General features: G+C 46.6%; 5 protein-coding genes across 6 annotated transcripts; 3 read left to right on the forward strand and 2 right to left on the reverse strand.

The window, feature by feature from the left end:
• Window positions 1-3419: 3419 nt before the first annotated feature.
• LOC120697070 (transcription factor bHLH68-like) lies at window positions 3420-12094 on the forward strand. The gene is made up of 9 exons (XM_039980197.1): window positions 3420-3945; window positions 4316-4688; window positions 5547-5624; window positions 5948-6013; window positions 6385-6450; window positions 7043-7093; window positions 10913-10963; window positions 11087-11155; window positions 11406-12094. The coding sequence occupies exons 1-9, from the start codon at window positions 3629-3631 to the stop codon at window positions 11544-11546; spliced, it is 1212 nt and encodes a 403-aa protein (XP_039836131.1). The 5' UTR covers window positions 3420-3628; the 3' UTR covers window positions 11547-12094.
• A 6445-nt stretch (window positions 12095-18539) lies between these two features.
• Window positions 18540-21918, forward strand: LOC120697071 (bark storage protein A). Its single transcript, XM_039980199.1, has 3 exons — window positions 18540-18848; window positions 20791-20858; window positions 20977-21918. The coding sequence occupies exons 1-3, from the start codon at window positions 18602-18604 to the stop codon at window positions 21763-21765; spliced, it is 1104 nt and encodes a 367-aa protein (XP_039836133.1). The 5' UTR covers window positions 18540-18601; the 3' UTR covers window positions 21766-21918.
• Window positions 21919-23177: 1259 nt separating this feature from the next.
• LOC120697072 (rac-like GTP-binding protein 1) lies at window positions 23178-26491 on the forward strand. 2 transcript variants are annotated; one of them, XM_039980201.1, is made up of 9 exons: window positions 23229-23290; window positions 23321-23439; window positions 23685-23772; window positions 23880-23989; window positions 24586-24649; window positions 24748-24812; window positions 24934-24999; window positions 25130-25236; window positions 26125-26491. In XM_039980201.1, exons 2-9 carry the CDS (start codon window positions 23323-23325, stop codon window positions 26156-26158), a joined length of 651 nt encoding a protein of 216 aa, XP_039836135.1. In that variant the 5' UTR covers window positions 23229-23290; window positions 23321-23322; the 3' UTR covers window positions 26159-26491. The 2 variants fall into 2 exon arrangements, with proteins under 2 accessions (XP_039836134.1, XP_039836135.1); XM_039980200.1 differs by having other exon boundaries at window positions 23178-23439.
• A 79-nt stretch (window positions 26492-26570) lies between these two features.
• On the reverse strand, window positions 26571-31307 carry LOC120697073 (protein PEROXIN-4). The gene is made up of 6 exons (XM_039980202.1): window positions 31028-31307; window positions 29364-29424; window positions 28190-28309; window positions 27977-28105; window positions 27676-27805; window positions 26571-26976 (listed from the first exon to the last, which is right to left on the reverse strand). The coding sequence occupies exons 2-6, from the start codon at window positions 29367-29369 to the stop codon at window positions 26888-26890; spliced, it is 474 nt and encodes a 157-aa protein (XP_039836136.1). The 5' UTR covers window positions 29370-29424; window positions 31028-31307; the 3' UTR covers window positions 26571-26887.
• Window positions 31308-33742: 2435 nt separating this feature from the next.
• LOC120700389 lies at window positions 33743-35113 on the reverse strand. Its single transcript, XM_039984600.1, has one exon. The coding sequence runs from the start codon at window positions 35111-35113 to the stop codon at window positions 33743-33745; it is 1371 nt and encodes a 456-aa protein (XP_039840534.1).
• Between the last annotated feature and the right edge of the window lie 20421 nt (window positions 35114-55534).

Below are 55534 nucleotides of genomic sequence, written 5' to 3' on the forward strand. Positions count from 1 at the left end.
TCATGCTAGTGTAGCCTTTCGTTCAGCAATTCATACTTGAAATGATCTAAATCTGATAAAATTGCTTGAACTGCACTTGAAATGGTTTGAAAAGATCCAGGTGGGATTGCTTGTCGCACTGATCGAGCTTTCGGGACGGCTCACTTTGCATTTGTGAGAACCCGGACAAGACTGTGCATGACTGAAACGAGTGCTTTAAGTTTCTGATTGTCTTTTGGCATAGGCTCGGACTCGTTGCTAAGTGAAGCATGACAATCTTTCAACCCCTGGCATTGAGAATTGCTTGATATATTTCGGTTGAAATTTGAATGTTTGCAACATGCTTTGGCCAGTTTCGATCCCTTGGCTCACCTGTATGAGTATGTTTAGCACTGCTTTCCATTCCCTACTTGTTAGTGCTAGATCTTGGGTGATACTTTTATTTCTCCTAAACTGAACTTGCCTAGCTCTATATTGATTTGATATACCTTGTTGAGCTAGATGCAGGTCTTGTTTATGGATGCACACGTGCTTGTGACTAGATGTTGCTCATATCATTGTATACATGAATGCTTTCACTTACACCTCCTGCATTGCATTCATTGCATAGCATCTGTTCAGGGGGAGTTTCAGCTTCAGGGGGAGCTTTAGGTCTTTTTAGACTTGATGTGTGCATATGCCAACAAGGGGGAGAATTTGGGAGAAGTGATCGAACAAGGGGGAGACTTGTTTGATTTTTGGAGAAAACTTGTTGTGCATAGGGCTTTGAGAGTGCATCATTTTGGGAGAGTTGCACTTGTGAGAGGGAAAATCTTTATTTGGGGAGTTTCTGCTTTGGTCTTGGCTACTGGTTTCCTCCTTTTCCCTGCTCTTCCAGCATGAATGCGTCGAGCATTACCTCTGTCTTTGAGGAGTCATGTTTTGGCTTTTGATCGATTGTGTTGAGCCGTTGCCCTTGTCTTAGGGGATCGATCTCTGCTTGAGTAAGTGACTGTTTCTGCTTTTCTGAGCTTTTTGTCACTTGTTTGAGTTCTTCACTTTCTTGCTTCTATTTTATCACTTCTCTGGTTTCAGGTGGTGTGTTGACAATGCACTCATCAAGGGGGAGATTGAGGAACGAGAGTACTCTATCCTGCCTGTGATGAGTGAATTGTCAACCGTGCGGTGTGATCGTGCACTTGGTCTTTGGATTGCAGGTACACGGGCGTCGAGTGTCGACGGAGAGTTGCCGCGGAGGAGCTCGGGCCGGGCGGCAGCTGTGGCGTCCATTCCTAGATTGAGGGCGCAAGCGGCGACGGATGGCGGGTTTCTTGGTTTGCGCCACAAAACCAAGGAGGCTGACGACGGTTGAAGACGCCAAGTCGTGGAGGCACGAGCGTCGGTCTCGGGACTGACGGAGGCGACGGGCGTCGATGGCGTCTAGGGCCTCGCTGCGGGCGAGGAGGTGACGGGCGTCGGGCGGCGTCTAGGGCCGTCAGAAGGCCGAGTCGGGAACGGCGTCTAGGGCCACGGCGTGGAGGCGGGAATCTTCCCGCGCGTGAAGTTTTGGCGGTTTTCTCAAAACCGGCTACCTACCCGGGTTTCGCGGACCCTCTAAAACCGCGGACCGGAACTTCGTCGACGTGGCGGCATCGCAGCAAAGACTTCGAGTCGAAGAAAGAAGCTCCGCCGTCGATCGAGTCTGTACAGCGGGCTGCTGCAGACCCGACCGGTCTGGCCGCAGCAGCTGGGTATAAAAGCCCCCCTTCTCCAGGTGGAGGGCTTTGAGTCTCTTGAGTCCTTTTCGGTTTTTCCTTCCCCCTTTCCCCCTGCTCAGGTTAGGGCCAAGGTCTCCAACGCAAAGAGAGTTTAGATTATAGCTATTCTCTTCAATCTAGTGGGTCGATGATGGGCATATGGCTCTAGATGTTGTATAGGTGAATTCCTCTGAGAATTAATGGATGAAATTTATTTGCGATTCATTTGTGTGTGCTGAGCATCTCGTCCTCCCCTTCTCTCTTGCGTTTTGGGTTCAATTCTCCTCTTTTGGTGTGTTTCTTGTTTGGAGGAGACCAACCCTTGATTTCGTGGTTTGATGAGCTCTTTGGAACGATTCCTATGCATATAGCCTAGTGCCAAACCTCCTGGAATCATGGGTTCTCACGAATTGGCGCTTTGTGTTCTTGAGAAAACTCCAATCCTCTTTGATCTTTCCTCGATTTTTCTTGATCCGTGAATCTTTTGGGTGAGATCTTTTGGGGATATGTTCACGGGGTAGTTACGAAGCTTTCCTCCAAGTTTGGTTGGATTTGGATTTCGTTTGCTCGAGATTCGTGGTTTGAAGGTTTGTTTGCGGGTTTTCTGGACAACACCGGTCAGACCGGTGGGCGAGACCGGTCAGACCGGTCAGTCTGGGTTTGAACTGCCCGACCGGTCAGACCGGTTCAGTGCACCGGTCAGACCGGTCTGTATGTGCTGCGCTGCTGTTAGAGAAGTTTCTCTCGCCTTTGCTTCCGCGTTGCGACCTGGGTCTTCTGCTTCGAGATAGCTTGTCCATAGCTATTCTCGCTGACATAGGTTCGAGGGCTTGCGGTGATTTTTGGGACATAGACCGACGTTTCAAATTTCGAAGAAATTTTGATCGGCTCCCATTTACCCCCTCTGGTCGCCAGTTTCGGTCCTCAATATGTATGTGCAACAAACGCCACATGGACGAAGATGAAGTGATGGACGCCTAAACGGATATCCTTTCCAGTCCGGCATGCCTACCCATGCATCACCTTTTTTTTTTTTGAGAGCGGGGCGAGAGCATGCGTGCACTACTGTTCCTGTGTATGTGCGTGTTGTGGAGGTTACATATATATACATCTATGTACGTGTGCACGCAGCTGTGTCGTCTCATAAGCTCCGATCCATCCATCACTGATGAAACTGCAATTATCAGGTAGCTTGCGTCTACTTAATTGGTGGTTTGAAAGGTGGTAACAGACACAATGCAAGCTGGATGAGATCGATTATATAGATTAACAAGCACCGCCTCCTCTTTAAACCGCTCCTTTTGGTCCCAAATGGTGTGTCTCACATACCTTTCCTACATCACTTTGGTGATAAAGCAAAAGCGACGGGGAGAAGGAAATAAAGAAAATAAATAAAATCGTGTGTGTCTGTATAACATACAAAAGAATGAGAGAGAGAGGAAGAAGGAAGGGTAGAGAGAGAAAGGAGCCGGAGGAAAGCAAGGGAAAGTTCACAAATAAAGGAGTGAAGCAAAAGGAAGCGGAAAACAAAACAAACAAAGCCCAGATTCCCCTCCGAACAGCGCCTATGCTTTTTATTTCATCCCCGGACCTCTCTCTCTCTCTCTCTCTCTCTCTCTCTCTCTCTCTCTCCCTCTCTCTCCCCCCCCCGGCCCACTTCTCCTGTTTGTCATTGCTGTTGTTCTCTCTCTCTCTCTCTCTCTCTCCCCCCCCCCCCCCCCCCCAAGAAGATACGCCCATCCCGGCCCTCAAGGAAATTGAGACACTGGCCCCTTTAAGATTGACCTGAGATTTCCACACAAAGAGAGAGTGCAAGAGGAGAGAGCCTAGCAAGGAAGAGCGACAAGCATTTGTTGCAGCAAGAGCTCTCATCTCTCTCCCGGCCCTCTTTCTTCCATCTCTCTCTAGCGGTGATGAACAGAGGAGAATTCCAGAGCTCCCTTGTCCAGCAGATGATCTGGAGCGGTACAGGGAGTGGTGGCAATACCACCACTACCAGCAATATCATGAGCAGCTTGAAGCCCTGCCATGAGGATCAAGAGGCGTCCCCAAACCTGCCCTCCTTGTCTTCTCCATCGGTTCTCTTCTCCCAGCAGTTTCCCCACACCTCTTCGGGACAGCTAGTTCATATGAACGGCGCAGCAGCTGGTTCTCTTCCAAGTCTCCACGACGGCGGCGGCGGCGGCGGCCAGGACAGCCACATGCCGGAATCATGGAGCCAGATGCTTCTGTAAACACCTCTCTCTCTCTCTCTCTCTCTCTCTCTCTCTCTCTGCACTACTCAGTACTCACTAATCAAATTTATAATAATAAGATTCATTCATGGAAGAGATCCACAATTACAAACCGCTATAATAATCCATGTAAACTTTAGTACCCTACTATATATACTTAACTGTAGCTCTAGGTGAAGGAATAAAGTGGTTAACCCACTTTGTCCTATAGCAGATCAAGACTTTCCCGGTGCTAATCTGCTTCCTGCCTCTGATCATCTTATGCATGTTCATTTTACTACCGATTACTTGCAATTGTTCCTATCTCCATGGACTCATGTGTTTGTGTTCATCTGTGTGTGCCTTGTTTAACTACTGCATGTGCAGAGGGGGATTAGTTGGGGATCATGAGCGATACAGCGCCACCGCAGCTCTCCTGTCAAAGGGGCTAGAGAGTTGGGGAGATCAGACGGCTGCAGCAGGTGCGGGTGCAAGCATGGCTGCTTTGAAGGAGGAGGGCTCCGGCATGCCTCATGCTGGCTACAACTTCTACGGGAGCCACCTTGCTGGTGGCGACCATGAGATGCCGGAGGCAGGAGGAGGAGGGGCCAAGTCCCAGCTGAGCCAGATGCTCCTGGCCTCCTCTCCTAGGTCGTGCATCACCACAAGCCTCGGCAGCAACATGCTCGACTTCTCAAACAGCGCGCCGCCGGCGCCGGAGCTGAGGAGCCACCATCACCATTCTGATAACTCATCCGAGGTGAGATAGATCAGCTTGATGTGTAGAGTACTAGGATGTTTGTTGTTTTGATCCGTGAAAGTTATTCGTCGCTACTACTTTGTATATATAGGCTGTTCTTTTTTTATCTCTCCAAATTTCATTTTTTTCCACATTTTTATTTCCTAGCTTGTTTTTTTTTTCAGAAAAAAACTTTATCAAAGAATTTCTCAGCTTCGTTCATGTACATGGAACACATGTAGTTAGATGCATAATACTATCTGTGACATGGAGTGCATTCGTCTTGCTTTTAGTATATATGATTCTTTGGTTCTTCAAAGTACTATCTTAGGCTATGTTTCATCTCGATCTCCCTTGGGAAAAGCTGTTATTTCCAAAAGGCACTCCATTCATCTAGTTTGAGATGGATATACCATGATCATGTTTTCCCATTGATTACCCTCTAGGACGAGGTTGTGTTAGTTGTTGTCAATAAGATCTCTTGGTAATGGTGCATTCTGTCTTCCATTTAATTGAAACAAACTAATTAAAGCTAGTAGAATTATTCTTCTTTTCATGAAAAGATGCTGGTAGTACACATACATGTTTCCATGTCATATGCAAATCCACTTTAGTCAACCAAAGCTTAGAGCGAGGTTGTATTTTCATGCACGATGTTCCATGATCTCTTGGTAAGAGTGTATGGCATGCACTCATTGAAAGGGCTAGCTCTTTTGGTTACTACATTTTTTCAACTATTTTTCTATGGTCGTGGTACATCATAACTTGTCAGTGTTGACAGGTAGAATCACTGGGCATTCACTTTAGGAAGAGCTGGTGTTGTTTCTCGGGACATGCTGATCATGATGGTTGATGCTTTGATTCTTTGTCTTTCTCTAGTGCAACAGCACCGCAACAGGTTCAGCCATCAAGAAGCCTAGGGTTCAGGCCTCTTCTTCAGCACAATCTACTCTAAAGGTTTCTTCCTCATCTCACTGCTTTCCATAACCCAAAATCCTGTCTTTTGTGTCATATACTCCGTATGTGCATCCAGCAGATCGAGTTCCAGACCGCCTCTATCTCTCTCTCTCTCTCTCTCTCTCTCTCTCTCTCTCTCTCTCTCTCTCTCTCTCTCTCTCTCTCTCTCTCTCTCTCTCTCTCCTGGAAATCCGTGCACCCAAGTACACATGCAAGTTGGGACACAAGATTGGGATTTCTTACCATAGTTATGAATTATTACATGCATTATAACTGATGCTAACTAGCGGCATACTTTTGGTTTGTGTTGTATTTTGCTGCAGGTGAGGAAGGAGAGGCTGGGTGATAGAATAACTGCACTTCACCAGATCGTTTCCCCGTTTGGCAAGGTTAGAGCAAAAACTGAAACTTTGCATTAGTTAACCGCCTTCATCATCTCTTTAATAATATATCCAACTAGTACACAGCATGCATCTAAAGTAATACGCCATCAACTAGGCATTGCACAATGACTAGTAGATAGATTTCTAAAGAGATGGAGATGCATCAGATCAGCAAGAGATCTGCATGAGATTGTGTGTTGCTTGTCCTCTCTGCACAGTAGATGGGTGTAACGTACATACACACAGGGTCATGCTGTTGCAGTTGTCTATAGTTATTGCCATGCATCTGCTTTGTTTTGCTCGATATATACTTTCACTCGAGGGGTTGTGTCCAACTAAAGCATTTCCCTGACACACGTGCCTCTTTTTTTTTCCAGACTGACACTGCGTCTGTACTGCAAGAGACCATTGGCTATATCAGATTCCTCCTGGGTCAAATTGAGGTCCAATCTCTCTCTCTCTCTCTCTCTCTCTCTCTCTCTCTCTCTCTCTCTCTCTCTCTCTCTCTCTCTCTCTCTCTCTCTCCCTCCCTCCCTCCGTGTAGAGATCAGAGTTAAAGTTAGTGCATGAGATGGAAGTAGCATGGGTGAGCAGAGAATTTAGCCCCACAAGTCAGCCCCAGTAGCATCAGTTTCTGTAGCCAGCCCAAGATGCTGCATTGCTGCCTTCTAGCAGTGCCTACTGTCACTAGAAAGCAGGGCCCACAGAGACGTGTCCCCACACGCCAGTGGGAGTAACAGCAGCAGGTGTTACCGCATGGGAGGTAGTGAAAAGAAAAAAGGCTGGGCCGCGCGGGAAACAAAAAGAGAATATGCATGGGGAGGGTGGGGACGGGTGCAAGAGCACGCTGTTAAAGTTGCATGGGCGAGCGAGCGAAGCAGCAGCAGCAGCGACAATGGATGGATGCCGCCTCCTGTCTTGTAGCGTCGTCTTGTTTTCAGGGACGACTGGACTATATATGCTCTCTCTCTCTCTCTCTCTCTCTCTCTCTCCCCCTCCTTAAGAGGCACTTGACCAATGGTTTTCCTGTGACAGGCTCTCAGCTACCCCTACATGGGCCACGGCAATGGGACCTCCATGCAAAATGTAAGTTGCATCCATCTCTCTCTCTCTCACGAGCACACGCTGGCCGGGATCAAGGGGGTACTTACGTGCGAGATTACCACGTGCAGCGTGGTGTCGTGAAATAGTTAGCCAGGGTAGACTTTTGTATGAGGATGATAGCTTAGCAAAACCTTTTATCAAAGGCCGCCCAAAAATATACTTTGTCAAAGGTATTCTAAAGAACCCTTTTACCAAAGCTTCAGTACTAGAACACTGATCCTTTTGGTAACCTTTGTGAAAAAGGACTTTAGATCCTTTAGGCTCTCTGTGTGTGCCACGTAAGACCAAATGTGATTTTTTTTTCAACAAGCGAGTTAAAACCATAAATAAAAAAGCTATGCAAGCATATACATGGTCAGGTGTAAATTGTTATTAAAATTTTGCAATATTAGCTGCTAGCTAGATATAAGTATATATAGCTTAGTGTGTATTGAGTGCATGCTGTAACCAAAGTTCACGAGCCAATAGTCATGATGAATGTACGAGGTGATATTATGCATGTATTTTATTAACTTGGCACCAAAAGGTAACTAAGCTTTTTTTAACTTTCTATTTTAACTGGAATATGAAAAGCCACTTTTCTAATGCACAAAATAGATTTACAAAAAGCTGATATTCACAAACAATATGATAAATTTGGAATTAAAAACATAAATATGTAGGGTGCAATATTTCAAGGGTTCGACTACTTCACTTTCTAGATAACTATGGATTTAATAATTTGGGCTCTCTCTATGAGAATTATAGGTTGTTTCTCGAAAAATGCAGCATGTTTGGTCATATATTGTAGACTGTGTTTTATGACAAAATGGATGCATTATTGGATTATGATGGAAAAATTAAAATCTTTATGCAATGTATAGTGCTAAAATATTAATAATTGAGTTCCGTAGTACTTACCAATGCATAGATATTTACGCAAACAGATTTGCTCCTTGTCAACTGATTGAGTTTTAGGTTTTTTGTCAATCGATGTGAAATAGAGCCCCTCCTCACCCAAATCTTTCTTCACCCCCATCTTCACCGCCATCTTCACTGCTCCGGGGTTGGGGATTCGGGGTTGCCAGGTAGAGGTAGCGGCTGCGGTGTGAGGCGGCCAACGCACTGAGGCAAAGCTCCGGCAGGACCCTAGCCCGCTCGCGTCGGTGGTGGGGGAGGGGCTGGTCGGCGAATGGCGGGTGCGGGAGCCGGAGGTGATCAGGAAGAAGAAAGGGTGGAGGAGATGGGAGAAGATAAGGTGGAGAGAGGGTGATTGAGAGATAACAAATATCTCAATCGTTTGACGTGGAGACACACAAAAAACTTAGCTTATAACATGATCGACTTGACTATGAGAAAAAGATTAGGTAAAAGAAAGACCGTACGTAGCCAGATTTCAGCTCATTAATTAGTTATATGTATGCACCTCATTACCGGCGCACTAGTAAGATCAGGATCTTTACTGACAACCTGGGATTTTGCTGTTGGGCCCATCACGTAGGACCCGTTATTAGGTAATCAATTGATATATAACTTGTACATGATCGGCTTTTGGAAGGAAAAGCCTATTTAAACTAATGTACAGATGTCATCAGTTATGCATGTAAAAACGTTCACAAATTTGCAAGAATTTATTGATATTCACAATTGGCGAGAACACTTAGAATTGCTTTCACAAATGAAAGGTCAACTGAAATATGGATATACCGTGTTCGATCTTGCACTTATACTACCTCTCGCTCCTCGTCCGGTCATTCCTATATATAGTGGAAATTTGAGCTGCAATCAGATTATCAGAACTTACCAAACTGAACTTCTAGTACCATGGCATTCCAGTTATATATTGTGATATAATTGTTCATGGCCCTGTATGAAACGAACATCGACATAAAGGTTACTGCAATTTAATTTGGAACATACAACACAAATGATCTAGCTAATAACTGAGGGACCGAAACTGGCGACTAGAGGGGGTGAATGGGAGCCGATCAAAATTTCTTCCGAAATCTGAAACGTCGGCCTATGTCCCAAAATCACCGCAAGCCCTCGAATCTAGGTCAGCGAGAATAGCTATAGACAAGCTATCTCGAAGCAAAAGACCTAGGTCGCAGCGCGGAAGCAAAGGCGAGAGAAACTTCACAAATCGCAGCACAGCACACACTGACTGGTCTGACCGGTGTACTGGACCGGTCTAACCGGTTGGGCTGGGAAATTCAAACTGCAGACCGGTCAGACCGGTTGCATAGACCGGTCGCTCCCAGACAGCCCGCCAACAAAGCTCCAAATGTCAAATCTCAAGAAACGAAGTCCAAATCCAACCAAACTTTGTGGAAAGCTTCGTTACTACTCCGTGAACATACCCCCAAAAGATCTCACCCAAAAGATTCACGGATCAAGAGAAATCGAGGAAAGATCAAAGAGGATTGGGGTTTTCTCAAGAACACAAAATCGCCAATTCGTGAGAACTCTCAATTCCAGCAGGTTTAGCACTTGGCTAGAAGGATTAGAATCGTCACAAAGAGTCCATCAAACCACGAATTCAAGGGTTGGTCTCCTCCAAACAAGAAATACACCAAGAGAGGAGAATTGAACCCAAAACGCAAGAGAGAAGGGGAGGACGAGATGCTCAGCACACACAAGTGAATCACAAACAAATTTTATCCATTAATTCTCAGAGGAATTCACCTATACAACAGCTAGAGCCATCCGCCCATCATCCACCCACTAGATTGAAGAGAATAGCTATAATCTAAACTCTCTTTGCGTTGGAGTCCCCTAACCTAGAACAGGGGCAGGAAGAAGGAAAAACCCAGAGAAAACAAAATACTCAACCAGCCACGGGCTGGTGGGGGTATTTATACCTGGCTGCTGCGGTCAGACCGGTCGGGTCAGCAGCACCCTGTTGTACAACCTCGATCGACGGCGGAGCTTCTTTCTTCGACTCGAAGTCTTTGCTGCGATGCCGCCACGTCGACGAAGATCCGGTCCGCGGTTTTGGAGGGTCCACGAAACCCGGGTAGGTGGCCGGTTTCGAGAAAACCGCCAAAACCTCACGCGCGGGAAGATTCCCGCCTCCACGTCGTGGCCCTAGACGCCGTTCCCGCCTCGGCCTTCTGACGGCCCTAGACGCCGCCGACGCCCGTCACCTCCTCGCCCGCAGCGAGGCCCTAGACGCCGTCGACGCCCGTCGCCTCCGTCAGTCCCGAGACCGACGCCCGTGCCTCCACGACTTGGCATCTTCAACCGCCGTCCGCCTCCTTGGTTTTGTGGCGCAAACCAAGAAACCCGCCTTCCGTCGCCGCTTGCGCCCTCGATCCAGGAGTGGACGCCACAGCTGCCGCCCGGTCCGAGCTCCGGTCCCGGCTGCCCTTCACCGCCGTCCACCGCACGGTCCTTCGGCCACAGCACCTCCACGGCAGCTCCCCGTCGACACTCGACGCCTGTGTACCTGCAATCCAAAGACCAAGTGCACAATCACACCGCACGGTTGACAATTCACTCATCACAGGCAGGATAGAGTACTCTCGTTCCTCAATAACCTAGGCTAATATGGCAATAGCCAGCTTATTTGAGCTTATTTTTTCAGAAGGTAATATGCCCATAACCAGCTTATTTTAACTAGCTTTCATGATGTGGCCATAACTACCTTTTTATTTGAGCTGACCCTAGGTCGATCAGCTTGAGACAACCATGGGCCAGTACACACCTCATGGGCTCAATCATATTTATCCCATCTGAGAGATTATTCTCTCCAGCTTTTCTCTCGCACGCTTGTACGTGCAGCGTTGACATGTGACACAGTGCTTCCTTTTACATTTATAGGGACCAATGGGAGAAAGGAACCCCGGGCTCTTCCCAGAATACCCCGGCCAGGTAACGTAGACACCCCTATGGTTGCACATGCATGATTCCTGGATGTAAGAATCTAACCCTTTACAGCCCAGCTTAAGCCACTTTGCACTCATCTAGCTTTTGTGTCTCCGGTTCCTTGTGCAGTTGCTAAACCATAATAGCAACACTGGAGCACAGCAGCCTGCAGTCCAGCAGCCTGATGAGCAGCAGCAGGTATATATATATGTGCACACTTTGCTTTGCTTCAAAGTCATTTTCAATCATCTGCACACACGTGTACGTACACATGGTGATGCTGTATGCCTGTATCCTATATGTCTGCATGAAAAACTATTTACCCAATAATCATGCGCATTTTAATTTTTAACAGCAATAATAATGCAGCTCCCATTAACACTTTGTAGTGATTAATATATAAACATTCTTTAATTTGGTCCCGATCACTTGGAATTAATTCATCTAGGGTGTGAATAATGATGAGGCCAAGAAGGACTTGAGGAGCCGGGGGCTGTGCCTCGTCCCGGTGTCGTGCACATCGCACTATGGAGGGGACAACGCCGCCGACTACTGGGCCCCTGCGCCGCTCGGTGGCATCCTCCGCTAGAGCATTCGCCGCCATTGACGAGGCATTCATGGCCTAGATCGATGTACTATGGCGAGCTGTTCTTGCAAGTATATGTGTTCATGAGGCTAAAGGTAGAGCTCTCTAGCTACTTAAGAAACACAAGTTAGCTAAGGGTGCATGGTTGCTGATGGGAAACATAACATCATGAGCAGTCATTCTGGTAAGGGAGGAGAAAAGCTACCTGTAAGGCTGATTGCTCTTGATGCTATGCAAGTAGTATAACCTTTTGGGGGGCGAAAGCTTCATCATCTGTATCGATCTACAAGGGGGGCTTCAAGAAGAAGATCTAGCTCTTCTCTGGTCTCGATCTCAAATTTGTTTCGTTGATCATCATGTATATGTAAAATCTAGCAAGTTAGTGAACTTTACTCGTACTGTGCGTGATGCTAGCTCGTACGAGTTGGCCAGGCCTGAGCGAGTTTCAGTGGTGCCCTTCATTTTCTTGATTTATGCGCGGCTGGGTGTACCTAGGAAAGTTCATACTACTACTGGATCATATGTATATGACAACAAGTAAATTTCTGTCAGTTAACTTGTCACAACCCGGAAAAAAAAAGAGAAAAGAAAATAAAAATCACGTCGGGCCCCACCTGTCAGTCTCCCTTCTCCCTCTCCTCCTCTGTTTTGCTCGGCGCCGCGGCACGCGTCGCCCGTCGCCGGTCAACTCCGGCTTCCGTGCCACGTGCCGGCCATCGTCGTGAGCCGTGCCGCCCCTTCACTCTCCCCTCACCCTTCTCCTTATCCGCGCCCGGCCCGTTCCCGTTCCCCGCCTCAAACCCTAGCCCCCCCTCCATTGCCGCCGCCGCCCCCGAGCTTCGTCGCCGCCGCGATTCGTCGCCGCCGCGCCGACGACGAGCGCCTCCGCCCGCCGCCGCCTCTGCTCGTCACGCCGCCGGTCCGCCGCCGCTCCTCGCCCGCACCACCTCCGGTGAGCCTCGCCGCCACCTCCGCATCGTCGTGCGCGCCTCCACTTCCCCGCTCTGGCCCCGCCTCGCCGCGCCTCCTCGCGCTGTGCGCGTGCCCTGCCTTGACCCGGCTGGGTGGGCCGCTGGCCAGCGGGCCCCACCCGTCAGCGCCTGCGGTGTGGGATCCAGGTGCACCTAGCAGTTTGCTAGGGTTTTTCATTAGGTTTATATATCTGCAATCTTCCAAAAATTGTAGAAATTCGTGTATAGCTCCAAAAATGATGAAACTTGTTTTGTTGGATTCCTCTAGATGAGATATACTTAGGAAAAATATTGTTTTGTATGTTACTTTGTTTTAGATTTATCTATTGTTTTATCTTGCAAAAGTGAGTTTATTGCTTAGTTATTTGTGTATTGCTATAAAAATGACAAACCAAATTTTGTTAGACTCCTTGTGAGGTGTAGTTTTTAGTGGTGCAACTTGTTCATGTGTTTCCTTGCTGTTGATTAGGGTTTCATTTCATTTTCGTGCTTGCTGTCCAAAATGTGGTTTAATATAGAACTTCTTGGTGGAAAGTGATAAAATGGCAAAACCAGTTTTGTTAGCCTTGTGTTCCTGCCTAGTTTCCATGATAATTTTATTGGATTTGTTTAGTTTAGGTTGCATGCCTTTTCTGATTTACTTTGTTTAGAGTGGCTGAAAGCTAAAAGATTTATGGTTATTTTTAGGAAAATGATTTTCATGCAAAACCAATTTCCTTGAGTTCTTTGCATTGTTCTCTGCATGCTCAAATCATTTCATGATTTATTCTTGTTGTTTAGTTCATTTGTTAATTCTTGCACCGCATTCATGCATTTTAGTGACCGAACGGTCGGAGAGCGAACCCGTGGAGCCCGCCGAGTCCGTGGAGCCCGAACCCGGAGTCCCGTTCGTGGTCGAGCCGGAAGTTAACCCAGGCAAGTAGCTAAGCATATTCCTTGCACCTATTTAATCTGATCTAGTTTAGCTATCTCACCGGGTAATGTTGGGTAATGTATATTATGTATGTATTGCATGCTTGTACCTACTTTGATGCATTCTCCTTCCTTGATTCATTTATTCATATCCTTGTCACTAGTTCGTCAGCTAATAACTTAATCTGACTAGATGTTTAGCCCTGCTTGGAATACTCATTTTGCTTGCTAGAAAGGATTGGTTTGGAGTATCACACTTACCCGATTATCCTTGATCGCACTTGAGCATCTGGGGCAAGTGGAGTGCAGTATCGAGATTCGAGCGGAATGTTAGGGCCTTGAGAATGAAGTCACATGGGCATAGTCTGCTTGGATCGATTAAGGACCGAGTGGACGACGTCGGTTTTGAGCACCTTTCCGTGCTACCACATATCCAATATAATGGAACGGATAAGCTAATTACCTTTCTTGACTTGATCATTGATGTACAGTCCTAGATACGTGGCTTCGGGCTATGCAGAGAGGCTTAGATGTGTCCCCGGGTGGACCTACGTGTAGGAAAGCTTAGAGATGTCCTCAGTGGAAACTAAGTCTCTACGCGTAAACTAGGTGTGAAGATTTCAATGATCGAGCCATGTTGGGAACGGTTGACGCGAGTACCCTCTTATCCAACTTTAGCGGGTTGAGTGAGTCGCATGGTCCTTGCGTCGTATGGGTAAAGTAGTACACCCTTGCAAGGTTTTAATCAATTCGAATTGCCGCGCTCTCGGTTATGAGCACGCTCTTTAACCCATGAACTCCTCATAGATTATCGTTTATGATGAGAATGGTTCATGTTACCGCTATGAACAGTTATAGTTTATATTTCTCTCTTAATCAACTAAAATTGTTTGGGGTTGGGCAAGATTAATTAATTCTGCTAGGTGATAGTGTAGAGAGCTAATGCTTATGCAATAATTACTTAACCTTAAAGCTTTTGATTGAGCCAATGCATGATCCTTGTTTATTTAATCGCGTAAGTCTTGCGGAGTACCTTTTGTACTCAGGGTGCTTTCTAAACCTAGTTGCAGGTGAGCCGGAAGTGGTGTTCGGCCACTTCTACCCCGCTGACCCGAACGCGGGGGAAGAGTAGGCTGTTGCTGCTGTGGTGATGTCCTTGAGCAAGGCATCATCATCTTAAGTAAGTTTTATCGTAGCTGAGATTCGGGAGAGCATGTATTTTCAATAAGCTCTAAATCTCTGTTTAATATGACTCGCGTGAGCCCAATGCTTGTAAAGTGAAGCTTGAAACCCACCTATATTGAACTTGTAATATTAAGTTTCGAACTCTGGTTTTATATAACTGCTCTTTGTGGATTGTTGGCTATGTATTCGATTGTATACGGTATGTGCATGTGCTGATTCTGGGCGTATGTTGGAGCACATACCGGGACTACCGGATTTGATATTATTTTGAATGAATGACGTGTCGGTTATTCGTGTCTCTAGATGTGGGATAACACGTGGCACACTCTACGGCAAGCACGTGTTAACTCTCATCTGGGTGATAATGACCGGCGGTTCGTTTAAAATAGTATCAAATTGGGCGGTTCTCACGTAACTGAGTTCAGTCAGCAATATTGGTCGCATGCATTTTCGGTGTTGCTGGATCAGTTCAATGTGCTATGAGCCTATGACCATTATTCATCAGACTATCAGAGTTTCAGTTGAAGTTTTTCTGACAATGGAGCTACTTCTAGACCCTGGACTTTGAAAAGCATCGTAAAAATATTAATGCACAAACTCCACCATGGTTTGCAGATTAGAGGGCGCTGCGCGCGCATGGAATCCTGGGATTCCCATGCACTTCAAAACAGTCCCCTACGGTACGGTGTGTGATGTATCTCATGCAGCTTGGTTAGCTAAAACGAAACTGCAGAGGAGAAACTGATGGCAGCAAAGTCATGAGCCTCGATCGTGACACCCATCTCTAAAACACGATTCCGGTGTCATTCCCTGGCACGACGTCATGCCACATCAGCAAAAAAAATCGTGGCCGTCGATCCGGCGACCAACGGCCCGCCGCCGGCCGAGCAGCTCCTCCCCGCGGCCGGCTCCTCGCGCACCCCCCATATGCCGACCGCCGCCGCAGGCCGCGCCTCTCGCCGCCACACCATGGCCTCAAACACAGCGTGCGGGCCTCCACCGCCGGGCGCATGGCCCATGCCGGATCCAGCCGTGGATGGAGGAGAGAGGAGCGAGTAGGGAGGAAGGAGGCGAGCGGTGGGCTCCAGGTGAGAGAGGGGGACGAGGACGAGGGAGGAGGTCCGCCGCCTCCAGCAGGGCCGCCGCCGCGCTCCGGCTGCCGTGCGGGAGCTTGATCGCTGCCGCTACCGCTCCGCCCCTGCTCCTCCACATCCTCCATTGCCGCTCCGCCCCGCCGCTGCGCTCACGGCCGCAGCAGGGGAGGGCCGCGCCGGCGCTCGAGAGGAGGTGCCGAGCTCGCTCACGGCCGCAGCAGGGGAGGGCCGCGCCCGCTCGGCCTGCTCGCCCACGGCGGCGCAGGCCCGCTCGCGGCGGCGCTGCTCGCCCGGCCACGGTGGCGCGGAGCTCGCCCGCCCGAAGCCCGCCATGAGGGAGCTCACGGCGGCGCGGAGCTTGCCCGCGCGGCGCAGAGCCCACGGCAGTGCGGAGTTCGCCCACGGCGGCGCAGAGCTCGCCCGCCCGGAGCACGCCACGAGGGAGCTCCACTGCGAGGCCCACCACTCGCCGCGGCCCCATGCGCCCCGTGAGCCGCCCGCCACCACGCCATGGCCTCCGCCGCAGCGCGCGCGCCGGCACGGATCCGGCCGCCACGGCCATGGATGGAGAATGGAGGAGGAGAGAGACGGCCCACAAGCTCGAGGACCTCGCGGGCCAAGGTCAAGGCCGCCGCGGTCCGGCCGAGGAGGCAGGAGCGAGGAGGGAGGGGGCGGCGCGGCCCTGCTCGCCCTGGAGAAGGCGGCGGAGGGCACAGAGAGGGGGAGGACGCGGCCGACGGAGCTGGGGAGGCGGAGACCGCGGCGGAAGGGGAAGGGGCAGCGGAGATCGAGAGCGAGAGGACGAGGGAGGGGATAGGGAGGGAGAGATAAAGAAGAGATGAAAAAAGAGAGAAAGAAAGGATAATACGAAAAAGAAAAGGGAGAAAGAAAAAATGAGAAAAAAAAGTAAAAAAAGGGGAAATAGGAAAAACTATAGCAATGATCTCCGAACAAAAACAATGCGAATGCGAAGATAACGAATTGACATATTCGTCCCACCCATGTTGCAATCATAAAAAAACATTCCAGTCGTTACTACTACAATAGCAACACTATACGTACAATTCCATCACATTTCTTCTATGACTTCTCATGCTACCTCCACAATAACGTATCATATTTTAATATAACCACTACTTCCTAAAAAAATAACACGTCTACTAATCGTACTTCCTAAAAAAATAACACGTCTACTAATCGCAGCATGTTTTCGAAAATACATTAAATATCAAACTAATTGTGCTACACCCTCCCTAATAAACTATCTTACCCGTTTTTTCATAAAAAAAAATATCAACAAAATAACATACAAAATTTCATATATTAGAAATAAAAGTTAAAAATCAGGTCACGCTGCGCGGCCTTTCTAGATATTAAGGATTTGGAAGTTGGAACTGCCCGGGTTACCAATTTGGCCCATTCCCGATAAACGAGGGTCGGCCCGTTTGCCAAATTGGTGGACCGAACAGATTGTATGTTGGGCCTGTACCTGGATTTGCTCGCTTATTCAGGGCCTGCTCTACTAAAAACACAAGCACGCCCAACATACGATCTGTTTGCCTAGGTTACCAATTCAAGGTTTGTAAGCAACTTTTCGAAAAAAAAGGTTTCTAAGCAACAAAAAAATACAGAAAAAAGTCTTTTAAGCAACAAAGTGCAAACTACAGCAAATGTTAGGAGTCACTCGGGCTACTGTCTGTCAAACCATCGCACAAGGCCCAATAACTATTTTTTGTTCCGAAATAATTTTTTTTTTGGTTCCCGAATAAATTTTTTGTATTGCTAGAACAATTTAAAAATTGTTCCGAAACAAAATAAATTTGTTCTAGAGCAAATTTGACTATGAGCCACTTTGTTGCGCTAATTTAGGCCCAAAACATAAAATCTGAAGTGAGTGACAAATCTGCTGGGGTCAGCAGCCCCACAAACTACAGTAAAAATACCAAATATACCTCGCCGTTTAGAAATATTGAGGAATATTGCTCAACAACAAGTGACTTAATTTGTTAAATGATTAAACCTCGTGCGTAAAGAAAAAAAAAGGAACAAGAGATCTTTAGGGCTCGTTTGGCATAGCTTCAGCTTCTTCTAAAGTAGCTTCTAAAACAGCTTTGTTGGTGAAGCAGCTTCTCTGGTGAAGTTGAAGCTGTTTTGAAAATCGTTTGGCAAAAAAGCTTATTCCTGTTTTTCTTGAATGGATTGGAAATATCAAATGTTTGGATACATGCTACAGTAACCATCCGCTAATTATGTGTTAATCATGGATTAATTAGGCTCATTAGATTCGTCTCGCGATTTACAACTTATCCGTGTAAAAAATTTTGTAAATAGATTTAATTTAATACTACTAAATAGCAAGATTCTCTTTTAAAAAATCTAGCAAAGTTTCCTAAACACAGCCTAATAATCATTACTTTGTTATATTAGTGGGGGAAGTTACGCTGGAGAAGCATGTCGAAGCTAAGATTCCACGCTTCACCTTCCGGGTGCATTTTGGAGGTTGCTTCAACGTTAGCTTCTTGCATGAAGCTGTGGCCAAAAAAAGTGTTTGGCACAGCTTCGGCTGAAACTGCCCACAAAGCACTTCAACACAGCTATGCCAAACAAGCCGTTTGCATGGATCGGCTTCACCTCGTGACCTTCCTTTTCTATACTCGATCAAAATTCAACCGTATACTCCTCTCAAAAAATGAAAAAAAAATCAACTGTTTACTTTTATTCTCAGCCCCCAGCCTCTGAAACCCTGTATACTCCTCTCAAAAAATGAAAAAAAAATCAACTGTTTACTTTTATTCTCAGCCCCCAGCCTCTGAAACCCTATAAATACAACCCAGTGCTTCACCAATGCAATAATCCACAGCATTCCATCCCAAACCAAAACCATAGCCGCCTAAACATGCTAGCAGCTATCATGTCGAGCACGAGCCGCCGCCCGCCGTTCTCGCTGCTGCTGCTCGTCGCGGTGTCCTGCGCCGCCGCCGCCGCCGTCCCGGAGAGCACGGCGCGGTCCGTCCGGAGGGCGAACCGGCACGGGCCGTTCCTCGGCGTCGTCGTGCCCAACGCCTTCGAGATGGAGCCGCTCCTCCGGTCGCCGAGCTTCTCGCCGCCGGCGAAAGGCCTGCCCCCTTACCTCGACGTCGCAGGTACGACGCACTACGACCTACATCTACATGATGAGCACAACGCGTTTAGCACCTGTACTGCTGTGATGACATGACATGCATGTTTGCGTTCTGTGCGAAAATTTTGGAGTGAAATCCGTAGGGGTCTGGTAGCTCCAGCGGCATGCATGCTGTTCGATCGCAGCTCGTCCAAATTTTCTCTAGCTAGATTATTCTTTTACAAGAAAGGAGAACTTCTTTTTTAGAAAAAAAAAGGAGAAACGTCTCGGGCCTCTACAACTCCACACATCCAATTTTTACAAAATTCTCAGTATAGTTTTACAAGAAAGGAGAACTAGCGTGCATGGCATCATCATATTGCAAAAATCCGAAAACGTTGGAGTAAACCATATATATTTTGCTTATTAATTAAAATAAAACCAGTGGTTGCGTTTCGATATATGTTTTCTTCATGCGTCATGAATCAGGGTTTAATTTTGTTTTTTCTTTCGTGTCAAAATTAATTGATTGATTTTCCACGTTTATTTTTTACCGGACAAATAATATAGCAGTTGTTTTTTCATTTATTATGCATGTTACTTGAACGATTTGTCCACCCATCTAATTCAAAACTAAGAAGAGGATCAAGCAAGAGGGCCATTTACTATGTAGTACGTCCTTGAGTCAGAATCAGTGGGATACGGTGTTCGTATTCAAATAAACGAAGCTACATAGCTTTGTACTTGCAAAGGAATCTATTGATATATGGGCGCCTCTTCTGCGTTAGCTGTACCTCAATTTGCACCTTGCGTCGCATGGTCTGTTTTGAGAATGGCGAGCAGCTGGCATGCATGGAGCAAATGGTACTAGCTGTGTGTATAATTAAATCTCCCGCTATACATGTTGTATATATATCAAGGTTTTAAATCTTCCGCTATAGCTTTTGCTATAGTCCGCTATAGCCGTTTGAGGTATGGTTCCGCTATTCGAACTCATGTATAATTTAGCCGCTATAGCTTCATTTAGCCCGCTATTAGCTGTTGTTTTAGTCCAGCCGCTAAACCCCTTAGCCCGCTATTTAGAAGCATGGTATATATATACATATGTGAAATGAACAATGTTCATAATCATGCATCCACGGGGGGAGAGGAGGAGACACAGGTTTCCCTGTCGGCGTGTGTCCACGTCGTCGGGAATAATAGTCTTGAGGATACAGTACCGACGGGTCTTATATGCCCTCGACCCGTCGACCGGATAGGGATAGCCAATGTGACTAGTCGTTATGTACTGTGTAATGTGGTTGCGTGACGGGGACGTGACTAGTCGTACGTAGAGTTTGCGCCGGGTCCGTAAGGGATTCGCATTATTCGCTAGGCCGACCCCGGCCCTGCCAATGCAATGCAAAACAGTCGTCTGGCCGGATTACATCGTGTACCTGTTCTGTGGAACGTAACGTCGTAGAAAACTCATCCTTGACCGAGACAGTACTGTGTGTGTATACAACGCACCGTGCACGACAAGTGTGATATGGACGCCTGTCATCACGTGGGCGCGTGCGTCCAGTTCCAGTCTACGTGCGCGTGGACACAGCTCCCTGCTCTGCAAACTGCAAACTCGTGGGCTCGATCGTTACGTGTCGGCCGTGCCCATCTGTCGTCATCGATCGATCCATCATCGATCTATCTTCTCTCCATATAGACTAGCTACGTACAGCTCAAATATAATGCCTGAAGAATGAAGATTGACAAATCGAGAGTTTTCAGACGTAAAATCGTCGCGCATCATCGTAGAGTACTAGCGTCTCACGACTGACCAAGCCACGGTCCTTCTGAAGGACCAATAACCTGCATCTGCATTCAGCTCGATCAATCATTAGCCAGTTGCATCAATTAATCGATCATTTTGTTCAGAGACAAGCTATCAGTTCGATCAACATATAACAATCAATCAAGTGCTCATGTGTTTGTCACCGATCTCTTGGAAGGAAGGAGATTTCGCTTCGGCGCCATCGGGCAGCACAAGGTCGTCGTCGTCATGACGGGCCTCGGCATGGTAGGTGTCCACGGATTCAACTGATCTATTCATCAACCTCCCATGCATGATCATCGAACAAACACACTGTTCTGATCTATTTATTACACACTGCGGCTCCGATCCGATCCCTGTGCAGCTCAACTCCGGGGTGACCACCCAGCTCCTCCTCACGCTCTTCGACGTCAAGGGCGTCGTCCACCTGGGCATCGCCGGCAACGCCGACCCCGACCGCCAGATCGGCGACGTCGCCGTGCCGCGCTACTGGGCGCACACCGGCCTCTGGAACTGGCAGCGCTACGGCGACGGCCCGGACAGCGAGCTCGCCCTCGAGTCCAGCGGCGACTACACCAGGAGGCTCGGCAGCCTCAACTTCACAGACTTCATCGTCGGCGCGGACGGCCGCCCAGATCCCGCCGCCGCCGCCGCCGGCAACCTGCTCAACGCCGTGTGGTACCAGCCGGAGGAGGTGTTCCCGGCGACGACGGAGGGCGGCGGCGCGCCGGAGTCCCGCGCCCACGCGTTCTGGGCCCCCGTCGACGCCCGCTACTACGAGCTCTCGCGGGAGCTGGAGGTGGAGGGCCGCCTGCGCCTGGAGCGCTGCGCCGGCAGCGGCAACGGCACCTGCCTGCCGCGGCCGCCCGTGGTGGCGCGGGTCGAGCGCGGCTGCAGCGCCAGCGTCTTCGTCGACAACGCTGCGTACCGGGAGTTCCTCCGCTCCAGGTTCGGCGTCACGGCCGTCGACATGGAGACGGCCGCCGTCGCGCTCGTCGCGCTGCAGCAGGGGGCGCCCTTCATCGCCGTCCGGGCGCTCTCCGATCTCGCCGGCGGCGGAGCGGCGGGGTCCAACGAGGCGGGGGTGTTCGCGCCGCTGGCGGCGCGGAACGCGGCGGCGGTAGCCGTCGAGCTCATTTCCCTAATTCCCTGATAAACTAAATCATTGTGTATTTTGTGCGTATATACTACTGTATACTAGAATAATGTGTCCTACGGTTTACTTGGCTGTTTTGCTATAATAATAATTTAATTTTCTTTATGTTCCAGGAACATGTGCTATTAATAAATGGGATAATTGCATTCATATATTCTCACTCTGTTCTGCTAGAAACCAGCAACAGTCACACTAAATTAGCATTACCAGCCTGCCAACAGTATTTTTCTCTAACAACAAATCAGCAACCGTCGAGCTCATTTCCATGATAGACTAGTCAGTGTCACTGCCGGAAATGAAATCGAGTACGTAGTATTTTGTGACGCCCTGTGCATATAAGAAGAATAATTTGCCCTACGGTTTAATACTTGGCTTATTGTTTTTTTGTTGTAGTAATGATTTAATTTTCTATATGTTCCACGAATATGCTATTTATGATAAATAAACGCCGTGGATTTCGAACTCTATTCGCATGCGAAGTGGCCCATGGAAACCGAATAGAGATAGAAGGTCTAGCAGCCCAACTACAGAAGCAAGCAACTTTTGGACATCTTTGCGATTGGAGATTTTCGGCCCAACTACAGAGTTGAAAGATGAGCCGAACGAATGTAGCGCCAAACAGGAGAAGGAAAGGACTACGACCAGAATCGTCGCATGTGTCCTTCAAAAAAAAAAAAAAGAATCGTCGCATGTGCGTGTGCAATCACGGGAGGCCGAGACCAGCAAGAATACAAAAGGCTAGGGATCTGATCTGCCATGAGATTGATTCGTGTGTGTGTGTGTCCAAATCCCAGCCGGAACAAAGACATGCCAGCAGCATCTTCCCTAGCTAGTTAACGTTAACGACAGTCGACAGGGTTACCAGTTCAACCAGCAGGACTTGAATCAGCTAAGCTCTGCTTGTGGTGTCTTCATCTAACAACTAGGAAGAACCTTCCAGAGATGCTGTTCCTCTCAGTTCAAAGTTCAAACTATGGCTGTGTTTAGATTCAAAATTTATCTCTCCAAACTTCACTATTCATCTATCATATCAAATCTTTTGACTCATGCATGGAGCATTAAATATAGGTAAATAAAAAAACCAATTGTATAGTTTTGATGTACACGACGAGACGAATTTTTTGAGTCTAGTTAGGTCACAATAGGACAACAATTATCACAAACAAACGAAAAGTTTTACAGTGTACTACAATATCCGATGTAACTCTTTTTACCATTACTTTACGAATCTAAACACAGGACTATGACTTGCAGGATCCACCCCAGCCAGCCACAGTTCAAACTTGAAACACTTGATTTTTTTTTAAAAGGAAACACTAAAAAAATTCAGCAAGAGGTTGGTGGGGACGTACGAATAAAGATTCTCCACAACTCTCTCACTCCCCCAGGTGGCGCAATAAAGAACACGGGCTGCATTCATTACGCAGGCACTGCCGCGGCGGGCATGCCAAGCTGGGAGGCGCAGTGAAGTAACCAGGTGGTGCTGGTTTGTGAGGAGGAGGAGGTGCGGCCGGCGGGGGAGGAAGGAAGCAAGGAAGTCGGCCAGGGGGAGAGATGAGTGCGGCGGCGGCGAGCTCGGTCGCCAAGTTCATCAAGTGCGTCACCGTCGGGGACGGTGCCGTGGGGAAGACCTGCATGCTCATCTGCTACACCTGCAACAAGTTCCCCACGGTTAGAGTGCCGACCCCCCCCCCCCCCCCCATTCACTCGCTGCTCCTCCAATCTTCGGTTCTCTATTCTCTATCTGCACCCCTTTCTTCCTGCATTTTCATTCCTCTGGATATGATTTGGGTTTGGGTAGCTCTGGTTTCAAGGAAATGGAATGCAGATTCAGTGCAAGTTTCGATTGGATTTGTATGTCAGCGTTTTGTTGTGGTGTTTGAATGCTTGCTTTGGGTTTTTATGTGTTTTTGCAGGATTACATCCCCACTGTATTCGACAACTTCAGTGCCAATGTCTCGGTGGATGGGAGCATCGTCAACTTGGGCCTCTGGGACACGGCAGGTGAGCGAGATCAGATTGAGAAGGGTTCGGCGATGCCGATAACTCCCCAAGAGTATTTTCTTCTCTTTCTTCTGCGAATCATTGATTCGGCTTGACCTTGTGTGCAGGTCAGGAGGATTACAGCAGATTGAGGCCTCTTAGCTACAGGGGTGCGGATGTGTTCATCCTCTCCTTCTCTCTGGTCAGCAGGGCAAGCTATGAGAATGTCTTGAAGAAGGTACTGAATACTTCCAGATGAGGATTTTATCTGAATGTAATTAGACATTCGGGGAATAGCACAATACAGAGTGCTTGACTCACTGAAATCGTTCAAACTCCTGCTTTGGGGATGATGAGGATTTGTTGCATCCTATCTAGTATGGCATAATTTAATGTTTGTTTCAGTCACTTGCAATTTGTACTCGGGAAGTAATGTTTATGCCATAAATACTAGCGCAAGATTGAACTCTGTAGAAAAGCAATGGCAACTTGAACCCATGCATGACAAGAAACAAGAAAATGGTAATCCGTGTTCAGGAGTGTGGCTGTCTGGCCGAGATACATTTTACTAATTAACTTCAAGTCATTACAGTAAGATCCAATGCAGAAGTTTTATCCTAGTTGATTGTTGGAGTACAAGTATGTAATAAGTCATCAGGGTACCAATTGATCTTTTTTTTTCTCAAATTTATTATTTATCTGCATTCGTGAATGACAAATTTAAACAATGGATGGCCACATTTTACAACCCTAAGAATATTTTTGATGGAAGCATCAGTTTCTATTATTAAACAACTGTAACTGAGTAGTCATTATCGGCTTTATTTTGTACAGTGGATGCCAGAGCTTCGCCGATTTTCACCTACCATTCCTGTAGTTCTTGTTGGAACCAAACTAGGTGAGGTTGATACTACACCGAGCAATGTACATATACTTGTTCCAGTATAATCAAATGTCGGTGCATAGCTTCATGGTTCAAAATTTCTGCTACTGCAGATCTCCGTGAAGACAGATCTTATCTTGCTGACCATCCTGCCGCTTCTATCATCACTACTGAACAGGTGATATGACTACACAAAGGAATCATCAATACGAGATCAGTTTATGCAAGTTTCTTTTTTTACATCTAATAGGATACCTGCACATTTGGATGCTCCAACTCATACAATTATTCTGTGTTAGGGAGAGGAACTCAGAAAGCAGATAGGTGCTGTGGCCTATATAGAATGCAGCTCAAAGACACAGCGGGTATGTTTCTGCTTATCTTGGTTTAAAGAATGCCAATTTCTAGTTCTCCCTGTGACATTCTCTTCAAAAACTTTACATTGCCAAGAACATCAGAAAAGATTAACAATGTCTTCCTATTCATACTGAACAGAACATAAAAGCTGTGTTCGACACTGCGATTAAAGTAGTGCTTCAACCACCAAGGCGAAGAGAAGTTACCAGGAAGAAAATGAAAACAAGTTCGAATCAGTCTGTGAGGTAACCAATGATCATGGATTTACTTCTGTCAAAAGTATTATCCTATACTGTACATAGAAATTTGCTGGGCTTAAAATAAATTTTAGCGGGTCCATTGTAAGTGCTAACAACGTGGTGGGTTATCTTGAATATTCAATTTCTGGGCTGATCGAGGACAGAATATTTTAAACCAAAGCCATGTGATTTCAGAATTTTAAATTAGGGCACAGTACCTCTCATGTTTACAGTTTTGAATGTGGCATCAACGTGGAGCGATGTTTACTACTATTAGGCACTTCACCATTCAGTCGTTCACTATAAAAATCTGCAAGACTATCTACATCTGGATTCAGGCACGCCTTACCTTTGTGTCGTAAGTTGTGACATGGACACTTGATTTTGTTTAACCACTTGTCGCAAACAGTGGCACAGAGAATTGTACCGTTTAACTAATCTTAGCACTTCCCGTGTTATCTTAAAACAAAATCAACGATTATGCAAAAATGTTTAGAGAAAGATAAAAAGAATCCTGGACATATTTTAAAGTGCCTTTCTTTCTAACAAATCACTATAATGCTATTGATGGCAGGTGGCTTTACTAAAAGCTATCTTCACTTCTCAAATTCTCTTTGAAATTGCTCATGATTAGTTCATGTTGTTTATAAATTTTTGAAGTTATACTACTTACATACTAGATGAAACAAAAAGATAAGGGATGCACACAATGAGGGGAGGATTACATTAGTTAATTTTCCAAACTTTGTTTTAACCTATGCAACAAAAAAGAAATCCTCCACAATTCATATATTCTGATTTTTACAGTCTTCATTGAGACTTTGATCATTACTTTTTATAATTATACAAGGTAAGGTATTTCAAAGTTTTAATGCCTCTTCAATGATTGTGCAGGAGATACTTTTGTGGAAACGCCTGTTTCAGATAATCAATGACAAATCCTGTGGAAGAATGGTCTCCTCGTGGCCACTGCGAACTTCTGGTTCTCTTGTAACTTACCATAGAGGGCCACTTCCCTCATCTAGCTGCGGAAAATGAAGAACGTTTTTGCCATCAAGTTTGCAGCGGTTACTTCCCCTGAGAGTTGTGCCTCCATTTACTATGAACGGTGGATTATATAGTAGTAGCAGCAAGTATGAAGTGACCCTTATGTACTTGTTTTATTATTACCAAAAACCGATGTCGCTAGACACTCAATGGATCTTTAAATGGACAGCACCAGAAGAAAAATCTTCCATTTTTCACTGATGTGCGACCTGCATATTATGTTGTCACTGCAGATGAACTTGGAAATTCAAGGTGGGCAGCTAGAGTGTAGCACAAACTGCTTTTGCTGAAGATGACACTAGAACTGTTTTTTTTTTTTCAATTTGATAGAAAATGGATAATTTCCTAGACAAACTGCGATAAGTGTTAAATGTTATGTATAGATACATAGCAAAAACTATGTATCCAGATTTGCTAAAACGACAGAGGGAGTACAAAAGATGTGAGGTGAGAGGAGACCAAAGCTACACAGTAGATCAGTTTGCAAATGGATTCTTATACCAAGTCAAATACAGTCAGTAAACAGATACATCACGACTCCAGACACATGACGACAGCATCACAGCTATGATGAAGGCCCCATGGGCTCCATATGTTCCATTTAACTTTATTAGTTTTTCTTTGGCATCGCAGCAAGCTTTGTGTACATTCTTGCCATTGACTGAAAACCTCTGATGTCGCCAGATCGTAGGAGATTGCCTATGATTGCATGGGGAAAATTAAAGTGTAAGAAGCTAGCACCAGAGGTTTAGAAGATGGTATGCTTGATCAATTGAGGTAATCCAGGAATTAGTCAGTTTTGAAATGAGATTTTTAGCTTGTCCTTACAATACATGATTAATCAAAATGGACCTGCAACATCAAGTCTATCTATATTTTCAATAAGCATTCATTTAGCTACCCTATAATTCATCATTAAACAATCATTTAGTTAATAGTTACCGTATAATTCATCATTAAACAATATTCGGTTAAGTACCACTATAAGATGATAATGATTCTGTTTAATTCAAGAATACAATGTCAGTTTCAGCCACAACCACTTATTTTCATTGCATTGAATTTTGCCCTTTTCTTTTACAGATCTCAAATGCACATGTTTTTGCACATCTGTAGCTCCTAGGTAACCTCAAATTTAAACTTCATTGTGAAAAGTATTCAATAACCTCAGCAAACTGTCAACTTCAGAAAAAAAATCATAATAGTTAAGCAGCTGAATAGGAAAGCATGTTTAGCTACTATGTCAAAAGACATTAAATGTTTAACAATTATAAAGAAAGGAAACTGGTGACTTCAGTAACAATGTCGAATAAAGCTATCAATTTCATACAGGTGAAACTATACCATATTTATATGTGAATGCAAGAGTTGAAAAGTCGGAGATGAAACCAAAGTTACCTGAGTCACAGTTAAGTGGGCTGTCTGGCTCCGGATGAGCCATCAGTGCAATTATGGCTCTACAAACTGATTGGAGGGTCCACGCAGGGCTCCATGCATTCTTCAAGATATCCAAGCAAATTTCACCAGTCTAGGCGAACAGATGACCAATAAAAGGCAAACAAATTATTATTCAAGTGATCATCACTTGCATCCAAGCAATATTTTACTAATCGCAAAATGAATTGTTTTAATACTAAGGAACGGCAAAAAGAAATGATCTTCATAACTAAATGTACTTTTTGCCAGAAAGAGAAATAACCTTGAAATGAACATTTGGATGGAAAATTTTAGTCAGGAAGCGAACTTGGGGAGGTAGCAGAGGGTATTGCTCTGGAATAGCAAAGGCAAGCTGGAAGACACCACCTTCATAAGGAGTCTCCGAGGGTCCCTGATAAAAACAAGAGATAGAGTTGGTAGAAAATAATTAAAAAATGTTCCTTCATTGGGTTGTGTCAATATCACCAAAACACACCTTGATGAGAGCAGTCCACTTGAATATGTTTGAATCATCACATATCAACTGAATATCAGGGTCAGCTGATTTCTCTCGCTGCACCTCCTTGTACTCCTTGAAAAGCCTAGCTCTTGATGCCTATTAACAGATAAGTCATAATCAAAGCTGCATGTTAGGGATTGCGCACATTCAGATTCTAAAAATAAGAACAACTATTCAATAAAAATAAATAAATGCACAGTGCAACTGTATCTCCTCATGCTACACTGTCTTTTTTTTATAAAACACATGCTACTATGTTACCCTATTCATCCCCAACTAATAAAAAGTGCCTCGAGGCAGGCTGAGGAAAGCAAGTTCTTTTGTTAGTGGTAGTTGGTTTTCGGTGTCGGTAGCTCTTCGGTTTAGTGTGCTCTCTGGGCAAGCTGGTGACCCCAGTGTTTTTCATTTTGTGAGACTTTGTACCGCAACTTATTCACTTTCTATAAAAGCTGGGTGAATCCTTTTTCTAAAAAAAAACTAATAACAAGTGCCTTTAGAGATAATTAAATGGAAGCACTCAGTTTCAAAATAAGAATGTAACAGTGCGAAGAAATTAGTAGCATTCAGGAAATAAATGCTATAGATTGTGCACGTTTGGTGTTCAATTAAAAATAAACAAATGAAGAACAATATGGTGAAACAGTGCAATTAAATGTGTGCATTCTACTAATAACAGATTAACAGGTGCCTTTTCAGATCATTAAATTTGAGCACTCAGTTTCAAAATAAGAATGTAGCAGAGCAAACTAATAATCAGTGTTCAGGAAATAGATGGATTCTGACATGAAATATAGTAATATACACAACTGTCTTTACTAGCACCAAATTTTCAGGGGCAAAAAGTTGAAGTCAACAACTGAAGACATACATCTCTGAACAATATATGACAAATTAACAGTTGTTCGATATAGAAGTTTGAAAAAACTGCACAAGAACATATTACTAGATGGAGAGCAAAAACAAGTACCAGTCAGATGTATTCATTTGTGTTAAAGTCAGATAGTATATTTCTACAGTGCACCACAAGAAAAAATATTATCTAATAATAAAATGCTTTTGAGCTGATAAGTGATCCACTCATGAACTATGGCTATTTCTATGGGAATGATACAGACAAAAAAGAGTTGGTAAAAGATAAGTTGCAACATACCTGCATATTTCCTCTTCTAGAATAACAACAAAATTGATGTCCCAAAGATGCTTACAGAAAACTGCAATTAACAGCACATCATTGTGTCAGAACCAGATATAAAATCTTGAAAGTATTCAATAGTTTGTAAAGGAAAAAAACATAAATTGATACATTGGTAGGGCTAAAATGATAAACTAGACATGGTGCACATAGTGAAAAATCAGTTGTTTTTTTATCCATCATCAACTCCGAGGGAAAGATGCATTGAAAACCATTTTTCCCTGCCTGGCAGTGGATGATGCCAAAAGATATAAAATTACTAATTCAAAACAAGATCTTAAATGCAATTTTCATGTTTTGCATCCAATCAATTGTTTTGCAGTTGTAGCTTAACCATAGATAACTGCAAACCACTAATGTTTGCAACAAAGTCCTAATAATTTATCCATAAAATGTATGACATCTATTGTTCCAACTCTCAGCAACCAATAAACATGTATATGTTTGTAAGATAGAATCATAGGTTGCAGTAATGAGACAAATATTAACACTGGTGGGTCAGAAGAGACAACTGCTCAGCATATTCACCTAATGATCTGGTTATAAATATGATTTGAGAAATTAACCTATGCATAACAACACAAAGAATCAAGCATCCATGTGGATTAAAAAAAACTTTACACCAGTCATTACTTTTGTTTAAGCACACTACATTGCTTCAGAACATGAAAGGGACCAGCTTACAACAAAGATTAGTAAGTACCAAGTTCCATTAAAATGACCATATCATCAAATAACTTACAGATGTTCTTTCAAATGACAATTCATAGAAAAATCAACCTACAGATGTTCTTTCAAATGACAATTCATAGAAAAATCAACCTTCAATTTTGTTTGGAAGTTCAAACTTCCCGTTGGAAACTAATTTTAAATCATTTAATTATATAATCAAAGTATTGCAAAAGATGAACACATATTCCAACTGGAACAAATATTGGAGCTCTAATCCATGGTCCACGGATACCGACCTAAGGAAAAAATAGACACGTCCTTAAGTATCATTAACTAACTCCATACTGATCTCAGTTCATAAATGGTCGGTAAAAGATACTGGGGAACAAGAAAAGAGATTGTGGAAACAAATTTGACGCAATTTTCGTTTTAGTAAGTAGTGGTGGTGCTGAGAAAGATTTCCTTTTGTCTAAGTGCATTTGCTGCACTTGCAGCTTGAAACAAACATCGTCAAAAGTTAATCTTTCATATACATGTTTATGTTTAGTGTAAACTGTGGTTCCTAGCCTGCTGCTTTATTTATACACACCTATCAATTAACCAGTCATTTTTCTTGACAGTGTGCTATTGAGACACCTGTGTGAATTGCTGTGTTCAGAAATTTTGCAACCCCGCAAGCAGGAAACCAACCACCACCATTTTTTGTGAGCAAGCAAAAAAAAAACACAAATTGGATTCAATAGAATAGATTCATCACGAGGTCCATATCCGCCGGATAGCAATTCCAAACTCCAACCGAAAACTCTACATGCGAATCGCTGGTGAGCGAATGGCGCCCCCAGATCCCCAACCCGATTAAGAGCCCTTGCCGAGCCGGGTGGTGGTGGGATGGTGGGGCGGGGGGGGGTGCAGATTCCTCGCGGCCAAGCGGCGGGGAGGAAGGAACGAACCTGACGAAACGCAGCACCCGTGTGGACGACCCCGCAGCTCCGATCTGGCTGGGGAACTGGGGAGGGGAAGGACGGCGGGTCAGGGGAGAGGGCGAGGCGGTGTGGGGGAGGGCAGGGCGAGGGCGGGTCTGCGGATTCCGCGCGGCGGCGCGTGGAGCGGGCGGGCGGGCCGATCGAGACGGGGACGTGGAAGTGGAAAGCAGAAGGCGGAGGCAAAGGGAGGGTTCGCGGCGTCGCTGTTGACACGGAGGGGAGCAGAACGGATCGGGAGGGATGGTGGATGACGGAGACATATCTGGTGCAATCACGAAACTGGTGAAATCATCGTGCAATCCGACTAAAAAAGTCTTCAAAAAATTCTGAAAAAAATCATGAATGTACATCTCGGTCTACCCCATCTACATATAAATTTCCACGATCAAATTCATCTTACACTTGCAGTTACAAAAAAGACAAATTTTCTGACAATCAGTAACGTTCAAATGCAGCCCAAATCAGTAACGTTCAAATGATCCTCACGTTTCACGGGAAAAGCGCAGGAAAGAAACCAAAATGGACATTGGGTAGGTGAAGATGAATTTTTCTCTTTTTCAGCTCGTTTGAATTTGAGCATTATTACTCTATACATATATATTTATTTTTAGGTTTTCAAAGAGCAGGTTAAGTGAGAAGGGAAAAATATTTTTGTTGCCGGTTCCCCTAGTTAAAGCGCTTATATATTTTTTTTAAATCTCCCACGAGCTCCGGCGCATCTTGTAAGAAGGAGTGGAGCACCAGCGCCCAAGGTTCACCTAACCGGTGGGAACCGGTCCGGTTTGACCGGTTACCGATCAAACCGGTCCGGCCCGGTTCCGGTACCCAACCGGCCAAAATTCAAAATTTAAATTTAAATTCAAAAAATGAAAAATTCCTAAAAATACTTCAAGGTGCAATGAATCTAATAATGTCAAATTTTCTCAAAAATTCGTTCATTTAGTATAGTTGTGGGGATTTAAAGTTAAATCAAAAAAGAAAAATGAAAAAATGGACCGGCCCATTAAGGCCCATCGGTCAAACCGGCCGGTAAACCGGTAAAACCGGCGGGTAAACCGGTTGCACGGGAGCTTTTGAATTTGTGTTTGAATTCAAACCGGTCAAACCGACCGGTAAACCGGTAAAACCGGCCGGTAAACCGGTCGGAACCGGTTGCATGGGATTTTTTGAATTTATTTGAATTTAGATTTGAATTCAACCGGTTTCCACCGGTTACCGATCAAACCGGTCCGGTAAACCGCTACCGGAGGGCAGCGGTTTGACCGGACCGGTCGGTTCGGTTAACCCTGCCCGCGCCCGGCCGTCGTCGAACGCGGGTGGGCTTGCCCAGCCCCCAGCTGAGCTAGCCAACCTAGCCCCGGTCCCCAAGCGCTTATATTTGACCCGATGCTAGTTCTACCATCGCCCATGATCTTGCTTCCAAGCGGTCGATTAAGCCAACACAACTCAACATGGCGCGACCCACTATCTACGCATTTATCCCACTAGCTCCGCCAATCCTCTCATTCATTTTCTTCTCTCGTTCTCCTCAGATCCAAATCCAGCGCTTCTCTCTTTCCCGAAGGCGCTCACTCGAGCACAGGGTGCGGCAACGGGCCACCAGCAGCGGGAGAGCTCCTCGGCGGCTGCTGTGGCGCACTCACCCGTAGCAGTGGCGGCGTCGCGCTCCCCAAGAGGAGCAACGTCGAGATTCTCCAGGGCGAGCTCCGCAATGGCGGCGTCATGCTCCCCGGGAGGAGCAACGGTGGGTGAGCTCCCCAGCGACGGGGTGCGCTCCCCGAGGGAGCAACGGTGACCCCCAGATGGAGCGGCATTATTTTAATTTTTTATGCAAAAAAAATTCACAGAACATTTGTAGAAGTTTTTATATTTTTGCGGCAAAAGTTTTTTACAAAACATTTCGAAAAGTTTTTATTTCTTTTGTTGCAAAAGTTTTCCTGAACACTTTTTTTACAGAAGTTTTCTATATTGGATGAAAAAGCTTTTTCTTCAAAATTTCTCTTTTAATTTTTTTCACATCAAAGTTTTTCCGTTCTCTCTAAATATTTGTCCTAAAAATTTCTCCAAATTTTTTTGTTAGAAAACAACAAATATTTTCTGAAAAGAGAAGGGTGGGTGCACAAGGTAGTTATGGATAAAAACTCACGGGCGATTGTAACCTAGAATCCCCCTATATTTGATAAGGGCTACTTTGATTGGAGTGAAATACTCCAAAAAATTCTTATATTTGTAGATAAAATTTTGAACACAAGAAATACTTATATTTATAAACAAAGGCAATAGTCTATATATGCATCATACTTTTTCTTCCCCATCAACATAGTGGGAGGGGATTTGCAAAAGTGTAATTAGAGACGGATGGTTAATTGTAAAATTTTCCAATCCTTCATGTCTTTTATCTAAATTTGCATTAAGAGGTTGGATTGCGTCTGATATGTTCCCTTCTTGTATTGCAATCCACAAGATTTGCCTCAACTGAATTGAAACTTCTTCTTAATCAAAGGAATCCATAGATGATTGCAGACAGAGAAATTAATGCATAAAGCATATGGCATCCGCTAACACCAGACACAACAGTGTTACTCTTATTATCACAAACCCTGCGGGGGTCCTCTACTAATGTTAGATGACAGAGTAACGAAACCAATGCATGGATGAATGGATTGCTGCAGAGCGCAGGATTCAGTCAAAGATGGCAAGTTTCTGGTACTCCTCCCCAGCGATCGCCGCAGTCATCATGGCCTCCGCGTTCACGACGCCGTCGTTCTCCAGGAACAGCTTGACGAGGTTCTTGGAGAAGCCGCTCACCATCGCGACGCCCGGCTGCTTGGACGTCACCGGCGTCGAGAGCGAGTCCCTCAGGTTCCAGAACACGATCCGCGGCACCACGCCGCCGTACCCGGCGTCCCGGAACTTGCGGCGGATGGCCTGGTAGTCGGTCTCCCAGGGGCGCGCCGACGCCATGTCGAACTCCATGTCGCTGAACACGAAGACGGTCCTGATCATCTTCTCCGGCGCCAGCCGGGCGTCGGTCGCCGTGCGGAGGATGCGGTCGAACACGGCCTGGAAGTTGGTGTGGCAGCCCCAGCCCATGCTCTCGACGAAGCTCAGCTTCTGCCGGAGGGTGTCGCCTTTGATGGCGTGGATCTTCGGGTCCGAGCTGAAGGTGATCACCCTGCCCGCCCATGGCTGCTCGCTGAGCTCCGAGATGAGCAGGCCCAGCGCGACGCACACCTCCATCGGCGTGCCGGTCATGCTCCCGGACACGTCGCAGACGGCGATGCATTTGCTCAGCGAGCCCTTGTCGCGGAGGTCCTCCACCATGCGGCGCCACTGCAGCTCCGACACCTCGTCGTCCTGGTCCTTGTAGGCCGGGCCGGCGATCTCGTGCGGCAGGAGCGCGCCGGCGGCGACCTTGGCCTTGCCGGCCTCCACGTCATCGAGGTACTTGCCGAAGCGCGCCTGGTCGTGCTTCTTGAAGAGGGCCTTGTAGCGCCTCATGGCCACCGAGGCCACGCGCGTGTAGGGCAGCTCGGACCACCGCTGGGCGCTCATGTACACCTCGGGGAGCTCCAGGGCCCGGCAGAGCGGCACCAGAGCCTCGCGGCGGAGGCGGTGGAGCACGCGGTAGGCGTAGTGCTCCTCCGGCAGGCCGGCGTAGTCGGGGCTCGAGTCTCGCGGGAAGAGGCGGCGCGCAATGGCCTCGCAGAGCAGCGTCGTCCGGTCGAAGGACGAGCCCGGCGTCGGGCACCACTTGGCCGCGAGCCCGATCTTCGCCCGCCTGCCGCCGCCGCCGCCGCCTTGGGAGAGCTGGTCGAGGTCGGCGGCGAGGAGATCGGCGAAGAGCTGGGCGATGCAGTCGAAGAGGAAGCGGTAGGCGCTGTCGCCGCTGTACGTCTCCAGCGATTGCACGGCAAGCTTGGCCGCCTTCTTGGCCTTTTTCGCCTTCATGCCGGGGCTCGCTTTCTTCTTAGGCTTCTTCGCCTCCACCGCCACAGGTTTTGGCTCCTCCATCGGCGCCTGATCACGAGGTTCCTCCTCCTCTGCTTCCATGACCTCGACGCCCAGATTGAACTTGGTGGAGAGTGTTGGGATCTTAGCTTCTTAGATGTCCAAATAGAGAGCATGAACAGTATGAAAATAGCAATGAAAGTAATCACTTAATTCTCTAGTAGTAACTAGAAAATTCCACCCCGTACATTGTGGAGAGAGGGGGCTATTTATACCCCTAGCCCTCGGCGAGATTTTACTAAACTGGCCCCTTCCAACTCATTTACAGCTCATTTGCAAACGGTTTCAGGGTAAAATTACAAGGTGAGAGGTGCGCAAATCCGACCTTCTCACGTATTCACGTTTTACACACATGCCCACTACCGATGAAGGTCCAAGTCCTTCGTTTGGATTGCACTCTGTCCCCAATATCCTTCGGGTGCTGGGATTCTTCGCAGGTTCTGGTCCTCTAGCTTGTGCTTCTGAGTGATCATTTGTCACATTCGGCCTCCCGAAGGTGAGCTCCTTCATTCTTCGCAGGTTCCGGTCTTCAAGCTTGTGCTTCTGAGTGATCATTCGTCACCTTCGGCCTCCTGAAGGTGAGCTCCTTCATTCTTCGCAGGTCCCGGAAGGCGCCAATTATCCATCGGGCGTATTTGTCTCCAAACCATCGGAGCCCTGCAGACAGGTCAAGAGATATTTTTGAGGCCGGGATCAACCTCCGGGGGGTCTCCCGAAGGTCCAATCCCCAACAGTAGCCCCTCGAGGGCGAGGTCCGGAGCCGGCGGTCCGAACCTGCGTTATTGGTAAGGGTTGATCGTATCCTTCGGGAGGCTCCCGAGGAAAAACGTCTCACGAACCGTCGGCTGCAATGGTCGAGTTATTGGTGTGTACGTGTCAGGCTCCGATTGCGCCACTGGAACGGGTGACTCCTCGATTTTACCATTGGTACTGTAGTTTTCCCTTGCCTATATAAGCGGAGGAGGGGGGAGGGTAAAATCTGAGCCCTCTTGTGCTTTGCTTACCTTCGACGCTTTTTGCTATAAAGCATTTCTTCCGAAGGTTCCGTTTTGTGCGAGATCGGCCTCTTCGTTTTTTCTCAGTGTAAGTGGTTTAGCGGCTCATGGCTCGCACTAAGCAAACAACAAGGTTAATCGAAGGTTAGAATTTAATCCCTTTGTCTAATCTGCTTTTCTTCGCTTTTTTGTAGATATGGCATTCATTAAGACGGAGGTTCTTCGTTCTGACTCTGATCCTGCTGAACACCCCGAAGGATCCGAGGCTTTGCGTCCGCCAGCCCAACAAGAACAGGCCAGCGGCAGTCTTTCGGGGGTTTCAGCGAGTGTTTCTGACCTGATGGCTCCTGAGAAGCGTAAGACCTTGCTCTTCGAGCCATATGTCGTCTCTCAGAGTACGATCGATTTCTATGTTTCGAAAGGATATTTTCCCGAGGGTGTGTGTCGCCCTCCTGGCCTAGAGGTTTTCCCGGTGCCTCAGACTGGAGAGGTGGTGGTTTTTAAAGATTTTTTTACCGCTGGGTTGCGCATTCCGATGGATCCAGTAGTTCCGAAGCTACTGGAGCCATTCAACGTGAAGCTTCACCATTTCACCCCGAACGGGATAGTAGCGTTGTCCAAATTTTTATGGGTTGCAAGGACGTTCGGAGGTAGAGTATCCGTTGATGCCTTTTGCAGGCTCTTTTAGTTGCATTGTCAGCCTCGGAAGGTTTTTGTGGATGATGATGAGGAAGAGAGTGAGGTGCATAATGGGTGTTGCACCTTCGTTCCTCGCAAGTCCAACAAGAAGACAGGCTTATCGAAGGTTGTTCTTGCCGCCGCTCAGAAAAACAAATGGGAGGGGAACTGGTTGGAGTACTGGTTTTATGCCAAGATCGGATTTTCGGATCCCGAGGGTTTGGATGAGAAGAAATATTTGTTAGCTTCGGAAATCGAGCCGTTTGATCACACTTTTCAGCCTGCATACAACAAGCGTGCTCCGGGCTTTAAACTGTGCTTGGAAGCTTTTATGACGGCCTGTCAAGTTTGCGGGGGCAGAGATGTGGTGGAAGAATTTTTGGCCGCTGGGGTTTGGCCTATGTCTGCTGGCTGGGCTCCCCGAGGGTTCGATCAGAAATGGTTCGCTGGAATGGAGTATGACTTGACCTCGCCAATTTTTGGGCTTCGAAGACCCGAAGGTTCGAGTGATGAGGTGATCGTCGCCGAGTTAGAGCGGGAGGCCTCGGAAATCTTGGGACCTTGGAACAGGAAGGAATATCTTTCCCTGATCGAGGTTTGCAAGCGGAACCTTCGGTTGAACCGGTGCCTGGCGGAGATGGGCGTGGAGTATGATCCTCGTCCGGTGCCGGCTGGTGCGGTTCTAAGGATGACGCCTCCAGGCAATGTTGGCTCCGAAGTGGCGCCAAAGAAGTCCAAGGGCAAGGCTAAAAGGGAGGAGGTCGGAACCTCGGGCGAGGGGGTCGGCGGAGGTGTTCGAGGTCGTGGGCGGGGGCGGAGACCTTCAAGTACGAAGGTTTTGGTGGTGAGGGCTGAACGTGCCAAGAGGAGGTCTCGTGAAGAGGGTACATCTTCGGGCGATAGTGGTACGCCCTTGTTTATGGAGGAACTTATGGGGATGGTGGGCGGGGAGATAGTTGTTTCGGAAGGGAGGTTATTTAGATCCCTTTACGATCTTTATGATCAGTATGGGACGATGCTTTTTGGTTCGGGTCACCGTGTGGAGGTTGCGAAGGCACTGATTAACCTTCATTGTTGTCCCGAAGGTATCACTAAGCACAGGAGGATCAACAGCATCGTCCGGCCTGCGTCCAAGCCGGCGGACTTCCTGAGGCCATCAGAGCCGAAGCCGACCGGACCGAGGGTTGAAGCCACGAAGGATCCGGAGCCAACGTCCGCGAAGCCTTTTGACGTCAAGGACGTCGAGGAGGCGGAGCTCCAGGTAGGCGACACATTGTTGTCGCTCGGGAGGGGGGAGTTGCCGGCAGCTCCGCTCCTCCTTTGGATTGGGAGCTGGAGGCGATTGAAGGGTTGAACGTCGATGAGGCCGGTGAGCTTCAGCTTTGCATCGTTTTGCGGTTCATGATTTGTCTGGGGTCTTATACTTTTGTGTTGCATTTTGCAGCTTTGTCTGAGTCAATGAAGCATCTTCTGTCCATAATGCATGGGCCGGGTACTACTGGAATTCTTCCTCCGGAGAGAGGTGAGGCAGGGCATGGTTCCGTTTTGTCCTTGTGCAGTTTCTGGGATTCCCGAAGGTGATCCGGTTTTTGATGTAGAGTTTAATGCAGCCGTGGCTGAGACTTCTGTTGGCGCCTACCAACGTCACCAGCGATGACGCCCGCAGACGCCAATTTGGGGTGGCAGTATTTCATGAACCACGAATAAATCCGCAAGCGCACGGAATACCGCTGTAGCATTTTACCCGGGAGTATACCGGGGTGTCATTTATATTTCCGCAGGGAAGGCGGTGAGAGAATATATAGATTAGTGGGTGAACTCTATCTAGATTGAATATTCTCATGCATAAACAGGGGTAAGATAATAACATGGTAGGAGGTAGTGTGACACACACACAAACTACCCTCTCGGATAAATAAATAAAAGAAAGATAAAAGATGCTTTAGGCCGGGAGCAAGGTAAAAGTCAGAGCTCGAGTCAGCTGTGCTAGGCTAGCTATATCTACACTTTCTCATTGGTTAGCTCGTCAGAGATTAAACTACACAACAGGGAGATCGCTATCGAAGCGACGGGAGGAGCCCGTACACCCCGGTGACTTTATGTACCTCCTACCCCCCATACCGAACGTGGAGGATTACTAAAAGGCTCGGACAGAGCTGTCACCACCTGTCAGCTACCTCTACAAACTGTGGGTATAGTTGACATCCAGCAACACTTAGCTAATCTAGACACCATGTCTACACTAGTAAGAGATACTCTTGTGTCCCGCGCGGAGCCCCCACCCTCCGGATGGACAGACATCACACTAGAGCAATCATACGAATACTAGAGCAGTTGATAGAGTTTTAAGAACAAAAGACTAACCATCTCCAGCACAGGGCGATCATACAATGCAAGCATAGAATGATAACGCAACCATGACAAGAAGCATATACTCGATAACTCAGAATATACTTCAAGCAGATATCGGTAACCATAGTGTAATTCTATTACAAACAACCGAATATTACAAGAGAGAGCTAGAGATGAACCCATACCAGACTCTCGAGCAACACCGGCGACTCGATGACTCCTAAACTTCTCCTAAACTCCACTAAGCCTAAAGACTATGCAAGAAGGAACTTGAGAGGTGAGTGAAGTGAGGGGTGTGTGTGTGTGTTCTATTCTCTACCTCCTCCCTTGTATTTATAGGTGGGAGCCACCGGCCGCAGCACCCCAAACCGACCTAAAGGAGCAACAGGGAGGCGCCACGTGGCAAAATTGAGGTGGTGGGGCCCATGGGCCTGGTCGGCGGTCGGCCTGCCCTGGCCGCCAACCGCCCTCAACTGCTGGGGGTTGGGCTTGTCTGGGCCTCCTTGTCTGATCCACGCCGGGGTTGGCCTGTCTTGACTTGTTTTGCTTTGGTTCTTGGGCTACACTTGGTCCATTTGAGCCTGAATCTGTACTCTGATATTTTCTGTGATTTTCTGCTGGGCCAAAGTGTGCTTGCAACCTGCATATTATCTCAAAAACACAACTTGCATATTCTAGAAGGTAAAGTGTTGTTTAGGGACTTTATTGAATATAAGTACGTGTAAGAAATGCAAACTCTCATGATTTTCTGATCAAGTTGACACCTAGAAATGATCGTTAGTGAGCGTCAACAACTTCCACCTCCGACGCAGCCTTCATCGTCGCTGACTTGAGCAAGAAGCTTGCCCACGCCAGTCGCATTTTGATGCAAAAGACCAAGGCGGATGCGGACCTTCGGGTCAAGAGCACCACCGAGAGGCTAAGTCTGGCAGACAAACTGCGGCGGGCTGAGGCGGAGGTTCTCACTCTGAAGGATGAGAACAAGCAGTTGAAGGGGAGGTGCGTTAAGTTGGAGGTGACGGCGAAGGACAACGAGAAGGTGCTGGAAAGCCTTCGGAAGACGGTGGAGGACGACGCGAACGAGAAGGTTGCTCTCAAGGGGAAGATCACAGAGCTTGAGGCGGTTCATTCTAGGGTGAGCGAACTCGAGCAGGTGTACGCGGAGGTTGCCGCTCGGATCGACGGAGTGTATCAAGAGTACAAAAAGGCTCTTGCTGCGCTTGGCGCGGAGCCTCTGCCCTTGCCCAAGCCGGCCGAAGGTCCCCAGGTTTTCTTCCAGCTTCTGGACTGGTTAACGTCGGAGTTCGAATGGCTTGGTGAAGTGATGAGTGTTGCGAGTGACAACGCGGCGTCTCTCCTTCGAGGGACTGGTGGGTAATCTTCTCCGAGTCGGTGCTGTCGACCTCTCCAAACTCAGAGGTGACTTTCAGTATGTCCCCTACGAGCGTCTGTCCGAGGAGGTGGCCAGGATCCAGGAACTCAAGATTACATTTCTCGAGCGCTTCTGGGAGAGTCGCCGTTCGGACTCTTGCAGCCACTGCTGCTGAGGTAGGTTCGTTTCGAAAGATCCTGCCTTTTGAGGGTTTTGTTTCGCTTGCTTTTGGTAAAGTTTTTTTTTTGGCGCAGGAGACGATGCCTAGTCAACCTTCGGAGGATGGTCGGTCGCCCGGGGCTGGAACGTCTCCTTCGGGTCGCGAAGCAAGCGGTGCTCCAGGGGCTCAGGTTTAGAGATTAGCTTTTAGGCTTTGTTTTGAGAACTTTGAACCTTGTTTGTAAAAATTCCCAAACTGCAGGAAGCGAACAACGTTGTGCCGTTGTTGAGTTGGGAGGCTTTCAGCCTCGCTCATCCTGGGGCTAGTGTCGCGGAGTACTTGTTTTTGTCGGGTCGAGACTCTGTGTAGTTTTTGGAGCGCAAGAGCTCTTGTATTGGCTGCGCTTCATTGTGCGTCCTTTGAGGTGCCTTTCTGTGCGCACTCTTCGAGGTGCTTCTTGTTTGCATCCTTCGAGGTGCCTTTCTGTGCGCACCCTGTGGGGCGATTTTCTTTGTGCACCCTTTGAGGTGCCTTTCTTAGTGTATGGGAAAAACATCTCCCGTGAATTTTGGAATTGCAAATTGTTGGAATTTGGTGAGGAATGTGCAAGGTGTCGGGAAAAATGTCTCCTCCCATTCTTGCGAACGGCTCGTCGTTGTTCTTCGTCTGGAGCCTTTGGTGAGCTTCGGGTGTTGTGTGTTTCAGTGTTTTTAGAAAAAAATGTATTTTGTTGCGTGCTGGCCTTGTGTTTCGAGAAGCAAGTTATTGCCACCCAAAGTGATGTGCGTTAGGGCTGTGTTTTTTGGAGAAAAACATCTCCCCCCTTCCTGGCGGACCATTGCTTTGGGTGGTTTAGGGGGAGAATTATTCCGTCTTTTTGGTGGACCCTTGATAGAAGGGTTGTTCACTGTCGAGGCAGTGTGCACAAAGTTTTATGTTTTGGAGAAAAACGGCTCCCCCCTTTCTTGCGCACTATTGTCTCAAGGGGTCCTGTGTTTGGCTTTGTATGTCTCGAACGATGGATGCCGAGTCCAAGGAGAAAAACGTCTCCCCCCTTTCTGGCATGCATCATTTGATTTTTCCGAGGGTGTTTTTGATTCATACCTTCGGGGGTAGGAGTTTCTTCGTTTAGGGCCGTAGGTTTCTGCTTTGGATATTTTGAAAGGCCGAAGGTTTTTGGCGTTTGTCTAGCAGTTGTTGTGTCTTTATTTTCGCCGAAGGTTTTTGGTTCGGTCCTTTTAAAAGGTCGAAATCCCTTGGCGTTTGTCTAGCACTTATTGTGTCTTTATTTTCGCCGAAGGTTTTTTGGTTCGGACCTTTTGAAAGGTCGAAGCCCCTTGGCTTTTGTTTAGCACTTATTGTGCCTTTGGTGCCGAAGGTTTTTTTTGGTTCGGACCTTTTGACAGGTCGAAGCCCCTTAGCGTTTATTTTAGCACTTATTGTGCTTTTTGTGCCGAAGGTTTTTGGTTCGGGCCGTTTGAAAGGTCGAAACCCCTTGTCGTTTATTTTAGCACTTATTGTGCCTTTTGTGCCGAAGGTTTTTTTGGTTCGGACCGTTTGAAAGGTCGAAGCCCCTTGGCGTTTATTTTAGCACTTATTGTGCCTTTTGTGCCGAAGGTTTTTTGGTTTGGACCGTTTGAAAGGTCGAAGCCCCTTGGCGTTTATTTTAGCACTTATTGTGCCTTTTGTGCCGAATGTTTTTTGGTTCGGACCGTTTGAAAGGTCGAAGCCCCTTGGCGTTTATTTTAGCACTTATTGTGCCTTTTGTGCCGAAGGTTTTTTGGTTCGGACCGTTTGAAAGGTCGAAGCCCCTTGGCGTTTATTTTAGCACTTATTGTGCCTTTTGTGTCGAAGGTTTTTTGGTTCGGACCGTTTGAAAGGTCGAAGCCCCTTGGCGTTTATTTTAGCACTTATTGTGCCTTTTGTGCCGAAGGTTTTTTTGGTTCGGACCGTTTGAAAGGTCAAAGCCCCTTGGCGTTTATTTTGATAAGTATGCAAAGTTTTTGAATTCTGCATACTTTGCTAACTTACAGTTTTACGCAGCATACAGATGCTGGCCGAAGCTTGCCGTTTAGGCTGCTTAGGCGAAGGTGACACTTTACTTGGGGGGAATTCATTGTATTGAATTAGTTTATAACGGGTCCGCCTCGTCAAAAACCTCACCTCCGATGTGGAGTTTCCCCCTGTGTGGAAAAGAGTACGGCCCCTTACAACGTAAAAAGAAATGAAAACAGCTACGAAGGTCCGCAGTCGCTTATAGTTTTGCGATGTGGCCTTTTTACATGATCATATGTAGTACTTCTTGAGGCTGTCAGCATTCCATGGATGCTGTAGCTCGTTGCCTTCAGCGTCGGACAGGTGGTAAGACCCTGGCCTGTAGCTTTTGGTCACTAGAAATGGCCCTTCCCACTTTGAGTGGAGTTTGCCGGAGGTTTCAGCGTTTGGCTTTCTTTTTAGGACCCAGTTTCCGATTGTGATGTTCTTTTTCACGACCTTTTTGTCTCTCCACTTTGTGGTTTCTTGTTGATACTTCTCAAGGTTCTCCGAAGCTTGAAGGATATCTAATTCCATAAGATCATTGTCGCTCGATGGTATGGCCTCGACTTGGTGAGTCACCCTTAGGCTTTGGTTTTTAAGCTCTTCTGATGTCATTGCTTCGGCACCATAGAGTAGCCTGAATGGGGTGGACTTCGTTGTTCTTGATTCTGAAGGGTTGTGGGACCAGATGACCTTCAGTAGTTCATCCGCACATTTGTCCTTTTTTCTGATCAAACAGACATTTATTGATGTGCCGAAGATGATGCTGTTGGCTCTTTCGACGGCCCCGTTAGATTGCGGGTGGTAAACCGAAGCAAAGATTGCCTTCGTGCCCACACTGTAACAGAAGTCTCTGAAGAGTTGTGAATCAATGGTGATTTCCCGCGGGACCCCAAACCTGCAGATGATGTTCTGCCAGAAGAATTTTCTAATTGTTTCTGATGTGATGTTGATTAGGGGCTGGGCTTCGATCCACTTTGTGAAGTACTCGACGGCAACTGCTGCGTACTTGTAATTGCCTTGAGCGGTGGGAAGGGGCCCAACGAGGTCAATTCCCCATCTTTGCAGGGGCCATGTCGGAGGTATTAGCTGGGTTGGCTCCGAAGGTTTTGAGGATTTTGGGCCCATCATTTGGCATGCTTAGCATGTCTTGACTATGTGTTGGGCGTCCTTTAGCGCCGTGGGCCAGAAAAATCCTTGCCTGAAGGCTTTGGAGACGAGGTGTCTGAAGCCAATGTGGGATTCACAGAACCCGGAGTGTATTTCCTTGAGGAGCTCAATGCCTTCGGCTATGGAGATGCACTTTAGCCATGGGCTGGTGACACCTGACTTGAACAGCTCACCCTCGGAGATTATGTAGCCCCTTGCTCTTTGGAACATTTTTTTCTCTTCTTTCTCATTTGCTAGTTCGTTGCTTCCTCGAAGGTATTCCATTATGGGTGTTCTCCAGTCTTCAGCTGATATGACTGAAACCTGCTTTTCTTTCTTCGGCTTGACCGAAGGTTCTGTGATTTCTTCGAAGAATACATCCGAAGGTAATTGCTCCTTTCTTGATGCTGCCTTTGCCAGCTTCGTCGTTCATGTGCCTTGGAATATGAACGATATCGAAGCCCTTGAAATATTTCTCCATTACTCTGACGGCATCGAGGTACTCGATGAGCTCTGGTTTTCTTGCTTCTGAGTCTTTTTCAATGTGGTCTCTGACAACCTTCGAATCTGTTCTGACTATGAAGTTTTGATGGCCAAGGGCTTTCATATTGCGAAGGCCCAGGAGTAAGGCTTCATACTCGGTGGTGTTGTTGGTTGAAGATTCTAGGTTGCCGAAGCTTATACGTTCTGCGTATCTTGTTTTTGCTCCCGAAGGAGACTCTATGATTGCAGCAATACCCGCTACATCATTGCACCAGGCCCCGTCGCAGTGCACGATCCAGATTTCAGTCGAAGGTTCCTCCTTGAAGGTTGGGGATGTCTAATCGGCAATGAAGTCTGCCAATACTTGTGACTTGATGGCTGTTCTTCTCTCGAAGTCTATGTAGAACTCAGAGAGTTCCAAAGCCCATTTGGCAATTTTGACTGAGGCCTCTCTGTTACTGAACAAATCATGCAAAGGTTGATCTGTGACTACGATTATCTTGTGAGCTTCGAAATAGTGTCGAAGCTTCCGAGCAGACATGGCTACTGCATATGCAATTTTCTCTAGCTCTGAGTACAGGAGCTTCGAGCCTGCAAGAGCTTCGGATACGAAGTAGACAGGTAGCTGCTTCTTCTTTCCTTCAACTTCTCTCTCGAGCACGAGCGCTGCACTGACAGCAGAGTAGGATGCTGCGATGTACAGGAGCAACACATCCTTCGGGTCAGGTGAGGTCATTTTGACCATGTTCTGAAGGTGATTTTTGAGTGCCTGAAGGGCTTCGCTTTGTTCGAGGCCCCACTCGAATTTTTTTGCATTGCGAAGGACTTTGAAGAATGGTAGGCTTCGGTCAGCAGAGCGAGGGATAAATATGTTTAGGGCTGCTATCCGCCCTGTGAGCTTCTGTACGTCCCTGATGGATTTGGGCTCCTCCATGTTCCAGAGAGCTTTTACTTTGTCAGGATTTGCTTCGATGCCTTTGGTGGATACGAGGCATCCTAGCACCTTTCCTTTGTGAACTCCAAAGATACACTTGTTTGGGTTCAAGGACAACCCTGCTTTTTTTAGGCTTGCGAAGGTTTCGGCCAGGTCTGTCACATGGTTACCTCTTATTGAACTGGTTACTACAATATCATCAACATAAGTCAGGACATTTCTTCTGAGTTGGTGCTCCAGGACCACCGAAGACATTCTTGAAAAAGACTGTCCTACATTTTTTAATCCTTCGGGCATCCTTACGAAGCAGAGACAATCTAGCAGAGACATCAGTTGACTGTTTGCCGCATCATCAACAACTCTGTCGATTCTTGGCAGCGGGAAGTCATCCTTCGGGCAGGCTTTATTGAGGTCAGTGAAATCGATGCACATGCGCCATTTGCCATTCTTCTTCTTGACCGTCACGGTGTTTGCCAGCCATGTTGGGTACTTTACTTCTCGAATAACATTTGCATCTAACAGTCTCTGGACTTCGGCTTTGACTGCCGCAACTTTCTCATCTGCCATTTTACGAAGCTTCTGCTTCTTCGGCTTGATGTTGGGGTTGATATCCAAGCGATGCTCAATGATATCTCTACTGACACCTCGAAGGGCACTGGCGGACCATGCAAAAATATCTTGATTCTTGCGTAGGAACTCGAGAAGCTCATTTTCTTCCTCGAGTTCGAGGGTTGCATTGATGGTTATCATTTTGTCAGGAAGGTGCTCATCTAGAGGGACCTTCTTGAGTTCGCAGTCTTCTTCGAAGGTTGCCTTTTCTTTGTCTTTCTGCTGTTCTTCGAAGGTAGCTGACTTGGTTTCAATCCGAAGGTTGTGGACATTTTTCTGGCCTGGGGTGTAACCCCGCTCTATATCTCTCGCAAGCTGCTGATCCCCTCGGACGGTGATGACCCCGCAGGAGCTGGAATCTTCATGCACAAGTACAATTGATGAACGATAGCTTCAAATTTGTTGATGGTCCCCATTCCTAGGATTGCTCGGTAGGGGTAAGGCATCTCTACTACATCAAAGGTGATGTGTTCTGTTCTTGCGTTTGTTGTATCCTCGAAGGACACAGAGAGTGATATCTTGTCGATGGCATTTACTCTTTTTCCTCCGAATCCCATTAGAGGGACATCCGAAGGTTGAAGTAGGCTTCGATCAATGCCCATTTTGTCGAAGGTATCAGAAAAGATGATATCTGCAGAACTGCCGGTGTCAACTAGTATCTTGCCAATCCTCCAGCCCTGAATGTTTGCCTCGATGACCAGAGCATATGTGTGTGGGTAGCTGATGAGGTTGACATCTTCTTCGGAGAAGGTGATTGGAGAGTGTGACCACTAGGTTCTCTTGGATGGACCTTTGGAGACGATGCAATGGACTTGCCTGAAGTAGTCTCTGCGTTGTCTCCTGTTTTCGAAGTCCAGGGTGAAACCTCCGGAGATGGGCATGATCATCCCGAAGGTTGGTAATGCCGCGGGCTGGCTATTTGTGGCTTGGTTTTCTTGTTTTGGTGGGTGGATTGGGGGGGGTAGCTGCTCTTGAGTTGGCTGAGCTTGGGTGGTGGGTTGACTAGGTTGCGTTTGAGGGTTTGGCTGCGGCTGCCAGTTGTGGTGGTAGTTGTAGTTGAACGTGGGTGGGTGGTATGCTTGGGTAAATGGGGGGGGGTTGGAACGAATGGAGGTTGTGTGTACTGTATTTGTTGAGGTTGAGTTTGTGGAGTCTGAGGCCATGTAGTATGCCCAACTAGCTTGGCTTTTTTTTCTCGGACTCCATTCCTCTCAAGGGTCTTCTTCTTCTCTAGGCACTGGTTTGTTCTATGATCAGAGTCAGACCCGTGGAAGTGACAGAAGAATTTTTTGGGCTCACGCGAAGGTCCGCGACCTCGGCCTCTTCCTCTGCCACGACGTCTGCCCCGTGCTCCGGACGAAGGTTGCTTGTCATTTGTGTGTTAAGGTTCCGACTCTGGTGGTATCATGAAGGGATCAAATGTTAACTATTTCTCATCATCTTGTGAGCGTTCCACAGGTAAGATGAGTTGCTGAGCTGGCTGCTTCTCTTGCTGCCATGTTTGCTGATTATATTTTTCTGCCTGACGCATAATTCTTCTTTGCTCTACCCTTCTGCGGTGGTCGGCATCTGACTTCGCGTACTTCTCTGCTTCTGTATAGAGCTCCTCCAAGGTCCTCGGGGGCTCTCTTGTGAGATGAGAAGCAAGCTGGCCAGGCAGGAGACCTTCGATGCATTTCTCAATCGCATCTTTCTCTGGGAAAGTTTGGGATTTGAGCCTTCTTCTGAACGAACCTCCGGAAATAGTCATAGAGAGGCTCGCGGTCATGCTGTGGGCACTTGAAGTCTTTCACAGTGTTGGTATTTAGCCTTCTGAAACTCTGGAAGTCCTGGAGGAGCCTTCCTTTCAGCTGGTACCAGTTGTTGATTGATTGTTTGGGAAGGTATGAGTACCAGTTGGCCACAGAACCTTCGCAAGCCATGACGAAGGACTTGGCCATGGTTGTGTCGTCACCTCCGGCCGAAGCAATTATTGCTTCATAGGCCATGAGGAACTGGGTTGGATCAGTTCTAGCATTGTACTTGGGGAGCTGTGTGGACTTGTAGCTGAGCGGCCATGAAGTTCGCTGCAGAGCGACTGAGAGTGGTGAGGTGGGGTCAAGTGGGAGGTTGACCGGTGGTGGCCTTCGGTCTTCATTGTGAGTGAAGGTTGTCTGGTGGATGACGCGGTTTGCTTGTTGGGCAGAACCTTCAGGCATTTCTTGGTATGTCCTCTGCAGATTCTCAACTTCTGCCTCCATTTCTGCTAGTTTGCGCCTGGCCTTGGCTAGCTTGTTTGCCTGGTCCAGTGCCCTCTTTTTGGTGGCGAGCTGAGCTTCGATGCTTCTTTTCTTCATTTCAAGGGCCTTGAGCTTGAGTGCTGCTTCTGTGAGCTCCGCGGATTGGGTTTGATGAGCTTCGGTGTCTTCGCTGTCTTCAATCGGATCTCCATGAAGAACAGCTTCGGTGGTGATGTCTTCAATTCGTGGGTTTGCTTCTTCGTGTTGCGGTGGAGAGCCGTCGAGGACAGGGCCAGACTGTGTGGAGTTGCTAGTGGTGCCGGCGGGGGCTTTCCTCTTTGTTGGGGCCATCGAAGGTTGTTTTTCGAGCTGGAACGGTGGGCGCCGCTGTTGGGATCTTAGCTTCTTAGATGCCCAAACAGGGAGCATGAACAGTATGAAAATGGCAATGAAAGTAGGCACTTAATTCCCCAGTAGTAACCAGAAAATTCCACCCCATACACTGTGGAGAGAGGGGGCTATTTATACCCCTAGCCCTTGGCTAGATTTTCCTAAACTGCCCCCTTCCAACTCATTTACAGCTCATTTGCAAACGGTTTCAGGGTAAATTTACATGGTGAGAGGTGCGCAAATCCGACCTTCTCACGTATTCACATTTTACACGCATGCCCACTACCGACGAAGGTCCTGAAGTCCTTCGTTTGGATTGCACTCTGTCCCCAATATCCTTCGGGTGCTGGGATTCTTCGCAGGTTCTGGTCCTCTAGCTTGTGCTTATGAGTGATCATTTGTCACCTTCGGCCTCCCGAAGGTGAGCTCATTCATTCTTCGCAGGTTCCGGTCTTCAAGCTTGTGCTTCTGAGTGATCATTCGTCACCTTCGGCCTCCCGAAGGTGGGCTCCTTCATTCTTTGCAGGTCCCGGAAGGCGCCAATTATCCATTGGGCGTATTTGTCTCCAAACCATCGGAGCCCTGCAGACAGGTCAAGAGATGTTTTTGAGGCCGGGATCAACCTCCGGGGGGGGGGTCTCCCGAAGGTCCAATCCCCAACAGAGAGCATGGCGGAGACGAATTCGGCAAGCAGAGGCCCGGTGGCGGGATACGGACGCGGCGCGGCGGTGCTGCCGGGCGGCACGGAGCTCCTTGGCTCTCCGCCTTTTCTTGTCGGCGTCTGCCTTCTCCTTGGCCTGCTTGCGCGCGTCCTCGCCGCGGACGAGGCGGTAGAGCAGCTCGGGGAAGTCCTTGAGGTACCCGAACTCGGCGAGCGCCGGGACATTGCAGGCGAGCGTGCGCGGGTGGCGGGCATGAAATGAATGAGGCTCATTTTTTCATCTAGAACCTCCTCAGTAGTTCTAAATAGTATCCCAGGAAAAACAATCCATTGCAGAAGAGGAGTCCGATAGGGTGATCCCCTATCACCCCTATTATTTGTTCTTGTTGCTGACCTTTTGCAAAGTTTGATTAACAGTGAAAAGAATTTGGGACATCTCAACCTACCCATTCCTTTACAGCATACACAGGATTTCCCTATTATCCAGTATGCAGATGATACATTGATTATTATGGAAGCTGAGCTTGCTCAGTTGGTGCATCTAAAGAATCTTTTGCATTCCTTCTCCATTTCAGCTAGACTGAAAGTTAATTACTCCAAATCCATGCTGGTACCCATCAACCTAGAAGTTAATAGAGCTTTGCAGCTTGCTGAGGCACTTGGATGTAGCTTAGGTTCTCTTCCATTTACCTACCTGGGGCTGCCCCTTAGTCTTACAAAACCCAAGGTTGTGGATTTCGTGCCCTTAGTAACAAGATGTGAGAGAAGGTTAACCTGCACCTCTGTTTATCTTTCACAAGCTGGTAGGCTTGAAGTTACAAACTCCATCTTCACTGCTATGCCCATGTACTTTATGAGTACATTTCAGCTGCATAAAATAGTCATCAAATAGATAGACAAATATAGAAAACATTGCCTTTGGCGGGGGGCTGATTTCAATGCAAAAAAACCACCCAAAGCAGCTTGGGATATGTTTACTCTTCCAAAAAAGAAGAAGGTGGTCTTGGAGTCCTCAATCTCAGAACCCAAAATAAAGCTCTCTTGATGAAGCACTTGCATAAATTCTTCAACAGAAAAGACATTCCTTGGGTTCAACTTATTTGGGAGAAGTATTACAATGATGGTTCTTTGCTGGGACAGAGAAAAAGAGGATAATTTTGGTAGAGGGATTTTCTAAAGTTACTAGTTTTATTTAAAGGAATAGCAAGGGTGAATATTTTAGATGGTGCCAGTTGTCTTTTTTGGGAGAACCTCTGGAACAATAGAGTTCCTAAACTCCAATATCCAGAACTTTACTCTTTTGTCAATAACAAAGATATATCCCTCAAATCAGTTATGGAAGCTCAGGGCCCTGCAGAACTATTTCATCTCCCCATATCCGATGTTGCACACCAGCAGTTGATTAGTTTGGCAGAAGATCAAGCTACCATTCAAGATTCTATGGAATTCGATTACTGGTCATACATCTGGGGATCTTCCTTCTTCTCATCAGCAAAAGCATATACCCATCTTACAGGTTACAGAGTGATTCACTTGGCCTTCAAATGGTTGAGGAAATCGGCATGTCAAAATAAACATAAAGTTTTTTTTCTGGCTCCTCCTAAAAGATAGACTCAGTACAAGTGCTTTACTCTGTCGAAGAAATATGAATCTCCCTGATTACACTTGTGTGACATGCCCGGCATATATAGAAGAATCCCTAGAGCACCTTTTTATACATTGCCCTTTTGCACAGTCCTGTTGGGCGGCCATAGGAATTCAGATTGGATTTGATGAACTGTTTGCTACTCTGGAGAGACTCAAATTACATCTGGGAGTTCCTTTCTTCATGGAGATTATAATTCTGATGAGCTGGTGTATTTGGATGCAAAGGAACGATTTCATCTTCAAAGGAATTCAACCTTCACAGGTTTCATGCTTGCAGCATTTCAAGAAGGAATTTATCTTAGTTATCCTAAGAGCAAAGACTAAATACAAAACCACCATGAACCTATGGCTAGAAGCCCTTGTGTAATCCTTTTTATTTTCTTTGTTTGTTTTTTTGTTTCCTAATTGTTGTTGACTTATGTAACTTCTTTTATTTTTAATATATAAACAGTAGGGGATTATCCCTCCTGTTTCATAAAAAAAGCCATTTGTATTTGAACTATTTCTCTATCTGGTGTATTTGCACTGACATGTTCTGCGTGATAGCAAAAGTATGTTACCGTAACAATGATCCTCACGTCTTCATGAGGAAAAGCGAAGGAAAGAAAAGAAAAGTGGAAATTGGATACAGTAAAGCTGAATTGTTTCCAACTTGTTTAAATTTGAAGATTAGTATACTCTATATAGATACAAAAACTTTTAGAATTTGTAAGAACAGGTTAAGCAACAAGTGAAATAATTTGATGTCCCTAGCCAAAGCAGGAGATATGTTGAGAGATGATTTAATAAGGACTGCTTTGACCGGTTCAAAATACTCCAAAAATATAATACTAATATTTATTAGGACGAATCTTGAACACTGCAAATTTTTATACTTGCAAACAAAAAGACTAGCCAACTCGTACTCCTATTTTTTTATTTAAAAAAGGCATTTTGAACCATATCAAGCACCCGGAATTTATGGATGTGCCAAAGTTCGTGTGCTAGGACCGCCTCCACCCCAACCAGCAATGACTATGGTAATTTTCCTCTTTGACAAGCATTTGAAGGATTTGTTTAAGGACCCGGCTAACGTACGATTCATAAGGTTCAGCATCAACCCTTCATGGAAATAAAGGAGCGTATAAACATCATGCAGCATCAGACCTACAAAGTTAGCTATTAATTTGCCTACAATTTTCATTGCCTCACTATGTGAATAAAAATTCTAAAATGTACTCAATATGTGCTCCCAACTGCTAAAAATGTACTCAAAATGCCTTCCAATTTGCATTCATGTTTAATACTCTCGTGACCTGCAAATATAATGGAACAAAACATAAGTAGGTCAAAAATACATTCCCCAATTAGTAGACTGAAGAATTATTGCTTGTATTAGCATTGCTGGTAGTTATATGTTAACTATGTCCTGAAGGCAACTAAAGAAATGAATTGTAATAACAAAATTGCTTAATGAAGTGTACAGTTATGCCTAAATAGAACAATATCATTGCTTATTGGAAACCAATATTGTCTAATTCCTTCTATATTAGTACCTAATTAGAGCCAAGTTATTGCCTAATGAAAAAAGGAAAAGAAAAGATATTCATCACTGTTCAATTGCTCTAAACAAAGTCAAGCTGTAGCTGCCAACATCCACAGAAAATACCAGCAAAGCTACTAGACAGGTCTAATTACATGAATTGACCTAAAAATTTAATTTACTGCCCAAGAAAGCAAGCCATGACTCAACAATGAAACAACAGTTGCAATACTATAGTATGAAACAAGACCTTCCATGTACTTGACACTGAAACACTACTAGATTGTAACATGTATTATTGCCTATTTGAAATAATATTATTGCCCAATTCCTATATATATTATTTCCTAATCAAGAATCAATGATGCTTGTATCATAAAAAATGTAGGATCTGCCACAACAAGAGGAAAGAAAAATCCTATAATTGAAGGGTGAAAACATGATGTATTATTCTAGTTAAATATATGTGCTTGTAGATCCGAATCATATAATTTATCATATTCAGTTTACCAACTCCATGCGGTAATCTTTAAGTTATGATCAAGAAATATGATTCACCTGGTACCTCTCCTAAAGATCTTTTGTATCTTGGAATGGATTTATCTAGCTCGAGTAATATGCATATCTTTTGATTCACCTGCAAACACAAGGATGTTACCATTTTAATATGCATTGGTGCAACTAGAGCAAAAATTTGTTAAACGAAAATGAACAGTTTGTCTATTCATTTGGCATAGATGGTGTACACATGTAATTGCACGCAGTGATTAGTAGAAACAACGAAGAAAAAAACACACATTGTCACAATACGTGAAAAACAGCTACAAGGCACAAGAATGCTTAGCTAGTATAATTAATTTGCCTGTTGATCAAGCATAAGTTGAATATATGAAATTTTTTTAAAAAAATGATCAGTAGGAACATGGGGAAAATACTAGAATCAGAATGCAGAAATGCTAAACTAATACAAACAAATTGCTTGATGATTTAATAAAACATGCCTACAAATAAATTCGAGAAGGGTTTGATACTGATTAACAATCCTGTTGGCTGAGACACATTCCTATTTTTCATGTAAATGATACAAAACTCCCTACAAACAGAGCTGTGAATATTTTAGTATTGCTAAATCAGAATAATGAAAAATGCTAAACTGTGATAGATAAATTACTTGTCAATTTAGTATATGTTGCCTACAGGTGAAACAACATACTTAAGCAGAAAGGTCAAACCATAAGTGGTATGGACAACTGGACTCCACTTTCCAGACTTGTCTCTTCCCATAGCATCTTTAATCTAGGAGCAGAAAAACTATAATTTCTTATCAGTAGCTATAAAATTGCTTGGTGGAACTAGAAAAAAATAGAACACTTGTGCATACATGCCTAGGTAAAAATACCAACAACTGTTATACTAATCCACCAAAATTTTTGAACACAACAGCTAATGCTAGGAATAAAAAAAGACATTATTGCTCAACTGTGGGGCAGCCATACATAAGGAGTGGATTATTCTGTGTTTCATCTGACCACTCTCCCTCCCGTTCAGCTTCGTCATGAAAAATAATGGAGTTTCCATCCAATCCATTCATTCATTCTGGCTAGCTGTATAAACATACATACCTTACCATGCGTGAAATGCTACTGTCAGCTTACCTATGTTCTTTCCCTATAACCGTCAGTCAACATATAAGCCAATTACTATTTTGTTGATTTTTTCACTAACAATTGCTACCGCAGCTTGCACATGAACATTACATGGACATACAACTGGTTGCAAAGCATATTTGAATCAATCAATCGATGGATGATAACAGCTCTAGGCAATTTAGCTAGAAATGCTACTTTTAGTATGAATGGATGATGCACAACGATTGAATATTTCTTGTATAAATGTTGTCTCACATTCGTGTCAATCTGTTCCTCCACCACAAATTGGATCTCAGCTCATCTCCGCTGAAAAGTTCACGGGAAAATTTCCCAAAAGCCAGTTTACTTCGCAACAAAAAAAAGGAAGAGCATCGATGAAAAATTTATGGAAATAATGGGAAATACGACATCTATGCGCGTCCTCTCGCCTCTCCACCTCCGATCTATGCTTCCAACAACACAAAATCGCCGGATATGAGGGAACGCAAGTGAGAGAGGAGAGAGAGACTAACCCTAGAGAGAGAAAGGCAAGGATGCCAAATGAACACACACACCTTAAAAGTCTAGAGGAATGTATGCTCCGCCCTGCTCGATGCGCCGCTTGCCGCGCCCGCGTCGCCCGCGCCGTCGGACCCCTCCGTACCGATGCAACATTGCCGCGCTGTGCGGGACCCCTCCGCACTTGCGCAGCCCTGCTGCGCTGCGCTGGACCCCTCTGCGCCACCCTGCTCAGCGCAGCCCCACTTGCATCTCTCCACGTCGAACCCCTCCGTGCTGCGCCGCCCGCCATGGCGCCCAGGAGGTGGGGAAGGGGAGGTCGGGAGGAGGGAGGAGGCCGGGGGCCTGGGACCCAACCAGTCGAGGGGATGCAGGGGAGTGAGTGGGAGACGGTGGCTGGGAAGTCTATCTGTGACAAATAACTAATGGGTTTCGGCGGTGAGTGGAAAATGCCGTTGCTCAATTATGGACGATGGATGAGTATGCTGTGTGGAAGAACGAAATTACGGCCTACTGATAGGAAGTCATTACCTTTGTTTAAAGGCATATTAAGCTAGAAATAGGGTTTTGAGGCTTTGACGGATCAGAGGTTCGGGCTTCAACAAAATTCTTCTTTCAAGTAGAGTTTTTTTGAACAACTAACAAGAATATAGGTTGACCCCCCCCCCCCCCCCGCGTCGTCTCCGCCCGGAGGCATCTCGGGCGGCGACCCAGCCTCGCCGCCGCGCCACCCCCCCTCCCCGGCCTCCCCTCCACCTCGCCGCCGCCGGAGCAGGGCACCAGAAGCCCGGGGGCCTGCTGGGAAGGCAGCGGCGGGGCCTCTCTCGGCTCCCTCGTCCGCTCGGCGCGCCGGCGCTCTGCTTGGAGGCGGCGGCGGCGGCCTGGGGCTGTATGCCCAGCTTCCTGGAGGCCGGATCCGGCGCCTCCGGGGTGCCTCGGTGGCGGTGGGAGCTCCGGCAGCTGGATCCCAGGCAGGCGCGTCGTATGCCGGCGGGAGCACCGCGGTGGCGGCCGGGGTGGCCGGATCCGAGGCCCAGGCGGGCGGATTCGAGGCCCTGGTGGCCGGATCCACTGGCGGCCGGACTGGATCCGTCCCTCTCGCGGCATA

The sequence above is a fragment of the Panicum virgatum genome, chromosome 3K (assembly GCF_016808335.1).
Source record: "Panicum virgatum strain AP13 chromosome 3K, P.virgatum_v5, whole genome shotgun sequence".
Taxonomy (NCBI): domain Eukaryota; kingdom Viridiplantae; phylum Streptophyta; class Magnoliopsida; order Poales; family Poaceae; genus Panicum; species Panicum virgatum.

Bases quoted from the DNA above. Each gene is read 5' to 3' on its own strand.
- LOC120697070 (XM_039980197.1), top strand. From the start codon at position 3,629: ATGAACAGAGGAGAATTCCAGAGCTCCCTTGTCCAGCAGATGATCTGG. The intron at 3,946-4,315 runs GTAAACACCTCT...CTGCATGTGCAG, and splicing joins TCATGGAGCCAGATGCTTCT to AGGGGGATTAGTTGGGGATC. The intron at 10,964-11,086 runs GTAACGTAGACA...TTCCTTGTGCAG, and splicing joins TCCCAGAATACCCCGGCCAG to TTGCTAAACCATAATAGCAA.
- LOC120697072 (XM_039980200.1), top strand. From the start codon at position 23,323: ATGAGTGCGGCGGCGGCGAGCTCGGTCGCCAAGTTCATCAAGTGCGTC. The intron at 25,000-25,129 runs GTATGTTTCTGC...CATACTGAACAG, and splicing joins GCAGCTCAAAGACACAGCGG to AACATAAAAGCTGTGTTCGA. The intron at 25,237-26,124 runs GTAACCAATGAT...ATGATTGTGCAG, and splicing joins AGTTCGAATCAGTCTGTGAG to GAGATACTTTTGTGGAAACG.
- LOC120697073 (XM_039980202.1), bottom strand. The intron at 28,106-28,189 runs GTGTGTTTTGGT...TGTTTTTATCAG, and splicing joins AGTGGACTGCTCTCATCAAG to GGACCCTCGGAGACTCCTTA. The intron at 26,977-27,675 runs GTAACTTTGGTT...ATGCAATCATAG, and splicing joins CCCACTTAACTGTGACTCAG to GCAATCTCCTACGATCTGGC.
- LOC120697071 (XM_039980199.1), top strand. From the start codon at position 18,602: ATGCTAGCAGCTATCATGTCGAGCACGAGCCGCCGCCCGCCGTTCTCG. The intron at 18,849-20,790 runs GTACGACGCACT...ATCTCTTGGAAG, and splicing joins CCCTTACCTCGACGTCGCAG to GAAGGAGATTTCGCTTCGGC. The intron at 20,859-20,976 runs GTAGGTGTCCAC...ATCCCTGTGCAG, and splicing joins TCATGACGGGCCTCGGCATG to CTCAACTCCGGGGTGACCAC.
- LOC120700389 (XM_039984600.1), bottom strand. From the start codon at position 35,113: ATGGAAGCAGAGGAGGAGGAACCTCGTGATCAGGCGCCGATGGAGGAG.